Raw genomic sequence first — 72,089 nt, forward strand, 5'->3', positions numbered from 1 at the left:
ATCGTCAATGTGAAGGTCCAAGGGATTCAGTAAACCTGCAGCTGTGCATTGGAATCTAAAACTGGTGACACAGGACAGGCTCGGAACACAGACACCAAGAAAAGTCAGTCCGCTTGTACTGAAGTCGTCATTGTGCCTTTTGTATTTAATTCCGGTGCATTTACTGGGTTGCATCGTCAATGTGAAGGTCCAAGGGATACATTAATCCTGAAGTGTAGCATCGGAATCTAAACCTGGTCTCACAGGAAAGGCTCAAAACATAGACACTAAGATAAGTCAGTCTTCTTGTAGTTAAGTCGGCATTGTGCCTTTTGTATTTAATTCCGATGTAATTACTATGTTTCATCGCCAATGTGATGGTCCAAGGTATAATGAATTCTACTCTGCTTTTGTAAATGATGAAAGTCTATGTGAATGCAGCTTGCCGCTAACTTGGTGTAATGTTTTGTCTGTACAGAAGTGTATCTGTCGCCTTTATCGCTCTTTCCCTCTCACACATTAATCGTTACAATAAAGTCAGGGCTTCGTGTTTTCTAGTTAGGCTGATCCGTGAAAAGACAGATAAACAATTATGCTAACGGAGGATTCTCTCACTCTCTCTCTCTCTCTCTCTCTCTCTCTGTCCTTTATGTGTGTACAGTTTAAATATATTATTTACGTGAAATCAGCCTAGTAGAATCTCTGGTGGAGCCCTTCGTCTTAATATTCAGCGGCTGGCTTGCTAGAAAAGATCTTTACATTTGTTATTATTATTAAGCGCTGCATTCAGTTGGGAAAATCGATCGTTTGAACAATTCGTTCAGTTTACGACAGATCTAAAATTTCAGATGTGGACGAAGCCTTTTTGGACGATTTCAAAAAACTCTGAGATTGCAGGCTCTCTTCGTCACAGCTGAAACTTCCCAATTAATTACAGGGCCCAGACAATCATCAATGGTTCAGACAGAGAACTCATTCGTCATTCACTCTAGAATAAAATGGTCACAAACCTTATTTCTGAGGAAAATTGTATATTGAATCCATTTCCGTACATGTTCCGTTTTCTGTTGGTTCCAAATCTCATGTAATTTTCTTTTACAGGTTTTTCTTTCTCTTTATCTATCACGCTAGCGGCACAAACTTTCCTAGCTCGCTTTAGCGCGAAGAAGAGTAAATAAATCTCCTTTAGCAATCCGACAATCTTCCAACCGATACTTCCGAAGCTGTTCCTCTCTCTCTCTATAATAACCATGGAGCATACATTTCTGTACCTCTGTTGTTCCAAAGAATAAACGTACTAGAAAAATACCTTGGCGTCGACGAGCTGTCGGCGCATATATTACTAGAAAATCTGATCAGATACTTTTCAAACGTAAATACATGTAAATGATTTGGTTGACCATTATTAATTATTGCGTGGTAGAGGGTAATTTTGCGTGGGGAGATTACAACGCCCCTCGCAGCGAGCGAATTTTGATAGCTCAATTTTGATTCACCGAACACACTTCGCGGGCTATCTATTAGCGTGGATAACCCGGAAGTGATGATTGTCAGTCCTCCGACTGAAAAGAATATTATATTTGAGACAGACGAAGAAAAGAAATGTTGAAGACAGAAGAAAGGAAGGGACCGGTACCGCGGCTGTATTGCTTTTACGTGCATGATCTTTCATGAACTGATGTCAGGGTCTACCCATTCGGGAACTTTCTTAAGCAGGGAAACCTTGGAAAACCTCGTAAGCCTAGACCCCCAGCCTACGGTACATAGAAGATAGGAAAGCCTATAGAAGAAAAAAATATATAATTTTGAGATAGATCTCTAAAGGAAAGACAGGGATCAATTTGTATCACGATTTGGAGAAGAGTGGTTTGTGCCTCTAGCAAAAAAAAAAAACAAAAACGTTTTACAATAAATAACGTGAATTCTCGTTTTACAATCTTGCTCCTGGTACAATATCTTGCGGTGCTAAACTCCCCCGGGTCTTGCATGTCCCTGACGTCCACATTTGTAGTCGGTCTTCTACGCGGCCCCCTCTGTAGTTGATCTTCTACGCGGCCCACAATGGGAAGAGTAGAAGGAACAGGGATACTCGAATTCACATGCAACATTCATTCCAAAAGAATTATCAATGACCAAAAGGAAAACCCTTCCTGTAAGAGAACTGATTAGGTTGCACCGTCCAAGATTCTCCTTTTTGAAAGCAAAATCCTTATGGCTTCATAGATCCTTTTTGTTATGACGTACTTCAAGGAATTCAACCATTAACTAATGATGTTGCCAAAAGCATCATCCGACTTACTCCCTTTTGAATACTCCTTTTGACTTTGCCTCCCCACTTGTGCTTATAAGTCCAAAAGTTCTAACACATTTTCTGTCACTGATTTGTTCTTCGTAATTTAAAGGATTCATGTAACTTACTATAGATTTTGGATTCAAATCATCGAATAATGGAAAGTGTAGTTCATTTTATACCAAGACATCATCCATATTTCCTTGATAAGTCACATAATTTAGCTATACTCAAAACTTTTTATTCTAAGTACATATCTTTCTTCGCTTGAGTACTGAAATGTAAAAGTTATTAGCATTGAGGAATGCGGATTCGCTTCTTTCAATTACTCTCTGATTCATACGGTGTTCATCCATGCTCATATATGGAAATGGATTTTTCACACAAAATTCCCAAACGAACACGAACCATTAAATTACTACTGACTCTATGAATATTACTTTCTTTAATCATTCATTAATAAATTAAAAACTGTTAACTTCTAATTATAACACCTATTCCTTTTAGAGTTCAACACGAATCAGTTTATCCTCGCGTTTGGTGCGAGTCTCTTACAAAGCATATCTGTATCGTCTATATCTATATTATCGTGGCGACGTCAACTGTTTTGCGCGGGAAATTATCTTTGGTGCGTTAACCGTCACTCACGATTCACTACCACAACACATCCCTTCACACGTTTACACATGTAAGCGTTCACATGAGATTATATATGAATATTCACTCGGAACCTCTTTTGATTATTCCGCGTCATTTGCGGGAAACATTTCATTCTTCTTGAAGGTCAGTTAGATCCTTCATCATTCTTGATGACATTAGCAATGCTAAAGTTCTACGTTCACCCAAACCACAGGTGAAGCCTATCTCCACTATCTTCTTTACACCACTCGATAATAATAGTTAGTCACTATTTCTATACTCTATGTCACTGATTAACTATTTCAATTTAAAGGTTTCTATCACTACACACACAGTTTATTGTTATGTTTTTTACGAGCGTTCATTTTGCTTTTGGCACGACCAACAATGGGGAGCAGTATGGGCTTGTAGAGGGTTCGATCAAGCCCCATTTCAACATGCGATCTATTTCTTTTTGAACTTGAGCCTTTAACCTCCAGGGAACAGGATAGAAAGCTCTACAATACGTTTCGTGTGGCTTAACGTAGAGATGGCATATGTATCCCTTAATAACTCCTGGCCTTTCGTCAAACACGTTTTCATACACTAATAATAATTCTTTGAGCTGCTTCTTCTGCTCTTCAATAATGCAGTCGGATTCCTTTAACTTCTCATACACTAATTGACCGAAGTCTCCTTTGACTTGGAACTCATTATTTACGTGCTGTTTAGAATTTTGTGCAGTCCTGATTACTTGCACCCTGATCCTACTATTATATTTTCTGGTAAGGCTTTCCTTTTTCAACAAGTCCAACTCAATTTCTTGTTTATTTAGATTTAACCAAATTTTTCCTGTTTTAAAATCTATTCTGCATCCGTATTGACGTAGGCTGTTGACTCCTATAATGCAGTCTACCACCAAATTTTTTACAACTAGGAATGTGCTTAATATTGCTACATTTCCGACTTCTACACTAAGTAGTGACTGCACTTTTACATTAGCCGATCTAGCCCCAACGGCGCCTATTATTCTGCAATTTTGAACTGGAAAAATTGGTACTCGTCTTATATTTCTGATCTTGTTGAATAGAGCCAACGAAATAACGTTCGTGGTTGCAGCTGTGTCCAAAACCGCCACTATGGGTACAGTCTCCAAAATGACTTGCACTTCGGCTACTGCCACCTGTTCCTTATCCTCATCTTGGAGTTCTAAGTCCTCGGTCAATTCATCTGCCAGTAATCGTCCATCATTATACGTTAGCATGGGTACACATATCCTGTTGCCCCTCAACCAATTGTTGACCGCTCCTCCGGGGCACGAGTGGGTCCTTACAAGTTTGTTGGATTTTGATTCGCCTGGTGGTTGACATCGTCCGTCACTTCGGTAATTACCGGTTGATTCGTAGATGTCCGTCCCCACTGATGTTGTTTATTTGAATCTATTCCCCCCGGTTGATTCCACTTTCTATTACTGTTATTGTTCCAGGCTTGCGGTCTGAAATTCCTTTCGTTCCCCCATACGGGATTGTATCGTTTCCCATTCCTGTTGCTCCTTGGACAGCCCCTCGCAAGACTATTGCCGGTATTATTATTGAGATTTTGAGGGGTTTCTCCACTATTTATCGATCTCTGTGCGTTCCCTTGCCTACCATTTGGCGGAGGTTCTATCTCCCTATATTGGAATCTGTTGTTACGGGCTTTCTGGTTGCTCCCTTCTATAATGTCTATATGATCTAACGTCGTGAGGAACGACTCCAAGTCTTTATCGTTCCCGTAAATTAATTGATTCCGGATGTTAGTTGGTAATCTTGCCGTAAGTATGTTTATTATGTCTGGCAAAGGGATAGGTCTGTCCCAATATCTAGTTTTGTTTATATATTTTTCAAAATACTTCCTAAGGCTTCCTTTTGAAAAAGAGAAAGGCTCTGGGTATAGCACCTCCTGCCTTAGGCGTTCCTGTACCCCTTCTGACCAGAATTTTGCTAAAAACGCTTTCTCAAAATCGTCATATGTCGAGCAAACAGAAGTCATGCCCGAGGCCCAGATCGCCCCCGAACCTTGTATATACCCAGTCACGAAACTGATTTTCTGCCACTCCGACCAATTTCTGGGTAGCACTCCTCTAAAACTTCGGATAAAAACAATCGGATGGACCCCCCTTTTGTCAGTGTTAAAAATCTGGAATTGCCGATGCTTTATCATTTTTTCTTCGGCATGGTAAAGGCTTTCGTAATCTCCGTCAGATAAAACTTCACGCGAACAACTAGCTCGTGGCAATTTAATATTCGAGTTACTCACACAAGTCGGTATCGTGTGCGAATGTGCAGTAACTGGCTCTACAGACGCTGCCAACTTCTGCTGCTGGCCGGTATTCATTTGTTCGGAGCCTTGTTGTGAAACGCGTATCGACTCTTCTATCGTTTGTTTCCAATGCTCGAAATCCGCACCTAACTGCTGTCGCACTTCCTCAAGTCCTTTTGCAAACAAATTCTCTTCCTGTTTGCCGCATGGACTCTGGAATGCTGCTTTGACATTTTGCTCAACGTTTTCACACATTAGCCTTTTGTTTTCTAATGTGATTTCGGATAATTTACCCGTTAATACATTAATTTGGTGGTCTATAATGTCTTGACGTTCGGTCAGATGTTCAACACTTTCCTTTAGGTTCGTCTGCGTACGTGCCAATTCAGGAAGTTGCGCAATTGCACATGACATGGCATCTTGCTTTTGTACTAATTGCGGAACCATTTCCACCTGTTCCCGTACGGTATCTATCTTAATAGCCACATACTCCTTCATTACTACACGAACGCGTTGAGTAGATTCCTCACATTGAGCTTTAACCAATTCTATTTGTGCAGTTAACTTTCGTTCCGTCTCTTCGGCCTGATCTTTAAGTTCCTTTGTCTTCGCCTCTATCCGCTGCTCTAATTCGGAAAAACTGTCATGTAACTGCTGCTTAATCTCAGCTTTCAGATTTTCCTGCCCCTCAGTAACTGAGGCTAATTTCGCATTCAAATCATTTTGCCCCTCGGTAACTGAGGCTAACTTCGCATTAATGTCGGTTTTCATATTATTCATGCTCTCGGTTATCATCTGCATCTGTCTCATGATAATTACAAATGGATCTAATCCATGTTGCATACTTGCTGTTACATCTACAGCCGTGTCTACCGGGCGTTCTATTGCACTATCTGTAGCGATCGGTTCTACAACACTTCTTACTACATCACTATTATCCGTGCCCACAGCTGAAGGCTGTTGCGTGTTGCTCTGCTCTGCTTGACTCATCTTAAACATTGCCCTAGTTAAAGCCATATAAATGTTCTACAGTCAATATGTATATATCTCCCTTCACACAAGAATACTTCTGCGGCTACATCACTATTATCCGTGCCCACAGCTGAAGGCTGTTGCGTGTTGCTCTGCTCTGCTTGACTCATCTTAAACATTGCCCTAGTTAAAGCCATATAAATGTTCTACAGTCAATATGTATATATCTCCCTTCACACAAGAATACTTCTGCGGCTACATCACTATTATCCGTGCCCACAGCTGAAGGCTGTTGCGTGTTGCTCTGCTCTGCTTGACTCATCTTAAACATTGCCCTAGTTAAAGCCATATAAATGTTCTACAGTCAATATGTAAATATCTCCCTTCACACAAGAATACTTCTGTGGCTTCGTTCTTATAGTACTTATACAGGTAAATGCAACTAGAGCAGGTCAATCAAACTACGTCTGGCATGAACACAATTAGTAAATGTTCAAATCTACGTCTACTTCCTCAATACTAGCAAGCTTTAATAAAAAATTTTAGGTCTTGTCTTTTTCCTGCGCCCAGCGTGCTGCTTTTATTTGTAGATCCACTTAATATGCCTGCGAGTATTTCTTCTCTTTTCCAAGTTAAGTTGTCTCGTCGTAGTTCACATGGAACAGAGAACAAAATTATTTTAACAATGTCCAAAAACGTGTCCTGTCACGGATTGGCCATTATAATGAATTCTACTCTGCTTTTGTAAATGATGAAAGTCTATGTGAATGCAGCTTGCCGCTAACTTGGTGTAATGTTTTGTCTGTACAGAAGTGTATCTGTCGCCTTTATCGCTCTTTCCCTCTCACACACAAATCGGTACAATAAAGTCAGGGCTTCGTGTTTTCTAGTTAGGCTGATCCGTGAAAAGACAGATAAACAATTATGCTAATGGAGGATTCACTCACTCTCTCTGTCTCTCTCTCTCTCTCTCTCTCTCTCTCTCTCTCTCTCTCTCTCTCTTTCTCTCTCTGTCCTTCATCTGTGTACAGTTTAAATATATTATTTACGTGAAATCAGCCTAGTAGAATCTCTGGTGGAGCCCTTCGTCTTAATATTCAGCGGCTGGCTTGCTAGAAAAGATCTTTACAATTGTTATTTTTATTAAGCGCTGCATTCAGTTGGGAAAATCGATCGTTTGAACAATTCGTTCAGTTTACGACAGATCTAAAATATCAGATGTGGACGAAGCCTTTTTGGACGATTTCAAAAAACTCTGAGATTGCAGGCTCTCTTCGTCACAGCTGAAACTTCCCAATTAATTACAGGGTCCAGACAATCATCAATGGTTCAGACAGAGAACTCATTCGTCATTCACTCTAGAATAAAATGGTCACAAACCTTATTTCTGAGGAAAATTGTATATTGAATCCATTTCCGTACATGTTCCGTTTTCTGTTGGTTCCAAGTCTCATGTAATTTTCTTTTACAGGTTTTTCTTTCTCTTTATCTATCACGCTAGCGGCACAAACTTTCCTAGCTCGCTTTAGCGCGAAGAAGAGTAAATAAATCTCCTTTAGCAATCCGACAATCTTCCAACCGATACTTCCGAAGCTGTTCCTCTCTCTCTCTGTAATAACCATAGAGCATACATTTCTGTACCTCTGTTGTTCCAAAGAATAAACGTACTAGAAAAATACCTTGGCGTCGAAGAGCTGTCGGCGCATATATTACTAGAATATCTGATCAGATACTTTTCAAACGTAAATACATGTAAATGATTTGGTTGACCATTATTAATTATTGCGTGGTAGAGGGTAATTTTCCGTGGGGAGATTACAAAGGGATACGGTAAACCAGCAGTTGTGCGACGGAATCTAAAACTCGTGACACAGGAAAGGCTCAAAGCACAGACTCTAAGAAAAGTCAGTCTTCTAGTACTTGAGTCGGCATTGTGAGTTTGGTATTTAATTCCGTTGCAATTTTTGTGTTTCATCGTCATAGTGAAGGTCCAAGAGACACAGTAAAACTGAAGTGAAGCATCGGAATCTAAAACTGGTCTCACAGGGAAGGCTCAAATCATAGACAGTAAGAAGACATTGTATTCTAGTACTTAAGTCGGCATTGTGCCTTTTGCATTTAATTCCGATGCAATATCTGTGTTTCGTGGACAATGTGAAGGTCCTGGGGAAACAGTAAACCTGCAGTTGTGCATCGGAATCTAAAACTGGTGACACAGGAAAGGCTGGAAACATAGAAACTAAGAAAAGTCAGTCTCCTTTTACTTAATTCGGCATTGTGTCTTTTGTATTTAATTCCGATGCAATTTCTGTGTTTCATCGTCAATGTGAAGGTCAAAGGGATACAGTAAACCAGCAGTTGTGCATCGGAATCTAAAACTGGTGACACAGGAAAGGCTCAAAGCATAGACACTAAGAAAAGTCAGTCTTCTTGTACTTAAGTCGGCATTGTGCCTTATGTATTTAAATCCGATGCAATTACTGTGTTTCATCATCAATGTGAAGGTCCAAGGGTTACAGTAAACCTGCAGTTTTGCAACGGAAGCTAAAACTGGGGACACAGGAAAGGCTAAAAGCTTAGACACTAAGAGAATTCAGTCCTCTTGTACTCAAGTCGGCATTGTGCCTTTTGTACTTAATTCCGATGCAATTTTTGTGCTTCATCATCATAGTGAAGGTCCAAGAGATACAGTAAAACTGAAGTGAAGCATCGGAATCTTAAACTGGTCTCACAGGGAAGGATTAAATCATAGACAGTAAGAAGACACAGACTTCTAGTAATTAAGACGGCATCGTGCCTTTTCCATTTAATTCCGATGCAACATCTGTGTTTCATGGTCAATGTGAAGGTCCAAGGGATACAGTAAACTTGCAGTTGTGCATCGTAATCTAAAATTGATGACGCAGGAAAGGCTGGAATCAAAGACACTAAGAAAAGTCAGTCTCCTTGTACTTAATTCGGAATTGTGCCTTTTGTATTTAATTCCGATGCAGTTTCTGTGTTGCATCGTCAATGTGAAGGTCGAAGGGATACAGTAAACCAGCAGTTGTGCAACGGAATCCAAAACTGGTGGAACACAAATGGCTTAAAACATAGACAGTGAGAAGACTCAGTCTTCTTGTACTTAAGTCGGCGTTTTGCCTTTTGTCTTTAATTCCGATGCAATTTCTGTGTTTCATCGACAATGTGAAGGTCCAAGGGATACAGTAAACCTGCAGTTGTGCATCGGAATCAAAAACTGGAGACACAGGACTGTGTCGAAACACAGACGCTAAGAAAAGTCAGTCTTTTTATACTTAAGTCGGCATTGTGCCTTTTGTATTTAATTCAGATGTAATTTCTGCGTTTCATCGTCAATGTGAACGTCAAAGCGATACAGTAATTCTCCAGTTGTGCATCGGAATCAAAAACTGGGGACACAGGAAAACTCAAAACACAGACACTAACCAAAGTCGGTCTTTTTGTACATATGTCGGCATTGTGCCATTTGTATTTAATTCCGATATCAATTTCTGTGTTTCATCGTCATGTGAAACCCCAAGGGATACAGTAGACCTGAAGTGAAGCATTGGAATCTAAAACTGGTGACACTAAGAAACGTCAGTCTTCTTGTACTTAAGTCTGCATTGTGGCTTTTGTATTTATTTCCGATGCAATTACTGTGTTTCATCGTCAAAGTGAAGGTCCAATACATGCAGTAAAACTGTAGTGAAGCATCGGTATGTAAAACTGTTCTCACAGGGAACGCTCAAATCATAGACAGTAAGAACACACAGTCTTCTAGTACTTAAGTAAGCACTGTGATTTTAGTATTTAATTCCGATGCAATATCTGTGTTTCATGGTCAATGTGAAGGTCCAAGGGATGCAGTAAACTTGCAGTTGTTTATCGTTATCTAAAATTGGTGACACAGGAAAGGCTGGAATCAGAGACACTAAGAAAAGTCAGTCTCCTTGTACTTAATTCGGAATTGTGCCCCTTGTATTTAAATCCCATGCAATTTCTGTGTTTCATCGACAAAGTAAAGGTCCAAGGGAGACCGTAAACAGGAAATGCATTATCGAAATCTAAAAACTGGTCTCACAGGAAAGGCTCAAAACATAGACACTGAGAAGACTCAGTCTTCTTGTACTTAAGTCGGCGTTGTGCCTTTTGTATTTTATTCCGATGCGATTTCTGTGTTTCATCGTGAAAGTGAAGGTCCAAGGGATACAGCAAACCTCAAGTGAAGCATCGGAATCTAAAACTGGTCTCACAGGAAAGAATCAAAACAAAAAAACCAAGAAAAGTCAGTCTTCTTGTACTTAAGTCGGCATTGTGCCTTTTGTATTTAATTCAGATGCAATTTCTGAGTTCCATCGTGAATGTGAATGTCAAAGGGATACAGAAAATCACCAGTTGTGCATCGGAATCGAAAACTATGGACACAGGAAAAGCTCAAAACATATACAGTAACCAAAGTCAGTCATCTTGTACTTAAGTCGGGATTGTGCAATTTGTATTTAATTCCGATATCAATTTCTGAGTTACATCGTCATGTGAAGGTCCAAGGGATACAGTAAAATTGAAGTGAGGCATCGGAATCCAAAACTGGTCTCACATGGAAGGCTCAAAACATAGACAGTAAGAAGAAATAGTCTTCTTGTACTTAAGTTGGCTTTGCGCCTTTTGTATTTTCCGATGCTATTTTTGTGTTTCCTCGTCATAGGGAAGGTCCAAGGGATACGGTAAACCATCAGTGAAACATCGTAATCTAAAACTGGTGACACAGGAAAGGCTCGAAACATAGACACTAAGAAAAGTCAGTCTTCTTGCACTTAAGTCGGCATTGTGCCTTTGTATTTAATTCCGATGCAATTGTTGACTTTCATCGTCAAAGTGAAGGTCCAAGTTATACAGTAAAGCTGAAGTGAAGCATCGGAATTTAAAACAGGTCTCACAGGGAAGGCTCAAAACATAGACAGTAAGAAGACTAGGTCTTCTTGTATATAAGTCGGCATTGTGCATTTTGTATTTTATTCCGATGCAATTACTGTGCTTCATCGTCAAAGTAAAGGTCCAAGGGATACAAAAAAGTTGCAGTTGTGCATCGTAATCTAAAATTGGTGACACAGGAAAGGCCGGAATCAGAGACACTAAGAAAAGTCAGTCTTGTTGTACTTAAGGCGGCAGTGTGCCTTTTTTTTTAAATTCCGATGCAATTTTTGTTTTTCATTGTCAATGTGAAGGTCCAAAGCTCACAATAAACCTGAAGTGTAGCTTCGGAATATAAACCTGGACTCACAGGGAAGGCTCAAACTTTAACAGCATGAAAACTCAGTCTTCTTCTACTTAAGTCGGCATTGTGCCCCTTGTATTTAATTCCGATGCAATTTCTGTGTTTCATCGTCAAAGTGAAGGTCCAAGGGAGAACGTAAACATGAAATGAAGTATCGAAATCTAAAAACTGGTCTCACAGAAAAGGCTCAAAACATAGACGGTAAGAAGACTCAGTCTTCTTGTACTTAAGTCGGCATTGTGCCTTTCGTATTGATTTCCGATGCGATTTCTGTGTTTCATCATGAAAGTGATGGTCCAAGGGATACAGTAAAACTCAAGTGAACCATCTGAATCTAAATCTGGTCACACAGGAAACGCTCAAATTATAGACCCTAAGAAAAGTCAGTCGTCTGGTAATTATGTCTGCACTGTGCCTTTTGTATTTAATTCTCATGCAATTACTGTGTTTCATCGTCAAAGTGAAGGGCCAAGGGATACAGTAAACCTGCAGTCGTGCATCGCAATGTAATACCGGTGACACAGGAAAGGCTCAATCACAGACACAAAGCAAAGTCAGTCTTCTTGTACTTAAGGCGGCAGTGTGCCTTTTTTTTAAAAGTCCGGTGCAATTTTTGTGTTCCATTGTCAAAGTGAACGGCCAAGGGATACAGTAAACCTGAAGTGAAGCATCCGAATCTAAAACTGGTCTCACAGGGAAAGCTCAAAAGATAGACAGTGAGAAGACTCAGTCTTCTTGTACTTAAGTCGGCGTTATGCCTTTTGTAATTAATTCCGATGCAATTTCAGTGTTTCATCGTCAAAGGGAAGGTCCAAGGGATACGGTAAACCTGCAGTGAAGCATCGGAATCTAAAACTGGTCTCACAGGAAAAGCTTAAACGTTGACGGTAGGAAGACTCAGTCTTCTTGTACATACGTCGGCATTGTGCATTTTGTTTTTTATTCCGATGCAATTTCTGTGTTTCATCGTCAAAGTGAAGGTCCAAGGGATACAGTAAACCTGAAGTGAAGCATTGGAATCTAAAACTGGTCTCACAGGAAAGGTTCAAATCATAGACACTAAAAGAAGTCAGTCTTCTTGTACTTACTTGGGCATTGAGCTCTTTGTATTTAATTCCGATGCTATTTCTGTGTTTAATCGTGAATGTGAAGTTCCAAGCGATACAGTAAACCTGCAGTTGTGCATCGGATTATAAAACTGGTGACACAGGAAAGGCTCGAAACATAGACACTAAGGAAAGTCAGTCTTCTTGCACTTAAGTCGGCATATTGCCTTTGTATTTAATTCCGATGCAATTGTTGTGTTTCATCGTCAAAGTGAAGGTCCAAGTTATACAGTAAAGCTGAAGTGAGGCATCGGAATTTAAAACAGATCTCACAGGGAAGGCTCAAAACATAGATAGTAGGAAGACTAGGCCTTCTTGTACTTAAGTCGGCATTGTGGCTTTTGTATTTAATTCCGATGCAATTTCTGTGTTTCATCGTGAATGTGGAGGTCCAAGGGATATAGTAAACATGAAGTTAAGCATCGGAATCTAACACTGGTGACACAGGGAAGGCTCAAATCATAGAGAGTAAGAAGACACAGTCTTCTAGTGCTTAAGTCGGCATTGTGCCTTTTGTATTTAATGCCGATGCAATTTCTGTGATTCATCGTCATGTGAAGGTCCAAGGGATACAGTAATCTTGAAGTGAAGCATCGGCATCTAAGACTAGTCTCACAGGGAAGGCTCAAAACATGGACAGTAAGAAGACTTAGTCTTGTTGTACATAAGTCGGCATGGCGCCTTTTGTATTTTCCAATGCAGATTTTTGTGTATCATCGTCAAAGAGAAGGTCCAAGGGAGACTGTAAACCTGAAGTGAAGTATCGGAATCTAAAGCTGGTCTCACTAGAAAGGCTCAAAACATAGACGGTAAGAAGACTCAGTCTTCCTGTACCTATGTCTGCATTGTGCTTTTTGTATTGAATTCCGATGCAATTTCTGTGTTTCATCGTGAAAGTGAAGGTCCAAGGGATACAGTAAACCTCAAGTCAAGCATCGGAATCTAAAACTGGTCTCACAGGAAAGAATCATAACATAGACACTAAGAAAAGTTAGTCTTCTTGTACCTAAGTCGGCATTGACCCATTAAATTTAATGCCGATGCAATTTCTGTGTTTCATCGTCTTAGTGAAGGTCCAAGGGATACAGTACCTGCAGTTGTGCATAGAAAACTAAAACTGGTGACACAGTAAAGGCTGCAACCATAGACATTAAGTAAAGTCGGTCTCCTTGTACGTAATTCGGCATTGTGCTTTTGTATTTAATTCCGATGCAATTTCAGTGTTTTATCGTCAATGTGAAGGTCGAAAGGACACAATAAACCTGACGTGTAGCTTCGGAATCTAAAACTTGTCTCACATGTAAGGCTCAAAACTTAGACAGCTCGAAAACTCAGGCATCTTCTCTTAAGTCGGCATTGTGCCCCTTATATTTAATTCCTATGCAATTTCAGTGTTTCATCGTCGAAGTGAAGGTCCAATTCATACAGGAAGTCTGAAGTGACGCATCGGAATGTAAAACTGGCCTCACAGGAAAGGCTCAAATTATAGACCCTATGAAAAGTCAGTCGTTTGGTAATTAAGTCTGCATTGTGCCAATTGTATTTAATTCCGATGCAATTACTATGTTTCAACGTCAAAGTGAAGGTCCAAGGGATACTGTAAACCTGTAGTCGTGCATCGCAATCTAAAACTGGTGACACAATAAAGGCTCAATCACAGACACAAAGATAGGTCAGTCTTCTTGTACTTATGGCGGCATTGTCCCTTTTGTATTTAATTCCGATTCAATTTTTGTGTTTCTTCGTCAAAGTGAAGGTCCAAGGGATACAGTAAACATGAACTGAAGCACCCGAATCTAAATCTATTCTCACAGGGAAGGCTCAAAACATAGACAGAAAGAAGAATATGTCATCTTGCACTTAAGTCGGCATTGTGCATTTTGTATTTAATTCCGATGCAATTTCTGTGTTTCATCGTCAATGTGAAGGTCCAAGGTATACGGTAAACTAGCAGTTGTGCAATGGAATCTAAAACTTGTGACACAGGAAAGGCTCCAAACATAGACACTAAGAAAAGTCAGTCTCCTTGTACTTAATTCGGCATTGAGCTTTTATATTTAATTCCGATGCAATTTCTGTGTTTCATCGTCAATGTGAAGGTCGAAGGGATACAGTAAACCAGAAGTTGTGCATCGGAATCTAAAGCTGGTATCACAGGGAAGGCTCAAATCATTGAGAGTAAGAGGACACAGTCCTGTAATGCTTAAATCGGCATTGTGCCTTTTGTATTTAATTCCGATGCAATTTGTGTGTTTCATCGTCATAGTGAAGGTCCAAGGGATACAGTAAACCTGAAGTGAAGCATCGGAATCTAAAACTGGTCTCACAGGGAAGGCTCAAAACATAGACAGTAAGAAGACTTAGTCTTCTTGTACTTAAGTCGGCATTGTGCCTTTTGTATTAAATTCCGATGCAATTTTTGTGTTTCATCGTCATAGTGAAGGTCCAAGGGATGATGTAAACCTGCAGTTGTGCATCGGAATCTAAAACTGGTGACACAGTAAAGGCTGGGAACATAGACATTAAGAAAAGTCAGTATCTTTGTACTTAATTTGGCATTGTGCTTTTGTATTTTATTCCGATGCAATTTCTGTGTTTGATCGTCAATGTGAAGGTCGAAGGGATACAGTAAACCAGCAGTTGTGCATCGGAATCTAAAACTGGTGACACAGGAAAGGCTCAGAACGTAGACACTAAGAAAAGTCAGTCTCCTTGTACTTAAGTCGGCAAGGTGCCTTTTGTATTTAATTCCGATGCAATTTCTGTGTTTCATCGTCAATGTCAAGGTCCAAGGGATACCGTAAACCTGAAGTGAAGCATCGGAAGCTAAAGCTGGTGACACAGGATAGGCTCAAAATATAGATAGTAAGTAGACTCAGTCTTCTTGTACTTAAGTCGGTATTGTGGCATTAGTATTTAATTCCGAAGCAATTTCAGTGTTTCATCGTCAATGTGAAGGTCCAAAGGACACAATAAACCTGACGTGTAGCTTCGGAATCAAAATCTGGACTCACAGGTAAGGCTCAAAACTTAGACAGCCCGAGAACTCAGTCTTCTTCTACTTAAGTCGGCATTGTGCCCCTTGTATTTAATTCCTATGCAATTTCCGTGTTTCATCGTCAAAGTTAAGGTCCAAGGGATATAGTACCCCGGAAGTGAAGCATCGGAATCAAAAACTGGTCCCACAGGGAAGGCACAAAACATAGTCTGTAAGAAGACTTAGTCTTCTTGTACTTAAGTTGGCATTGCGACTTTTGTTTTTAATTCCGGTGCAATTTCCGTGTTTCATCGTCAAAGTGAAGGTCCAAGGGATACTGTAAACCTGCAGTCGTGCATTGCAATCTAAAACTGGTGACACAGGAAAGTCTCATTCACAGACACAAATATAGGACAGTTTTCTTGTACTTAAGGCGGCATTGTCCCTTTTGTATTTAATTCCGATCCAATTTTTGTGTTTCATCGTCAAAGTGAAGGTCCAAGGGATACAGAAAACATGAAGTGAAGCATCCGAATCTAAATCTGGTCTCACAGGGAAGGCTAAAAACATAGACAGAAAGAAGAATAGGTCTTCTCGTACTTAAGTCGACATTGTGCGTTTTGTATTTAATTCCGATGCAATTTCTGTGTTTCGACGTCAATGTGTAGGTCCAAGGGTTACAGTAAACCTGCAGTTGTACATCGGAATCTAAAACTGGTGACACAGGACACGCTCGAAACGTAGACACTAAGAAAAGTCAGTCTTCTTGTACTTAAGTCGGCATTGTGATTTTTGTATTTAATTCCGATGCATTTACTGTGTTGCATCGTCAATGTGAAGGTCCAAGGGATAAAGTAAACCTGAAGTGAAGCATCGGAATCAAAAACTGGTCTCACAGGGAAGGCTCAAAACATAGTCTGTAAGAAGACTTAGTCTTCTTGTACTTAAGTCGGCATTGCGACTTTTGTATTTAATTCCAATGCAATTTCCGTGTTTCATCGTCAATGTGAAGGTCGAAGAGATACAGTAAACCAGCAGTTGTGCATCGGAATCTAATACTGGTGACACAGGAAAGGCTCAATCACAGACACAAAGATAGGTCAGTCTTCTTGTACTTAAAGCGGCATTGTCCCTTTTGTATTTAATTCCGATCCAATTTTTGTGTTTCATCGTCAAAGTGAAGGTCCAGGGGATACAGTAAACATGAAGTGAGGCATCCGAATCTAAATCTATACTCACAGGGAAGGCTCAAAACATAGACAGAAAGAAGAATAGGTCTTCTTGTACTTAAGTCGGCATTGTGCATTTTGTATTTAATTCCTATGCAATTTCTGTGTTTCATCGTCAATGTGAAGGACCAATGTATACAGGAAACCTGCAGTTGTGCATCGGAATCTAAAAGTGATGACACAGGATAGGGCCGGAAACATAGACACTAAGAAAAGTCAGTCTTCTTGTACTTATGTCAGCATTGTGATTTTTGTATTTCATTCCGATGCATTTACTGTGTTGCATCGTCAATGTGAATTTCCAAGAGATAAAGTAAACCTGAAGTGAAGCATCGGAATCTAAAACTGGTGACACAGGACAGGCCCGAAACGTAGACACTAAGAAAAGTCAGTCTCCTTGTACTTAAGTCGGCATTGTGGTTTTTGTATTTAATTCCGATGCATTTACCGAGTTGCATCGTCAATGTGAAGGGCCAATGGATAAAGTAAACCTGCAGTCGTGCATCGCAATCTAACACTGGTGACACAGGAAAGGCTCATTCATAGACACAAAGATAGGTCAGTTTTCTTGTACTTAAGGCGGCATTGTCATTTTTGTATTTAATTCCGATCCAATTTTTGTGTTTCATCGTCAAAGTGAAGGTCCAAGTTATACAGTAAACATGAAGTGAGGCATCCGAATCTAAATCTGGTCTCACAGGGAAGTCTAAAAACATAGAAAAGAAAGAAGAATAGGTCTTCTTGTACTTAAGTCGACATTGTGCGATTTGTATTTAATTCCGATGCAATTTCTGTGTTTCATCGTCAATGTGAAGGTCGAAGGGAAACAGTAAACCAGAAGTTGTGCATCGGAATCTAAAACTGGTGACACAGGAAAGTCTCAAAACATAGACACTTAGAAAAGTAAGTCTTCTTAAACTTACGTCGGCATTGTGCCTTTTGTGTTTAATTCCGATGCAATTTCTGAGTTTCATCGGCAATGTGAAGGTCCAAGGAAAACAGTAAACCTGAAATGATGTATCGGAATCTAAAGCTGTTCTCACAGGTTAGGCTCAGAACATAGACGGTAAGAAGACTCAGTATTCTTGTACTTAAGTCGTCATGTGGCTTTTGTATTGAATTCCGATGCAATTTCAGTGTTTCATCGTCAATGGTAAGGTCCAAAGGGCACAATAAACCTGACATGTAGCTTCGGAATCTAAATCTTGTCTCACAGGGAAGGCACAAAACTTAGACAGCACGAAAACTCAGTCTTCTTCTACTTAAGTCGGCATTGTGCCCATTGTATTTAATTCCTATGCAGTTTCAGTGTTTCATCGTCAAAGTTAAGGTCCAAGGGATACAGAAACCCGGATGTGAAGCACCGGAATCAAAAACTGGTCTCACAGGGAAGGCTCAAAACATAGACAGTAAGAAGACTCAGTCTTCTTGTACTTAAGTCGGCCTTGTGCCTTTTGTGTTTAATTCCGATGCAATTTCTGTGTTTCATCGTCAATATGAACGTCCAATGGATACAGAAAACCTGAAGTGATGCATCGGAATCTAGAACTGGTCTCACAGAAAAGGCTCAAAACATAGACGGTAAGAAGACTCAGTGTTCTTGTACATAAGTCGGCATTGTGCCTTTTGTATATAATTCCGATGCAATTTCTGTGTTTCATCGTCAATGAGAAGCTCCAAGGGATACAGTAAACCTCAAGTGAAGCATCGGAAACTAAAACTGGTCTCACAGGGAAGAATAAAAACATAGATAGTAAGACAGGTAGTCTTCTTGTACTTAAGTCAGCATTATGCCTTTTGTATTTAATCCCGATGCAATTGTTGTGTTTCATCGTCAAAGTGAAGGTCCAAGGGATACAGTAAACCTGAAGTGAAGCATCGGAATCTAAAACTGGTCTCACAGGAAAGGCTCAAATCATAGACACTAAGAAAAGTCAGTCTTCTTGTACTTAAGTCGGCATTGTGATTTTTGTATTTAATTCCGATGCATTTACTGAGTTGCATCGTCAATGTGAAGGTCCAAGGGATACTGTAAACCTGCAGTCATGCATCGCAATCTAAAACTGGTGACACAGGAAAGGCTCATTTACAGACACAAAGATAGGTCAGTTTTCTTGTACTTAAGGCGGCATTGTCATTTTTGTATATAATTACGATCCAATTTTTGTGTTTCATCCTCAAAGTGAAAGTACAAGGAATACAGTAAACATGAAGTGAAGCATCCGATTCTAAATCTGGTCTCACAGGGAAGGCTGAAAACATTGACAGAAAGAAGAATAAGTCTTCTTGTACTTAAGTCGGCATGTGGCTTTTGTATTGAATTCCGATGCAATATCAGTGTTTCATCGTCAATGTGAAGGTCCAAAGGGCACAATAAACCTGACGTGTAGCTTCGGAATCTAAATTTGGTCTCACAGGGAAGGCTCAAAACTTAGACAGCACGAAAACTCAGTCTTCTTCTACTTAAGTCGGCATTGTGCCCATTGTATTTAATTCCTATGCAGTTTCAGTGTTTCATCGTCAAAGTTAAGGTCCAAGGGATACAGTACACCGTAAGTGAAGCGTCGGAATCAAAATCTGGTCTCACAGATAAGGCTCAAAACATAGACTGTAAGAGGACTTAGTCTTCATGTACTTATGTCGGCCTTTTGACTTTAGTATTTAAATCAGATGCAATTTCCGTGTTTCATCGTCAATGTGAAGGTCCAAGGGATACAGTAAACCTGAAGTGAAGCATCGGAGTCTAATGCTGGTGACCCAGGAAAGGCTCAAATCGTAGTCAGTAAGAAGACTCAGTCTTCTTGTACTTAAGTCGGCATTGTGACTTTTGTATTTAATTCCGATGCAATATCAGTGTTTGATCGTCAATGTGCAGGTTCAAGGGACACAATAATCCTGACGTGTTGCTTCGGAATCTAATTCTGGTCTCACAGGGAAGGCTCAAATCTTAGACAGCAAGAAAACTCAGTCTTCTTGTACTTAGTCGGCATTGTGCCCATTGTATTTAATTCCGATGCAATATTAGTGTTTCATCGTCAGTGTGAAGGTCCAAGGGATACAGTACACCAGAAGGGAAGCATCGGAATCTAAAACTGGTCTCACAGGAAAGGATCAAAACATAGACACAAAGAAAAGTCAGTCGTCTTGTACTTAAGTTGGCATTGTGCCTTTTGTATTTAATTTCGATGAAATATTTGGGATTCATCGTCAAAGGGAATGTCCAAGGGATACAGTAAACCTGAAGTGAAGCATCAGAATCTAAAACAGGTCCCAAAGGAAAGGCTCAAAACATAGGCACTAAGAAAAGTCAGTTTTCTTGTACTTAAGTCGGTATTGTGCCTTTTGTATTTAATTCCGATGCAATTTCTGTGTTGCATCGTCAATATGGATGTCCAAGGGATACAGCAATCCTGAAGTGAAGCATCGGGATCTAAAACTGGTCTCACAGGAAAGGCTCAAACCATAGACACTAAGAAAAGTAAGTACTCTTGTACTTAAGTCGGCATTGTGCCTTTTGTATTTGAATCCGACGCAATTCCTGTGTTTCATAGGGAATGTGAAAGTCCAAGGGAAACAGTAAACCAGCAGTTGTGCATCGGAATGTAAAACCGGTGACAGAGGAAAAGCCCAAATATAGACATTAAGAAAAGTCAGTCTTCTTGTACTTAAGTCAGCATTGTGCGTTTTGTATTTAATTCCAATGCAATTTCTGTGTTTCATCGTCAATGTGAAGGTCCAAGGATACAGTAAACCTGAAGCGAAGCATCGGAATCTAAGACTGGTCACACAGGAACCGCTCAAACATAGACAGTAAGAAGACTCAGTCTACTTGTACTTAAGTCGGAATTGTGCATTCTGTATTTAATTCCGATGCAATTTCTGTGTTTCATTGTCAATGTGAACGTCCAAGGGATACAGTAAACCTGCAGTAGTGCATCGGAATCTAATACTGCTGACACAGTACAGGTTCTAAACATAGACACTAAGTAAACTCATCTTCCTGTACTTAAGTCGGCATTGTGCTTTTGCATTTAATTTCGATGCAATTGTTGTGTTTCATCGTCAAAGTTAAGGTCCATGGATACAGTAAACCTGAAGTGTAGCATCGGAATCTAAAACTGGTTTCACAGGAAAGGCTCAAAGCATAGGCAGTAAGAAGACTCAGTTTTCAAGTACTTAAATCGGCATTGTGTCTTTTGTACTTAATTTCGATGTAATTTCAGTCTTTTATCGTTGAGTGATGGTCCAGTGGTCACAGTGAACCTGAAGTGAAGCATCGGAATCTAAAACTGGTTTCACAGGAAAGGCTCAAAGCATAGACGGTAAGAAGACTCGGTTTTCAAGTACATAACTCGGCATTGTGTCTTTTGTATTTAATTTCGAACCAATTTCTGTCTTTCATCGTCAAAGAGAAGCTCCAAGGGATAGAGATTACCTGAAATGAAGCATCGGAATCTCAAACTGCTCTCACAGTGAAGGCTCAAAACAGAGACAGTAAGAAAACTCAGAGTCTCTTGTACATAAGTCGGCCTTGTGCCTTTTGTAATTAATTCCGGTCCAATTTCTGTGTTTCATCGTCAATATGAAGGTCCAATGGATACATAAAACCTGATGTGATGCATCGGAATCTAGAACTGGTCTCACAGAAAAGGCTCAAAACATAGAAGGTAAGAAGACTCAGTGTTCTTGTACATAAGTCGGCATTGTACCTTTTGTATTTAAGTCCGATGCAATTTCTGTGTTTCATCGTCAATAAGAATCTCCAAGGGATACAATAAACCTCAAGTGAAGCAAAGGAAACTAAAACTGGTCTCACAGGGAAGAATCAAAACATAGATAGTAAGACAGGTAGTCTTCTTGTACTTAAGTCGGCATTATGCCTTTTGTATCTAATCCCGATGCAATTGTTGTGTTTCATCGTTAAAGTGAAGGTCCAAGGGATACAGTAAACCTGAAGTGAAGCATCGGAATCTAAAACTGGTCTCACAGGAAAGGCTCAAAACATAGACAGTTAGAAAACTCAGTCTTCTTGTACTGAAGTCGGCATTGTGCCTTTTGTATTTAATTCCGATGCAATTACTGTGTTGCATCGTCAATGTGAAGGTCCAAGGGATGCAGCAATCCTAAAGTGAAGCATCGGAATCTAAACTGGTGTCAGAGGGAAGGCTTAAATCATAGACTGTAAGGTGACACAGTCTTATAGTACATAAGTCGGGATTGTGATTTTTGTATTTAATTCCGATGCAATTTTTGTGTTTCATCGTTAATGAGAAGGTGCAAGGAATACATTAAGCTTGAAGTGAAGCATCAGAATGTAAAACTGGTCATAAAGTGAATGCTCAAAACATAGGCAGTAAGAGGACTCAGTCCTCTTGTACTTATGTCGGCATTGTGCCTTTAGTATTCAATTCCGATGCAATTTCTGTCTTTCATCGTCAAAGCGAAAGTCCAAGGAATACAGTAAATCTGCAGTTGTGCATCAGAATCTAAAGCTGGTGACCCAGGACAGATTCCAATCATAGACACTAAGAAAAGTCAGTCTTCTTGTACTTAAGTCGATATTGTGCCTTTTGTATTTAATTCCGATGCAATTACTGTGTTGCATCGTCAGTGTGAAGGTCCAAGGGATTCAGCAAACCTGAAGTGAAGCATCGGTGTCTAAAACTGGTCTCACTGGGATGGCTCAAATCATAGACAGTAAGAAGACACAGTCTTCTTGTACTTATGTCGGCATTGTGTCTTTTGTATTTCATTCCAATGCAATTACTGTGTTGTATCGTCAATGTGAAGGTCCAAGGGATACTGCAAACCTGAAGTGTAGCATCGGGATCTAAAATTGGTCTCACAGAGAAGGCTCAAAACATAGACAGTAAGAAGACACAGTTTTCTAGTTCTTAAGCCGGCATTGTGCATTTTGTATTTAATTGCGGTGCAATTTTTGTGTTTCATCGTCAAAGAGATGGCGCAAGGGATACAGCAAGCCTCAAGTGAAGCATCGGAATCTAAAACTGGTTTCAAAGTGAAGGCTCAAAACATAGACATCAACAAGACTCAGTCCTCTTGCACTTAAGTCGGCATTGTGCATTTAGTATCCAATTCCGATGCAATTTTATTCTTTCATCGTCAATGTGAAGGTCCAAGGGATACAGTAAACCTGCAGTTATGCATCGGAATCTAAGACTGGTGACCCAGGACAGGATCGAAATATAGACACTAAGAAAAGTCAGTCTTCTTGTACTTATGTCGGCATTGTGCCTTTTGTATTTAATTCCGTTGCAATGACTGTGTTGCACCGTCAATGTGAAGGTCCAAGGGATACAGCAAACTTGAACTGAAGCATCGGAATCTAAAACTGGTCTCACAGGGAAGGCTCAAATCATAGACAGTGAGGAGACACAGTCGTCTAGTACTTAAGTCGGAATTGTCCCTTTTGTATTTAATTCCCCTGCAAATTCAGTGCTTCATCGTCAAAGTGAAGGTCCAATGGATGCATTGAAAATGACGTGAAGCATCGGAGTCTAAAACTGGTCTCAGATTGAAGGCTCAAAGCATAGACAGCAAGAAAACTCAGTCTTCTTCATCTTAAGTCGGCATTGTGCCTTTTGTATTTAATTCCTTTGCAATTCTTGTGTTTCATCGTCAAAGTGAAGGTACAGGTTATACAGTAAACCTGGATTGAAGCCACGGATTATAAAACCGGTCTCACAGTAAAAGTTAAAAACATAGTCGGTAATTAGACTCAGTCTTCTTGTACTTAAGTCGGCATTGTGCATTTCGCAATTAATTCCGATGCAATTTCAGTGTTTCATCGTCAATGTGAAGGTCCAAGGGATACAGTACATCTGACGTGAAGCATCGGAGTCTAAAACTGGTCTCACAGGTAAGGCTCAATTCATAGACTGCAAGAAAACTCAGTCTTCTTCTTCTTAAGTCGGCATTAAGCACTTTGTATTTAATTCCGATGCAATTTCTGTGTTTCATCGTCAATGTGATGGTCCTAACGATGCAGTAAATTTGCAGTTGAGCATCGGAATCTAAAACTGGTGACACAGAAAAGGCTCAATACATAGAGACTAAGAATAGTCAGTCTTCTTGTACTTAAGTCGGCATTGTGCCTTTTGTATTTAATTCCGGTGGAATTTATGTGTTTCATCTCCAAAGTGAGGGTCTAAGGTACACAGTAAACCTGAAGTGAAGCATCGGAATCTGAAACTGGTCTCACAGCAAAGGCTGAAAACATAGACCGTAAGAAGACTCAGTCTTCTTGTACTTAATTCGGCATTGGGCCTTTTACATTTAATTCCGATGCAAATTCTGTGATTCATCAATGTGAAGGTCCAAGGGATACAGTAAACGATGTAGTTGTGCATCGGAATCTAAGACTGGTGACCCAGGTAAAGCTGGAAACATAGACGCTAAGAAAAGTCGGTCATCTTGTACTTAAGTCGGCATTGTGCCTTTTTTATTTAATTCCGATGCAATTTCTGTGTTTCATCGTCGATGTGAAGGTCCAAGGGATACAGTAAACCTGAAGTGACGCATCGTAGTCTAAAGCTGGTGGCACAGGAAAGACTCCAATGATAGGCAGTAAGAAGACGCAGTCTTCTTGTACTTACAACGGCATTGTGCCCTTTGTATTTATTCCGATGCAATTTCTGTGTTTCATTGTCAATGTGATGGTCCAATGGATGAAGTAAAAATGACGTGAACCATGGGAGTCTAAATCTGGTCTCACATTGAAGGCTCAAAGCATAGACAGCAAGAAAACTCAGTCTTCCTCTACTTAAGTCGGCATTGTGCCTTTTGTATTAATTTTCGATGCAATGTCTGTGTTTCATCGTCAATGTGGAGGTCCAAGGGATGCAGTAAACCTGCAGTTGTGCATCGGAATCTAAAACTGGTGACACAGGAAGGGCTCAAACCATAGACTGTAGGAAGACTCAGTCTTCTTGTACTTAAGTCGGCATTGTGCTTTCGCAATTAATTCCGATGCAATTTCAGTGTTTCATCGTCAATGTGAAGGTCCAAGGGATACAGTAAACCTGACGTGAAGCATTGGAGTCTAAAACTGGTCTCACAGGTAAGGCTCAAATCATAGATAGCAAGTAAACTCAGTCTTCTTCTACTTAAGTCTGCATTGTGCACTTTGTATTTATTTCCGATGCAATTTCTGTGTTTCATAGTCAATGTAATGTTCCTAGCGATGCAGTAAATTTGCAGTTGAGCATCGGAACCTAAAACTGGTGACACAGGAAAGGCTCAATCCATACACACTAAGAATAGTTAGTCTACTTGTACTTACGTCGGCATTGTGCCTTTTGTATTTAATTCCGATGCAATTTATGTGTTTCGTCTTCAAAGTGAAGGTCGAAGGGATACAGTAACCTGAAGTAAAGCATCGGAATCTAAAACTGGTCTCACAGGGAAGGCTCATAACAAAGACAGCAAGAAAACTTAGTCTTCTTCTACTTAAGTGGGCATTGTGCCCTTTGTATTTAATTCCGATGCCATTTCTGTGTTTCATCGTCAATGTGAAGGTTCAATTGATGCAGTAAACCTGCAGTTGTGCATCGGATTCTAAAACTGGTGATCCAGGACAGGCACGAAATATAGACACTAAGAAAAGGCCGTCAACTTGTACTTAAGTCCCCATTGTGTCTTTTGTATTTAATTCCGATGCAATTTCTGTGTTTCATCGTCAATGTGAAGGTCGACGGGATACAGTAAATCTCCAGTTGTGCATCATAATCTATAAATGGGGACATAGGAAAAGCTCAAAGCATAGACACTAAGAAAAGTCAGTCCTCTTGTACTTAAGTCGGCATTGTGCCTTTTGCATTTAATTACGATTCAATATCTGTGTTTCATCATCAATGTGAAGGTACAAGGGATACAGTAAAAATGCAATTGTGCATCGAAATCTAAAACTGGTAACACAGGATAGGCTCAAAACATAGACCCTAAGAAAAGTCAGTCTTCTACTACTTAAGTCGGCATTGTGCCTTTTGTATTATTTTTCGATGCAATTTTTGTGTGTCACCGTCAATGTGAAGGTCCAAGGGAAGCAGAAAACCTGCAGTTGTGCATCGAAATCTAAAACTGGTGACACAGGAAAGGCTCAAACCATAGACAGAAAGAAGACTCAGTCTACTTGTACTTAAGTCGGCATTGTGCCTTTCGCATTTAATTCCGATGCAATTTCAGTGTTTCATCGTCAATGTGAATGTCCAAGGGATACAGTAAACCTGACGTGAAGCATCGGAGTCTAAAACTGTTATCACAGGTAAGGCTCAGATCATAGACAGCAAGAAAACTCAGTCTTCTTCTACTTAAGTCGGCATTGTGCACTTTGTATTTAATTCCGATGCAAGTTCTGTGTTTCATTGTCAATGTGATGGACATAGCGATGCAGTAAATTTGCAGTTGAGCATCGGAATCTAAAACTGGTGACACAGGAAAGGCTCAATAAATAGACACTAAGAATAGTCAGTCTTCTTGCACAAAAGTCGGCATTGTGCCTTTTTTATTTAATTCCGATGCAATTTCTGTGTTTCATCGCCAATGTGAAGGTCGAAGGGATAGAGTAAACCTGAAGTGACGCATCGGAATCTAAAGCTGGTGACACAGGAAGGACTCAAATCGTAGGCAGTAAGAAGACGCAGTCTTTATGTACCTATGTCTGCATTGTGCCTTTTGTATTTAATTCCGATGCAATCTATGAGTTTCATCGTCAACGTGAAGGTCTAAGGGATACAGTAAACCTGAAGTGAAGCATCGGAATCCAAAACTGGTTTCACAGCAAAGGCTCAATCCATAGACCGTAAGAAGACTCAGTCTTCTTGAACATAATTCTATACTGTGCCATTTGTATTTAGTTACCATGCAATTTCTGTGCTACATCGTCAATGTGAAGGTCCAAGGGATACAGTAAATCTGCAGTTGTGCATCGGAATCTAAAACTGGTGACACAGGTCAGGCTCGAAGCATAGACACCATGAGAAGTAAGTCTGCTTGTACTTAAGTCGGCATTGTGCCTTTTGTACTTAAATTTGATGTAATGTCTGTGTTTCACGTCATAGTGAAGGTCCAAGTGATACAGTAAACCTGAATTGAAGCATTGGCATCTACAACTGGTCTCACAGTAAAGGCTCAAATCATAGACACTAAGAAAAGTCAGTTTTCTTGAACATAAGCCGGCATTGTGCCCTTTGTATTTAATTCGGATGCAATTCCTGTGGTTCATCGTCTAAGTGAAGGCCCAGGGGATACTGTAAACCGGCAGTCGTGCATCGGAATCTAAAACTGGTGACACAGGAGAGGCTGAAACATAGTAACGATGAAAAGTCAATCTTCTAGTACTTAAGGCGACCTTGTGCCTTTTGTATTTAATTCTGATGCAATTTTTGTGATTCATCGTTAAAGTGAATGTGCAAGGGATACAGTAAACCTGAAGTGAAGACTCGGAATCTAAATCTGGTCTCACAGGGAAGGCCCAGGTCATAGACAGCAAGAAAACTCAGTCTTCTTCTACTTAAGTCGGCATTGTGCACTTTGTATTTAATTCCAATGCAATTTCTATGTTTCATCGTCAATGTGATGGTCTAGGCGATGCAGTAAATTTGCAGTTGAGCGTCGGAATTTAAAACTGTCGACACAGTAAAGGCTCAAACCATTGACAGTAAGAAGATTCAGCCTTCTTGTACTTATGTCGGCATTGTGCCTTTCGCATTTAATTCCGATGCAATTTCAGTGTTCCATCGTCAATGTGAAGGTCCAAGGGATTCAGTAAACATGACGTGAAGCATCGGAGTCTAAAACTGGTCTTACAGGGATATTTCAAAACATATACAGCAAGTGAACTCAGTCTTTATCTACTTAAGTCGGCATTGTGCCCTTTGTATTTACTTCCGATGCAATATCTGTGTTTCATCGTCAATGTGTTGGTCCAAGGAATGCAGTAAATCTGCAGTTGAGCTTCGGAATTAAAACTTGTGACACAGGATAAGTTGGAAACATAGGCACTGACAATTGTCAGTCTTCATGCAGGTAAGTCGGCATTGTGCTTTTTGTATTTAATTCCGATGCAATTTCTGTGTTTCATCGTTAATGTGAAGGGCCAAGGGATACAGTAAACCTGCAGTTGTGCACCGGAATCTAAAACTGGTGACACAGGAAAGGCTCAAACCATAGACAGTTAGAAGACTCAGTCTTCTTGTACGTATGTAGGCATTGTGCCTTTCGCATTTAATTCCGATGCAATTCATGTGTTTCATCGTCAATGCGAAGGTCCATGGGATACAATAAACCTGACGTGAAGCATCTGAGTCTAAAACTGGTCTCACAGGGAAGGCTCATAACATATACAGCAAGAAAACATAGTCTTCTTCTACTGAAGTCGGCTATGTGCCCTTTGTATTAAATTCCGATGCAATTTCTGTGTTCCTTCGTCAATGTGAAGGTCCAAGGGATGCAGTAAGTCTGCAGTTGAGCATCAGAATCTAAAACTGGTGACACACGAAAGGCTCAAAATATCGACACTAAGAATAGTCAGTCTTCTTGTACTTAAGTCAGCATTGCGCTCTTTGTATTTACATCCGATGCAATTTCTGTGTTTCACGTCATAGTGAAGGTCCAAGCGATACAGTAAACCTGAAGTGAAGCATTGCCATCTACAACTGGTCTCACAGTATGGGCTCAAATCATAGACACTAAGGAAAGTCAGTTTTCTTGAACATAAGCCGGCATTGTGCCCTTTGAATTTAATTCGGATGCAATTCCTGTCTTTCATCGTCAAAGTGAAGGCCCAGGGGATACAGTAAACCTGCAGTCGTGCATCGGAATCTAAAACTGGTGACACAGGAGAGGCTGAAACATAGTAACGATGAAAAGTCAATCTTCTAGTAGTTAAGGCGACCTTGTGCCTTTTGTATTTAATTCCGATGCAATTTTTGTGATTCATCGTGAAAGTGAATGTCAAAGGGATACAGTAAACCTGAAGTGAAGCGTCGGATTCTAAAACTGGTCTCACAGGAAGGCTGAAAACATAGACGGTAAGAAGACTCAGTCCTCTTGAACTTAAGTCGGCATTGTGTCTTTTGCATTTAATTCCGATGCAATTTCTTTGTTTCATCGTCAAAGTTAAGGTCCAAGGTAAACAGTAAACCTCAAGTGAAGCAATGGAATCTAAAAGTGTGCTCACAGGAATGGCTCATACATAGACGGTAAGAAAACACAGTCTTCTTGTACTTAAGTCTTCATTGTGCCTTAAGTATTTAATTCCGATGCAATTTCTGTGTTTCATCGTCAATGTGAATTTACAAGGGATACAGTAAACCTGCAGGTGTGCATCGGAATCTAAAACTGGTGACTCAGGAGAGGCTCAAAATATGGACACTATGAAAAGTCAGTCTCCTTGTACTTAAGTCGGCATTGTGATCTTTCATTTAATTCTGATGCAATTACTGTGTTTCTTCGTCAAAGTGAAGGCCCAAGGGATACAGTAAACTTGCAGTCGTGCATCGGAATCTAAAACTGGAAACACAGGCGAGGCTCAAACATAGACACTAAGAAAAGTCAATCTTCTAGTACTTAAGGCGACCTTGTGCCTTTTGTATTTAATTCCGATGCAATTTCTGTGTTTCATCGTCACTGTGGTGGTCCAAGGGATGCAGTAAATCTCCTGTTGAGCATCGGAATCTACAGCTGGTGACACAGGACAGGCTCAAACCATAGACACTAAGATTAGTCAGTGTTTCATCGTCAAAGTGAAGGTCTATGGGTTACAGTAAACCTGAAGTAAGACATCGGAATCTATAACTGGTCTCACAGCAAAGGCTCAAAACGTAGACCGTAAGAAAACTCAATCTTCCTGTACATAATTTGTCATTGTGCCTTTCGCATTTAATTCCGATGCAATTTCTGTGCTTCATAGTCAATGTGAAGGTCCAAGGGATACACTAAACCTGCAGTTGAGCATCGGAATCTAAAAGTGGTGAAACAGGACGGGCTCGAAACGTAGACACTATGAAAATTCAGACTTCTTGTACTTAAGTCGGCATTGTGCCTTTTGTATTTAATTCCGATGTAATTTTTGTGTTTCATCGTCGAAGAGAGGGTCCAAGGAATAGAGAACCTGACGTGATGCATCGGAATTTAATACTGGTCTCACGGGAAAGGCTCAAAAAATGGACGGTAAGTAGACTCAGTCTTTTAGTACTTAAGTCGGCATTGTGCCATTTGTATTTAATTCCGATGCAGTTTCCGTGTTGCATTGTCAATGTGAAGGCTTAAGGGATACTGTAAACCTGACGTGAATCATCGGAAACTAAAACTGGTTTCACAGGAAGGGCTCATAACATAGCTGGTAAAATGACTAAGTCTTCTTGAACTTAGGTCGGCATTGTTCCTTTTGCATTTATTTCCGATGCAATTTCTGTGTATCATCGTCAAAGTGAAGGTCCAAGGTGTGCAGTAAACCTCAAGTGAAGCATCGGAATCTAAAACTGGTCTTACAGGATAGGCTCATACATAGACGGTAAGAAGACACAGTCTTCATGTACTTCAGTCGGCATTGTGCCTTTTGTATTTTTTTCCGATGCAATTTCTGTGTTTCATCGTCAATGTGAAGGTACAAGGGATACAGTAAACCTGCAGTTGTGCATCGGAATCAAAAACTGGTGACACAGGAAATGCTCAAAACATAGACACTAAGAAGATTTAATTCCGATACAGATACTGCGTTTCTTCGTCAAATAGAAGGCCCAAGGGATACAGTAAACCTGCAGTCGTGCATCGGAATCTAAAACTGGTAACAGAGGAGAGCCTCAAACATAGACACTACGAAAAGTCAATCTTCTAGTACTTAAGGCGACCCTGTGAGTTTTGTATTTAATTCTGATGCTATTTTTGTGTTTCATCGTTAAAGTGAATGTCCAAGGGATACAGTAAACCTGATGTGAAGCATCGGAATCTAAAACTGGTCTCACAGCAAAGGCTCAAAACATAGACAGCAAGAAAACTCAGTCTTCTTGTGCATAAGTCGGCATTGTGCCCTTTGTATTTCATTCCGATGCAATTTCTGTGTTTCATCATCAATGTGAAGGCCCGAGGGATACAGTAAACCTGCAGTTGTGCATCGGAATCTAAAACTGGTGACACAGGACAGGCTTGAAACATGGACACTAACAAAAGTCAGTCTTCTTGTACGTAAGTCGGCATTGTGCCTTGTGTATTTAATTCCGATCCATTTTCTGTGTTTCATCGTCAATGTGAAGGTCCAAGGGATACAGTAAACCTGCAGTTTTGCATCGGAATCTAAAACTGGTCTCACAGGAAAGGCTCAAAACACAGATGGTGAGAAGACTAAGTCTTCTTGTACTTACGTCGGCATTGTGCCTTTTGTATTTAATTCCGATACAATTGTTCCGTTTCATCGTTAATGTGAAGGTCCAAGGGGTACAATAAACCAGAAGTGAAGCATCGGAATCTAAAACTGGTCTCACAGAAAGGGCTCAAAACATAGACCGTAAGAAGACTCAGTCTTCATGTAATTAAGTCGGTATTGTGACTTTTGTATTTCATTCGGATGCAATTTTTGTGCTTCATCGTTTATGTGAAAGTCCAAGGTATACAGTAAACCTCACGTGACGCATCGGAATCTAAAACTGGTCTCACAGGGAAGGCTCCAAACATAGACAGCAAGAAAACTCAGTCTTCTTCTACTTAAGTCGGCATTGTGCCCTATGTTTTTAATTCCGATGCTATTTCTGTGTATCATCGTCAATGTGAAGGTCCAAGTGATGCAGTAAATCTGCAGTTGTGAATCGTAATCTAAAACTGGTGACACAGGAAAGGCTCAAACCATAGACAGAGAGAAGACTCAGTCTTCTTGTACTTAAGACGGCATTGTGCCTTTTGTATTTAATTACGATGCAATTTCAGTGTTTCATCGTCAATGTGAAGGCCCAAGGGATACAGTAAACCTGACGTGAAGTATCGGAATCTAAAACTGGTCTCACAGGGAAGGGTCGAAACATAGACGGAAAGAAGACTCAGTCATCTAGTACTTAAGTCGGCTATGTGCCTTATGTATTTAATTCCGATGCGATATCAGTGTTTCATCGTCAATGTGAATGTCCAAGGGATACAGTAAACCTCAAGTGAAGCATCGGAATCTAAAACTGGTCTTACAGGAAAGGGTCAAAACATAGACGGTGTGAAGGCTCAGTCTTCTTGTACTGAAGTCGGCATTGTGCCTATAGTATTTAATTCCGATGCAATTTCACAGTTTCGTCGTCAATGTGAAGGTCCAAGGAGTAGAGTAAATATGCAGTTGTGCATCGGAATCTGAAACTGGTCTCACAGGGAAGGCTCAACACATAGACAGCAAGAAAACTCAGTCTTCTTCTACTTAAGTCGGCATTGTGCCCTTTGTATGTAATTCCGATGCAATATCTGTGTTTCTTGGTCAAAGTGAAGGTCCAAGTGATAGAGTAAACCTGAAGTGAATCATTGGAATGCAAAACTGGTCTCACAGTGTTGTGTCCAGACAAGACAGCATAGACAGAATGAGAGGAAGCCGAAAGGCACGCGCTATGCTAAAGCAGGGTGCGTGAGGTCTGAACAGGATACGTAATGAATGCTATAAAGAAAAGTACGTAGCTTCTGAAATACTTAACTTTAATCCATCCTTTTGGTACATCTGGAGCTTGTGGCGATACAAGTGAGACTCTTTAGATACATGCAATGTTACTAATGGCGCCTTGCTAGGTCGTAGCCATTGACTTAGCTGAAGGCTATTCTAACTACCGGCTCGGCAAAGGAGCGAGGCTTCGTCAGTATAGTCGCTAGCTACGTCGTCCGTACAACTGGGGCGAGTGCTAGTCAGTCTCTCGAGACCTGCCTTGTGGTGGCACTCGGTCTGCAATCCCTGAAAGTGGCGACACGCGGGTCCGACATGTAGTAATGGACCGCGGCCGATTTAAAACTACCACCTAGCAAGAGTGGTGTCTGGCGGAGACACCACATTCCTCCCCCGCAAATCGGCGAACGGTCGTGTTATAAGGCTTCCGCCCGCCGTGGGGAGGACCCCATGTTGACGTATGCGATGAGGTGGTGAGCCTAATAACAGGCGAGGCCGTGCCATCCGCACCCGGCCATTCGGTCCGAGGGGAGCTAGCAAACGCCTGAAAACCTATTCCAGGGTGCACGTCAACACGCGGTGTATGCGCCCGTAAAGAGGCAGGAGGGGTGGAAGGTCGATCTCCATTGCGTCGGGGTACCCGACGCGCGAAGACGCCATGTGGTCCGGAGCGGGCAAGAGTTCCATGGTGGAGGATGGCTGGTCACGGGAAGCGATCGGCGGCGCGTGACCCAGGGAGGCGCTTGGCGGCTGCAGCGAAGCGTCCACTGCGGGCGGCGCCGGCTGGAGGACAGGCGGCGGCAGCGGCGGCTGCGGCGGCGCGTCGCCATGGGGCGAAATGGATGGCATCGTCGGTAACACCTGGGGATGAGGTGAGCCAGTAGATGGGTCCCCAGGCCGCTGACCGGACGGCACCGTCGCTGAAAGCAGACGGGGAGCGGCAGAACCCGTGCGACGACAGAGGCGCAGCTGATTGAGATGCCGACGCACCTCACCAGAGGCCCCCAAAACCAAATACATCGCGCGGCCAAGGCAGCGAAGAATGCGCCCTGCGAGCCAACGCCGTGAACCTCGTTGGTTGCGATAGAATACAACGTCGCCTGGAGCAAAAGCAGAAGTCTGCCGCTGCACGGGAACCTGATGCGGCGGGTGCAGCAAAGACATCATGGTTCGATGAGGACGACCGTGGAGCAACTCAGGCGGCGAGCGACCATCTCGGGGCTGAGAGCGATACGATGACAAAAAGTGCAACAACGCGTCCTCCCGAGAATGCGACTCTCAACTTCAACATCTGGGACTTGAAAGTCCGGACCAACCGTTCAGCGGCACCGTTTGACTGAGGCGAAAACGGCGCGGATGTCAGATGTTGAATACCATTGGCCTGGCAGAATGCCTGAAATTCTGCGGACATGGATTGTGGGCCATTGTCGGAAACAATAGTCTGCGGAAGACCTTCAATGCAAAAGATAGCAGACAACGCTTGGATGGTGGCAGAATACGTCGTGGAAGATATTCGGACAACAAAAGGAAAATTACTGAAGGCATCTACCAGAACCAACCATCGAGCATTCCAGAATGGAGAAGCAAAATCGATGTGCTAGCGTTGCCAAGGGGAAGTGGCTTTTGGCCATGCAAAGACTTTCCGCGGCGGTGCGGATTGTTGTTCGGCACACGCCATGCAAGAAGAGCACATATTCGTAATCGCAGCATCGATTCCGAAGCAAGTACAGTGCTGACGAGCAAGTTGTTTCGTTCGCACTATACCCCAATGTCCTTGGTGAAGAAGCCGTAAGACAGAGGACTGTAACGAACGTGGGACCACGACTCTGGACTGATCATTATCAAAACGCGACAGCAAAACACCACGTCGTACAAAAAGTCTCTCCTTGTGAGCAAAAAAATCGGTGAACCAGCGGATCCTCAATCCGCGATTTCGACAAAGGCCATTGCGTAGCAACAAAACGCAAACGGTAGCAAGGACAGGGTCAGCAGCTGTGGCTGTAGCTACACGACGAAAATCAATCGGAAACGATTCGACCACGTCATCGGTTTCCGCATCAATGAACAGGCCAGCATGTTCGGAAGAATCGAATGCTCTATCCTCAGCAACAGGCCAACGGGACAAAGCATCAGCGTTTCCGTGCTTAGCAGTGGACCGATACAAGATATCGTAGCGGTACTGCGAGAGGAAAATAGACCAGCGAAAGAAATTCTGCGCTGTACGCGGAGGTACAGGCTTGTTCGGATGAAAAAGTGACGTCAAAGGTTTGTGGTCTGTGATGATGGTAAAGGGACGACCATACAAGAAATCATGGAACTTAGTAACACCAAAGACGGGAGCCAAAGCTTCTTTCTCTATCTGTGAATAATTTCTTTGCGCAGACGAGAGTAATTTGAACGCAAAGGCAATTGGGCGATCATGCAACCCATCTCTGTGCGCAAGCACAGCACCGATCCCGAAATCCGATGCATCTACCATCAACAAAAGGGGTTTCTGGGGATTGAATGGCATAAGGCAAGTATTTGAAAGCAACGCCAATTTCAACTGGCGAAAGGCGCGTTCGCATTCCGTCGTCCACACGAACGGAACACCTTTACGGCGTAAGCGATGAAGCGGAGCTGAAATGGAAGAGGCATTGCGCAGAAAGCGATGATAATAGTTAATTTTACCCAACACACTCTGTAGCTGCTTCAAATTATGCGCCGAAGGCAAGTCTTGTATGGCACGGAGGTGCTCTGGACTGGGATGTATGCCTTGGGCATTGATTACATGTCCCAGATATGGCAAGTCACGAGCAAAAACACACATTTGTCCTTCCGCAAGCGAAGACCATTTTGTCGCAACACTTGAAATAACGTTCGTAGATTCGCTCAATGTTCGTCATCTGTCCTTCCGGAGATCACAATATCGTCCAGATAGTTCGCAGCAGTGGGGACCGACGCACAAACAGTTTGTAAATATTGCTGAAACAATGCAGGGGCGGATGCACACCCGAATGGCAGTCTTTTGAATCGGTACAAACCAAGATGCGTGGTAACCACCAAGACGCGCTGGGATTCTTCGTCCACCGGTATTTGCAAGTACGCATCGGCGAGGTCCAACTTCGAAAAGTATTTACCCGGGCACAGTTTATCAAAAAGATCTTCCGGGCGGGGTAAAGGAAAAGTTGCAGTCACTACTTGTGGATTCACAGTGGCCTTGAAGTCCACACAAAGTCTCAATTTTCCGGAAGGTTTTGGCAAAATTACTAAGGGTGAGGCCCAGAGAGAAGCCTGCACACGTTCAATTACACCTTGTGATTCTAAATCGTGTAATGTTCTTGCGACCTCATCACGCAATGCGTGAGGAACATTGCGCGCTCTGAAAAATTTCGGTTGCGCGTTGACTTTCAGTTCCAAATGTGCTTCATAGTTTTTAGCGCAGCCTAAGCCCGGTGCAAAAATGTCTCCAAATTCTTCACACAGACGAGAAACCCTGTCTGAAGGCACAGTCTGATTCACTGATAGGACCTGATTTACTATAGACATGTTAAACAATTGAAATAAATCTAAACCAAACAAGTTCACTGCAGAAGAAGAACGAAGAACGCAAAATGACACAAGTTTTGTCTGTCCCTTGTATGTTGCAAGAAGAGTGCACTGTCCTAACACAGGGATATTCTGACCTGAATAACTATGTAACTTAACATTTGTGGCACGCAACGGAGGTTCGCCCAGTTGTTTGTACGTGTCGTGATTGATCAATGAAACTGCAGCTCCGGTATCGAGCTGGAATGGTATGACCTTGCCGTGAAAGTCCAAGTCTACAAAAAGTTTATTGTCCTGCTGACGACAAGAGTGACTGTCTCGTGCAATTTGAACTGATACAGGTACAGCATCACTTGCTAACTGACGTGATTTCCAGCGACGTCGACGCACACGTTTTGTGGGACGAACACAGTCACTGTTAGAGAAAGTGGCACTGGACGAAGTGGAATTAATTACATGAATGTCCATGGGCGAAGGTTCACGAGCCTGAGTATTCTTGGTTCGATTCCGGCGCGAAGCAGAAGGCCTGAAATGATTAAGAGTGTCTGATCTGAGCTTTTTCTGGCAAACACTTTGAACATGTCCTTTTTTATTACAGTAAAAACAGATAGCTTGGCGTGATGGGCAATTTTCACGCGAATGTCTAGTGGCACACCGCGGGCATGATTTCACTGCAGTTGTATGCTGTCCGTGCAGCGCACCCGGCGGGCCGGTTAATGTTACACACGGCTGGCGAAGTTGCATATGATTCCTGAGCAAAGTCAAGCGTGTCTTGTCTATCTAATATGTCTATCACTTGCTGAAGGGAGGGATTAACTAGTTTCAAAATCTGTTCCCGTATACGAACATCAGAAACGTTCTGTGCTATTGCATCACGTACCATAGTATCTGAATAAGGGAGTCCACATTCACACTCAAAAGCACAATCCCTCGTAAGGCCTTGCAATGTTGCAACCCACTCCCTATTAGATTGACTGGCTGTACGTTTTGCACGAAAGAAAGTATACCTTTTTGTAACGACATTGACTGTATCCTTGAAATAGGCATCTAAAGCAGACAAAATTTCTTCGTAGGACAGAGTTGCTACGTCGCGTCGGGGAAACAATTTCACTATCACACGGTACGTTTGAACCCCTACACACGCCAATAAATGAGGCTGCCGCTCGTTACCTTGAATTCTGTAGGCGGCGAGATGAAATCCAAACTGGCGTGACCACTCCGTCCAGGATTCCACGTCTGCGTGAAAATTACGGAATGGAGGTGCAACTGCATGTTGTGGCTGCGATAGCGGTGAAGCGGCGGCTGCCGCATCGTTTTGCAGTGCACGTTGACCCTGGACGAACTGTCCAAGGGCATCCAATAACGCCCGCGTCTGCTGATTCTGCAAGCGATAAAATTCGGACAGTACATCTGGCGAAGCCATGACACAAGTAAATGTAAGCAATTTGAAAGAACAAGACCCTTTTCGCTGACTCGTCGCCGAAAAATGTTGTGTCTAGACAAGACAGCCTAGACACAACGAGACGAAGCCGAAAGGCACGCGCTATGCTAAAGCAGGGTGCGAGAAGTCTGAAACTGGATACGTAATGAATGCTATAAAGAAAAGTACGTAGCTTCTGAAATACTTAACTTTACTCCATCCTTTTGGTACATCTGGAGCTTGTGGCGATACAAGTGAGACTCTTTAGATACATGCTTTGTTACTAATGGCGCCTTGCTAGGTCGTAGAAATTGACTTAGCTGAAGGCTATTCTAACTTTCGGCTCAGCAAAGGAGCAAGGCTTCGTCAGTATAGTCGCTAGCTACGTCGTCCGTACAACTGGGGCGAGTGCTAGTCAGTCTCTCGAGACCTGCCTTGTGGTGGCGCTCGGTCTGCGATCCCTGAAAGTGGCAACACGCGGGTCCGACATGTAGTAATGGACCGCGGCCGAGTTAAAACTACCACCTAGCAAGTGTGGTGTCTGGCGGAGACACCACACACAGGCAAGGCTCAAAACATCGACACTAAGTCAGTCTTCTTGTACATAAGCCGGCATTGTCCCCTTTGTATTTAATTCCGGTGCAATTACTGTGTCTCATCGTCATAGTGAAGGCCCAAGGGATAAAGAAAACCTGCAGTCGTGCATTGGAATCTAAAACTGGTGACCCAGACCCTAAGAAAAGTCAATCTTCTAGTACTTAATGCGACCTTGTGCCTTTTGTATTTTATTCCGATGCAATTACGGTGTATCATCGCCAAAGTGAAGGTGCAAGGGATATAGTAAACCTGAAGAGAAGCATCGGAATCTAAAACTGGTCTCACAGGAAAGGCTCAGAAGATAGACGGTAAGAAGCCTCACTCTTCTTATACCTAAGTCGGCATTGTGGTTTTTGTTCTTAATTCCGATGCCATTTCTGTGTTTCATCGTCAAAGTGAAGGTCCAAGGGATACACTAAACCTGCTGTTGTGCATCGGAATATAAAAGTGGTGACACAGGACGGGCTCGAAACGTAGATACTATGAAAAACCAGACTTCTTGTACTTAAGCCGGCATTGTGCATTTTGTATTTAATTCAGATGCCATTTTTGTGTTTCATCGTCAAAGTGAAGGTCCACGGGATACAGTAAACCTGAAGTGAAAAATCGGAATCTAAAACTTGTCTCACAAGAAAGGCTCAAAACATAGACGGGAAGGAACCTCAGTCTTCTAGTACTTAAGTCAGCATTGTGCCTTATGTTTTTAATTCCGATGCAATTTTTGTGTATCATCGTCAATGTGAAGGTCCAAGGGATACAGTAAACCCGAAGTACAGCATCGAAATTTAAAACAGGTGACACAGGAAAGGCTCAAACCCATACAGTAAGAAGACTCAGTCTTCTTGTCCATAAGTCAGCATTGTGCCTTTTGAATTTAATTCCGATGCAATTTCAGTGTTTCAACATCAATGTGAAGGTCCAAGGGATACAGTATACCTGACGTGAAGCATCGGAATGTAAAACTGGTCTCACAGGGGAGGATCAGAACATAGACAACAAGAAAACTCAGCCTTCTTCTACTTAACTCGGCATTGTGCCCTTTGTATTTAATTAAGATGCAATTTCTGTGTTTCATCGTCAATGTGATGGTCCAAGGGATGCCGTAAATCTGCAGTTGAGCATCAGAATCTAAAACTGGTGACACAGGAAAGGCTCAAACCATATATAGTAAGAGGACTCAGTCCTCTGTTACTTAATTCGGCATTGTGCCTTTCGCATTTAATTCCGATGCAATTTCAGTGTTTCTTCGTCAATGTGAATGTCCAAGGGATACAGTAAACTGACGTGAAACATCGGAGTCTAAAACTAGTCACACAAGGATGGCTCAAAACGCAGACAGCAAGGAAACTCAGTCCTCTTCTACTTAAGTGGGCATTGCGCCCTTTGTATTTAATACCGATGCAATGTCTGTGTTTCATCGTCAATGTGATGGTCCTACGGTTGCAGTAAATCTGCAGTTGAGCATCGGAATCTAAAACTACTTACACAGGAACGGCTCCAAACATAGACACTAAGAATAGTCAATCTTCTTGTACTTAAGTCGGCATTGTGCCTTTTGTATTGATTTCCGAAACAATATCTGTGTTTCATCGTCCATGTGAAGGTCCAAATGATACAGTAAACCTGACATGTAGCATCGAAATCTAAAACTGGTCTCACAGGAAAGGCTCAGAACATAGACGGTACGAAGACTCAGTCTTCTAGTACTTAAGTCGGCATTGTGCCAATTTGATTTAATTCCGATTCAGTTTCTATGTTGCATCGTCAATGTGAAAGTCAAGGGATACAATAAACCTGAAGTGAAGCAACGGAATCTAAACCTGGTCTCACAGGTAAGGCTCAAAACATTGACACTAAGAAAAGTCAGTCTTCTTGTACTTAAGTCTGCATTGTGCCTTTTGTATTTTACTCCAATGCCATTACGGTTTAACATCGACAAAGTGAAGGTGCAAGGGATACAGTAAACCTCAATTGAAGCATCGAAATCTAATACTGGCCTCACAGGAAAGGCTCAAAAGCATAGATGGTAAGAAGACTCAGTCTTCTTGTACTTAAGTCGGCATTGTGCTTTTTGTTTTTAATTCCGATGCAATTTCTGTGTTTCATCGTCAAAGTGTAGGTCCAAGGTATACAGTAAACCTCAAGTGAAGCATCTGAATCCAAATCTGGTCTCACAGGAAAGGCTGATACGTAGACGGTAAGAAGACACAGTCGTCTTGTACTTAAGTGTGCATTGTGCCTTTTATATTTAATTCCGATGCCATTTTTGTGTTTCATCATCAAAGTGAAGGTCCAAGGGATACAGTAAACCTCAAGTGAAGCATCGGAATCTAAAACAGGTCTCACAGGATAAGCGCATAACATAGGCACTAAGAAAAGTCAGTCTTCTTGTACTCAAGTCGGCATTATGCCTTTTGTATTTAATTCCGATGCAATTTTTGTGTTTCATCGTCAAAGTGAAGGTCCAAGGGCTTCTGTAAACCTGAAGTGATGCATCGGAATCAATAACTGGTCTCACAGGAAAGGCTCAGAACATAGACGGTAAGAACACACAGTTTTCTTCTACTTAAGTTTGCATTGTGCCTTTTGTATTTAATTCCGATGCAATTTCTGTGAATCATTATCAAAGTGAAGGTCCAAGGAATACAGTCAAACTGAAGTGAAGCATCGGAATCTAAAACGGTTCTCACAGGAAAGGCTCAAATCATAGACACTGAGAAAAGTCAGTCGTCTTGTACTTAGGTCTGCATTGTGCCAATTGTATTTAATTCCGATTCAATTGCTGTTTTTCATCGTCTATGTAAAGCTCGAAGGGATACAGTAAAACTGCAGTTGTGCATCAGAATCTAAAACTGGTGATACAGGATAGGCTGAAAGCATAGCCACTAAGAAAAGTCAGTCTTCTTGTACATAAGCCGGCATTGTGCCTTTTGTTTTTAATTCCGATGCAATTGTTGTGTTTCATCGTCAAAGTGAAGGTCCTACGGATACAGTATACCTGAAGTGAAGCATCGGAATCTAAAAGTGGTCTCACAGGAATGGCTCAAAACATAGACGGTAAGAGGACTCAGTATTATTGTACTTAATTCGGCATTGTGCCTTTTGTATTTAATTCCGATGCAATTTCTGTGTATCATAATCAAAGTGAAGGTCCAAGGGATACAGTCAAACTGAAGTGAAGCATTGGAATCTAAAACTGGTCTCATAGGAAAGGCTCTAAACATAGACACTAAGAAAAGTCAGTCGTCTCGTACTTAGGTCTGCATTGTGCCTTTTGTATTTCATTTAGATGCAATTACTGTGTTTCATCGTGAAAATGAGGGTCCAAGAGATACAGTAAACCTGCAGTCGTTCATCGGAATCTTAAACTGGTGACACAGGAAAGGCTCAAACACAGACACAAAGAAATGTCAGTCTTCTGGTCGATAAGGCGCCCTTAAGCCTTTTGTATTTAATTCCGATGCAATATTTGCGTTTCATCGTCTAAGTGAAGGTCCTAGGGATACAGCAAACCTGAAGTGACGCATCGGAATCTAAAACTGGTCTCACAGGGATCGCTCAAGTCATAGACAGTAAGAAGGCTCAAGCTTCTTGTGCCTTTTGTATTTAATTCCGATGCAATTTCTGTGTTTCTTCGTCAATGTGAAGGTCTAAGAGATACAGTAAACCCGCAGTTGTGCATCGGAATCTAAAACTGGTGACACAGGACAGGCTCGAATTCTAGACACTGAGAAAAGGCAGTCTTCTTGTACTTAAGTCGGCATTGTGCCTTTTGTAATTAATTCCGAAGCAAATTCTGTATTTCTTTGTCAATGTGAAGGTTGTAGGGGTTCAGTAAATCCCCAGCTGTGCACCCGAATCTTAAATGGGGACATAGGAAATGCTCCAAACATAGACACTTACAAAAGTCAGTCTTCTTGTACTTTAGTCGGCATTGTGCTTCTTGTATTTCATTCCGATGCAATTTCTGTGTGTCATCGTCAATGTGAAGGTCCGAGGGATACAGTAAATATGAGGTGAAGCATTGGAATCTAAAACTGGTCTATCAGGAAAGGCTCAAGACTTAGACAGTAAGAAGACACAGCCCGCTTGTACTTAAGTCGGCATTGTGCCTTTTGTACATAATTGCGATGCAATTTCTGTGTTTCATCGTCAAAGTGAAGGTCCAAGGGATACAGTAAACCTGAAGTGAGGCGTCGGAAGCTAAAACTGGTGACACAGGAAACGCTCAAAACAAAGACACTAAGAAAAATCAGTCTTCTTGTACTTAAGTCGGCATTGTGCCTTTTGTATTTAATTCCGATGCAATTTTTGTGGTTCATCGTCAGTGTGAAGGTCCAGGGTTACAGTAAACCTGACGTGAAGCTTCGGAATCTATAACTGGACCCACAGGGACGGCTCAAAACATATACAGCAAGAAAACTCACTCTTCCTGTACTTTAATCAGTATTGTGTCTTTTGTATTTAATTCTGATGCAATTTTTGTGTTTCATTGTCAAAGTGAAGATCCAAGTTATACAGTAAACTTGAAGTGAAGCATCGGAATCTAAAACTGGTCTCACAAGGAAGGCTCAAAACATAGATGGTAAGAAGAATCAGTCTTCTAGTACATAAGTCGGCATTGTGCCTTATGTATTTAATTCCTATGCAATTTCAGTGTTTCATCGTCAATGTGAAAGTCCAGGGGATACAGTAAACCTCATGTGAAGCATCGGAATGTAATACTGGTATCACAGGAAAGGCTCAAAACATAGACGTTGAGTAGACTCAGTCTTCTTGTACTTAAGTTGGCATTGTGCCTTTTGTATTTAATTCCGATGTAATATCTGTGTTTCATCGTCAATGTGATGGTCCAAGGGATACAGTAAAACTGCAGTTGTGCATCGGAATCTAAAACTGGTGATACAGGATAGGCCCAATTCATAGACACTAAGAAAAGTCGATCTTCTTGTACTTAAGTCGGCATTATGCCTATGTTTTTAATTCCGAATAAATTTTTGTGTTTCTCGTCAACGTGAAGGTCTAAGGGATACAGTAAACCTGAAGTGAAGCATCGGAATCTAAAACAGGTCTCACAGGGATGGCTCAAATCAAAGGCAGTATGAAGGCTCACTCTTCTTGTACGTAAGCCGGCATTGTGCCTTATGTATTTAATTACGAGGCAATTTCTGTGTTTCATCGTCAAAGTGAAGGTCCAAGGGATACAGTAAACCTCCAGTTGTGCATCGAAATCTAAAACTGCTGGCACAGGAAAGGCTCAACCATAGACAGTAAGAAGACTCAGTCTTCTTGTACTCATGTCGGCATTGTGCATTTTGTATTTAATTCCGATGCAATTTCAGTGTTTCATCGTCAATGTGAAGGTCCAAGGGATACAGTACACCTGACGTGAAGCATTGGAATTTGAAACCTTTCTCAGTGGGAAGGCCCAAAACACAGACAGCAAGAAATCTCACAACTTCTTCTACGTAAGTCGGCATTGTGACTTTTGTATTTAATTCCGATGCAACTTCTGTGTTTCATCGTCAATTTGAAGGTCCAAGGGATACAGAAAAACCTGAAGTGAAGGATCGAAATCTAAAACTGGTCTCACAGAAAAGGCTCAAAACATTGACGGTAAGAAGACTCAGACTTCTTGCACTTAAGTCGGCATTGTGCCTTTTGTATATAATTCCGATGAATTTTTTGTGTTTCATTGTCAGAGGGAAAATCCAAGTGATACAGTAAACCTGAACTGACGCATTGGAGTCTAAAACTGGTCTCACAGGAAAGGCTCAAAACATACATGGTAAGAAGACACAGTCTTCTTGTACTTAAGTCGGCATTGTGCCTTTTATATTTAATTCCGATGCAATTACTTTGTTTCATCGACAATGTGAATGTCCAAGGGATACAGTAAACCAGCAGTTGTGCATCGGATCCTAAAAATGGTGGCGCAGGACAGGCTCGAAACATAGACACTAAGAAATGTTAGCCTTCTTGAGCTTAAACCGGCATTGTGACTTTTGTTTTTAATTCCGAAGCAATTTCTGTGTTTCATCGTCAAAGTGAGGGTCCAAGGGATACAGTAAACCTGCAGTCGTGCATCGGAATCTAAAACTAGTGACACAGGTAAGGCTCAAACACAGACACAAAGAAAAGTCAGTCTTCTTGTACTTATGGCGGCCTTGTGCCATTTGTATATAATCCCGATGAACTTTTTGTGTTTCATCGTCACCTGAAGTGACGCATCGGAATCCAAAACAGGTCTCACAGGGATGGCTCAAATCATTGACAGTAAAAAGGCTCACTCTGCTTGTACTTAAGCCGGCATTGTGCCTTATGTATTTAATTCCCACGCATTTTCTATGATTCATCGTCAATGTGAAGGTCCAAGGGATAGGGTAAACCAGCAGTTGTGCAACGGAATCTAAACTGGTGAGACAATACATGCTCTAAATATAGACACTAAGAAAAGGCAGTCTTCGTGTACTTAAGTCGGCATTGTGCCTTTTGTATTTAATTCCGATGCAATTTCTGTGTTTCCTCCTCAATGTGAAGGTCCCAGGGATACAGAAAACCATCAGTTGTGCATCTGAATCTAAAACTGGTGACGCAGGACAGGCTCGAAACATAGACACTAAAAAATGTTAGTCTTCTTGAACTTAAACCGGCATTGTGACTTTTGTTTTTAATTCGGACGCAATTATTGTGTGTCATCGTCAAAGTGAAGGTCCAAGGGTTACAGTAAACTTGAAGTGAAGCATCGATATCTATAACTGCTCTCACAGGAAAGGCACAAAGCATTGACCTTAAGAAGACTCAGACCTCCTGTACTTAAGTCGGCATTGTGCCTTTTGTATTTAATTCCGATGCAATTTCTGTGTTTCATCGTCAATGTGAAGGTCCAAGGGTTACAGTAAACATGAAGTGAAGCATTGGAATCTAAAACTGGTCTCACAGGAAAGGCTCAAAACATACACAGTAAGAAGACACAGTCTTCTTGTACTTCAGTCGTCATTGTGCCCATTGTATATGATTCAAATGCAATTTCTGTGTTTCATCGTCAATGTGAAGGTCCGAGTGATGCAGTAAATCTGCAGTTGAGCATCGGAATCTCAAACTGGTGACACAGGAAAGGCTCAAAGCATAGACACCGAGAAAAGTAAGTCTTCCTGTACTTAAGTCGTCATTGTGCCCATTGTATATAATTGCAACGCAATTTCTGTGTTTCATCGTTAATGTGAAGGTCCGAGTGATGCAGTAAAACTGCAGTTGAGCATCGGAATCTCAAACTGGTGATGCAGGAAAATCCCAAAGCATAGCCACCGAGAAAAGTCAGTCTTCTTGTACTTCAGTCGGCATTGTGCCTTTTGTATTTAATTCTGATGCAAATTCTGTGATTCATCGTCAATGTGAAGGTCGAAGGGATACAGTAAATATCCAGTTGAGCATCGGAATCTAAAAATGGAGACAGTCTTCTTGTACTTATGACGGCATTGTGTCTTTTGTATTTAATTTCGATGCAATTTCTGTGTATCATCGTCAAAGTAAAGGTCCAAAGGATACAGTGAACATGAGGTGAAGCATCGGAATCAAAAACTGGTCTCTCAGTAAAGGCTCATAACATAGACGGTAAGAAGACTCAGTCTTCTTATACTATTGTTGGCATTGTGCCTCTTGTATTTAATTCCGAGGCAATTTCTGTGTTTCATCGTCAAAATGAAGGGCCAAGGGATACAGTAAACCTGAAGTGAAGCATCGATTTCTAAAACTGCTCTCACAGGAAATTCTCAAAACATTGACGGTAAGAAGACTCAGACCTCTTGTACTTAATTCGGCATTGTGCATTTTGTATTTAGTTCCGATGCAATTTCTGTGTTTCATCGCCAATGTGAAGGTCCAAGGGTTACAGTAAACATGAAGTGAAGCATTGGAATCTAAAACTGGTCTCACAGGAAATGCTCAAAACATACACGGTAAGAACACACAGTCTTCTTGTACTTAAGTCGTCATTGTGCCCATTGAATATAATTCCAAAGCAATTTCTGTGTTTCATCGTCAATGTGAAGGTCCGAGTGATGCAGTAAATCTACAGTTGAGCATCGGAATCTCAAACTGGTGACACAGGAAAGGCTCAAAGCATAGACACCGAGAAAAGTCAGTCTTCCTGTACTTAAGTCGGCATTGTGCCTTTTGCATTTAATATCGATGCAATTTTTGTGTTTCATCATCAAAGTGTAGGTCCACGAGATACAGTAAACCTGCAGTCGTGCATCGGAATCTTAAACTAGTGACACAAGAAAGGCTTAAACACAGACACAAAGAAAAGTCCGTCTTCTTTTACTTAAGGCGGCCTTGACCGTTTTGTATTTAATTCGGATGCTATTTTTGTGTTTCATCGTCAAAGTGAATGTCCAAGGGATGCAGTAAACCTGACGTGAAGCATCGTATTCTAAAACTGGTTTCACAGGAAAGGCTCACATCATTGTCACAAAGAATAGTCAGCCTTCTTGTACAAATTCGGCATTGTGCCACTTGATTTTAATTCCGATACTATTACTGTGTTTCATTGTCAATGTCAAGGACCAAGGGATACAGTAAACCAGCAGTTGTGCATCGGTTTCAAAATCTGGCGACACAGGAGAACTCTCAAAACATAGACACTAAGAAATGTCAGTCTTCTTGTACTTATGGCGGCCTCGTGCATTTTGTATTTAACTCGGATGCTATTTTTGTGTTTCATCGTCACAGTGGATGTCCAAGGGATACGGTAAACCTGAAGTGAAGAATCGGAATCTATAAACTGGTCTCAAAGGAAAGGCCCAAAGCATATACAGTAGGAAGACTCAGTCTCCTTGTACTAAAGTCGGCATTGTGCATTTTGTGTTTAATACCGATGCAATTTCTGTGTTTCATCGATAATGTGAAGGTCCAAGGGATACAGTAAACCAGCAGTTGTTCATCGGATTCAAAAACTGGTGCACGGGAAAGGCTCAAAACATAGACACTAAGAAAAGTCAGTCTTCTTGTACTTGTACTTAAGGCAGCCTTGTGCCTTTTGTATTTAATTCGGGTGCTATTTTTGTGTTTCATCATACAAGCGAATGTCCAACGGATACAGTAAACCTGAAGTGAAGAATCGGAAACTAAAACTGGTATCACAGGGATGGCCCAAAGCATAGACAGTAAGAAGACTCAGTCATCTTGTACTTAAGTCGGCACTATGCCTTTTGTATGTAGTTCCGATGCAATTTCTGTGTATCATCGTCAATGTGAAGGTCCAAGGGATACAGTAAAACTGCAGTTGTGCTTCGGAATCTTAAACTGGTGATACAGGGTAGGCTCAAAAACATTGACACTAAGAAAATTCAGGGTAATTGTACTTAAGTCGGCATTGTGCACTTTTTTTTCAATTCCGATGAAATTTCTGTGTTTCATCGTCAATGTGAAGGTACCAGGGATACACTATTCCTGCAGTTGTGCATCGGAATCTCAAACTGGTGACTCAGGAAAGGCTCAAATCGTAGACACTATGAAAAGCCAGTCATCCTGTAAAGTACAGGAAGACTGGCTTTTCATAGTGTCTATGATTTGAGCCTTAATTCGGATGCAAATTTTGTGTTTTATCGTCAGTTTGAGGCCGAAGGTATACAGTAAATCTAACGTCAAACATCGGAATCTAAAACTGGTCTCACAGGGAAGAATCAAAACATATACAGCAAGAGTACTCAGTCTTCTTCTACCTAAGTCGGCATTGTGCCTTTTGTATTTAACTCCGATGCAATTTTTGTGTTTTATCGTCAAAGTGAAAGTCCGAATGATACAGTAAACCTCAAGTGAAGCATCGGAATCTAAAACTGTTCTCACAGGAAAGACTCAAAGCATAGATGGTGACAAGACTCAGTCTTCTTGTACTTAAGTCGGCATAGTGCGTTTTGTGATTAATTCCGATGCAATTTCTGTGATTCATCGTCAATGTGAGGGCCCAAGCGATACGGTAAACCTGCAGTTGTGCATCTTAATCTAAAACTGGTGACGCAGGACAGGCACGAAACAAAGACACTAAGAAAAGTCAGTCTTCTTGTACTTAAGTCGGCATTGTGACTTTTGTATTTAATTCCGATGCAATTACTGTGTTTCATCGTCCATTAGAAGGTCCAAGGGATGCAGTAAACCTGCAGTTGTGCATCGGAATCTAAAACTGGTGACACAAGAAAGGCTCAAAGCATGGACAGTAAGAAGACTCAGTCTTCATGTACTGAAGTCGGCAATGTGCCTTTTGTGTTTAATTCCGATGCACTTTTTGCGTTCCATCGTCAACGTGAAGGTCCAAGGGATACAGTAAACCTGACGTGAACCATCGGAATCTAAAACTGGTCACACAGGAAAGGCGCAAAGCATTGACGGTGGGAAGACTCAGTCTTCTTGTACTTAAGTCGGCATTGTGCATTTTGTATTTAATTCCGATGAAATTTCTGTGTTTCATCGTCATTGTGGAGGTCCAAGTGATACAATAAAACTGCAGTTGTGCATCGGAATTCAAAACTGGTGACACAGGATACGCTCAAAACATAGACACTAAAAAAAGTCAGTCTTCCTGTACTTAAGGCGGCCTTGTGCATCTCGTATTTAATTCGGATGCTATATTTGTGTTTCATCGTCAAAGTGAATGTCCAAGGAATACAGTAAACCTGAAGTGAAGAATCGGAAGCTAAAACCGCTATCACAGGCAGGGCCCAAAGCATAGACAGTAAGAAGACTCAGTCTTCTTTTACTAAGGTCGGCATTGTGCCCTTTGTGTTTAATGACGATGTAATTTCTATGTTTCATCGTCAATGTGAAGGCCCTAGGGTTACAGTAAACCTGCAGTTGTGCATCTGAATCTGAAACAGGTGACACAGGAAAGGCTCACAACATAGACACTATGAAATGTCAGTCTTCCTGTACTTAAGACGGCATTGTGCCTTTTGTATATAATTCCGATGCAACTACTGTGTTTCACGGTCAATGTGATGTCCAAGAGAAACAATAAACCAGCAGTTGTGAATCGGATTCTAAAACTGGTGACACAGGAAAGACTCAAATCATAGACACTAAGAAAATTCAGTTTTGTTGTACTTAAGGCGGCCTTGTGCCTTTTGTATTTAATTCGGTTTCTATTTTTGTGTTTCATCGTCAAAGTGAATGTCCAAGGTACACAGTAAACCTCAATTGAAGCATCAGAATCTAAAACTGGTCTCACAGGAAAAGCACAAATTATAGACACCAAGAAAAGTCAGTCTTCTTGTCCTCAAGTCGGCATCGAGCCTTTTATATTTAATTCCGATGCAGTTTCTGTGTTTCATCGTCAAAGTGAAGGTCCAAGGGATACAGTAAAATTGCAGTTGTGCATCGGAATCAAAAACTGGTGACACATGAAAGGCTCAAATCATAGACACTAAGAAAAGTCAGTCTTCTTGTACTTAAGTCGTCATTGTGCCTTTTGTACTCAATTCCAATGCAATTTTTGTGTTTCATCGTCAAAGTGAAGGTCTAAGGGATGCAGTAAACCTGATGTGAAGCATCGGAATCTAAATGTGGTCTCACAGGACAGGCCCAAACATAGGCCGTAAGAAGATTCAGTTATCTTGTGCTGAAATCGACATTGTGCCTTTTGTATTTAATTCCGGTGTAATTTCTGTGTTGCATCGTCAATGTGAAGGTGCAAGGGATACGGTATACCTGCAGTTGTGCATCGGAATATAAAACTGGTGACGCAGGAAAGGCTCAAAACAGAGACAGTAAAAAGGCTCAGTCATCTTATACTTAAGTCGGTATTGTATTTAATTTCGATGCAATTACTGTGTTTCATCGTCAATGTGAAGGACCAAGGGATACTGTAATCCTTCAGTTGTGCATCGGAATCTAAGACTGGTGACACAGGAAAGGCTCAAAACATAGACAGTAAGAAGACTCAGTCCTCAAATACTTAAGTCGGCATTGTGCCAGTTGCATTTAATTCCGATGCAATTTCTGTGTTTCATCGTCAATGTGTAGGACCAAGGTATACAGTAAACCTGACGAGAAGCATCGGAATCTAAAACTGGTCTCACAGGGAAGGCTCAAAACATAGACAGCAAGAAAAATCAGTCTTTTTCTACTTAAGTCGGCATTGTGCCCTTTGTATTTAATTTGGATGCAATTAATGTGTTTCATCGCGCTGTGAAGGTCAAAGTGATGCAGTAAATCTGCAGTTATGCATCTTAATCCAAAACCGGTGACACCGGAAAAGGTCAAAACATACACACTAAGATAAGTCAGTCTTCTTGTACTTTAGTCGACATTGTGCATTTTGTATTTAATTCCGATGCAATTACTGTGTTTCATTGTCAAAGTGAATGTCCAAGGGATACAGTAAACCCGAAATGAAGCATCGGAATCTAAAACGTGTCTCACAGGAAGGCTCAAAGCATAGACGGTGAGAAGACTCAGTCTTTTTCTACTTAAGTCGGAATTGTGCCTTTTGTATATCATTCCGATGCAATTTTTGTGTGTCATCGTCAAAGTGAAGGTCCAAGGGATACAGTAAACCTGACGTGAAGCATCGGAATCTAATACTGGTCTCACAGGGGAGATTCAAAAAATTGACACTAAGAAAAGTCAGTCTTTTTTTACTTAAGTCAACATTGTGCATTTTGTATTTAATTCCGATGCAATTTTTGTGTTTCATCGTCAAAGTGAAGGCCTAAGTGATACAGTAAACCTGAAGTGAAGCATCGGAATCTAAAAGAGGTCTCACAGGAGAGGCTCAAATCATAGAAGCTAAGAAGATTCAGTCTTCTTGTACATAAGTCGGCATTGTGCCTTTTGTATCTAGTTGCCATGCAATTTCTGTGTTACACCGTCAAAGTGAAGGTCCAAGGGAAACAGATAACCTGCAGTTAACTCTAAAATATAAAACTGGTGACACAGGAAATGCTGGAATCATAGACACTAAGAAAAGTCAGTCTTCTTCTACGTAAGTCGGCATTGTGCATTTTGCATTTCATTCCGATGCAATTTCTGTTTTTTATCGTCAATGTGAATGTCCAAGGGATACAGTAAACCTGAAATGCAGCATCGGAATCAGAAACTGGTCTCACATGAAAAGCTCAAATCATAGACGGTAAGAAGCCTCAGTCTTCTTGTACTTAATTCGGCATTGTGCCATTTGTATTTAAATCCGATTCAAATTCTGTGTTTCATCGCCAATGTGAAGGTCCAAGGGATGCAGTAAACTTGACGTGAAGCATCGGAAACTAAAACTGGTCTCACAGGGAAGGCTCAAAACATAGACAGCAAAAAACCCAGTCGTCTTCTACATAAGTTGGGAATGTGCCCTTTGTATTTAATTCTGATGCAGGTTTTTGTGTTTCATCGTCAATGTGAATGTCCAAGGGATGCAGTAAATCTTCAGTTGCGCATCGGAATCTAAAACTGGTGACACAGGATAGGCTCAAATCATAGACGGTAAGAAGACTTAGTCTTCCTGTACTAAAGTCGGCATGGCACCTTTCGTATTTAATTTCGATGCAATTTCTGTGTTTCATCCTCAATGTTAATGTTCAAGGGATACAGGAAATCTGCAGTTGTGCATCGGAATCTAAAACTGGTCTCACAGGAAAGGCTCAGATCATAGACGGTAAGATTTCTCAGTCTTTATGTACTTCAGTCAGCATAGTACCTTTTGTACTTATTGCGATGCAATTTCTGTGTTTCATCGTCAGTGTGAAGATCCAACAGATACAGTAAACCTGATGTGAAGCATTGGAATCAAAAGCTGGTGACACAGGGAAGGATCAAATCATAGACAGAAAGAAGACTCAGTCTTCTGGAACTTAATTCGGCATTGTGCCTTTTCTATTTAATTCCGATGCAAGTTCTGTGTTTCATCGTCTATGTGAAGGTCCAAGGTGTACAGTAAACCTGCAATTGTGCATCGCAATCTAAAACTGGTGACACAGGACAGGCTCGAATCATTGACACTAAGAAAAGTCAGTGTTCCTGTACTTAAGTTGGCATTGTGCCTTTTGTCTTTCATTCCGATGAAATTACTGTGTTTCATCGTCAATGTGAAGGTCCAAAGGATACAGTAAACCTGCAGTTGGGCATCGGGATCTAAAGCTGGTGACACAGGAAAGGCTCAAAACGTAGAGAGTAAGAAGACTCAGTCTTGTTGTACTTTCGTCGGCATTCTGCCTTTTGTATTTAATTCCGATGCAATTTCTGTGTTTCATCGTCAATGTGAAGGTCTAAGTGATACAGTGACCCTGCAGTTGTGCATCAGAATCTAAAACTGGTGACACAGGAACGGCTCGAATCATAGGCACTAAGAAGACTCATTCTTCTTGTACTTAAGTCGGCATTGTGCTTTTGTATTTAATTCCGATGCAATTTCTGTGTTTCATCGTCAATTTTATGGACCAAGGGATACAGTAAACCTGGCGTGAAGCATCGGAATCTAATACTGGTCTCACACGAAAGGCTCAAAACGTAGATGGTAAGAACAGTCAGTCTTCTTCTACTTAATTCGGCATTGTGCCTTTTGTATTTAATTCCGATGCAAATTTTTGTATTTCATCGCCAATGTGAAGGTCCAATGGATACAGTAAACCTAACCTGAAGCATAGGAGTCCAAAACTGGTCTCACAGGGATTGCTCAAAGCATAGACAGCAAGAATACTCAGTCTTCTCCTACCTAAGTCGGCAATGTGCCCTCTGTATTTAATTCCGTTGCAATTTTTGTGTTTTATCGTTAATGTGACGGTCCAAGGGATGCAGTAAATCTGCAGTTGCGGATTGGAATCTAAAACTGGTGACACAGGAAAGGCTCGAAACATAGACACTAAGAAAAGTCAGTGTTCTTGTAATTAAGTTGGCATTGTGCCTTTTATCTTTCATTCCGATGCAATTACTGTGTTTCATCGTCAATGTGAAGGTCCATGGGAGACAGTAAACCTGCAGTTGTTCATCGGAATCTAAAGCTGGTAACACAGGAAAAGCTCAAAGCGTAGAGAGTAAGAAGACTCAGTCATCTTGTACTTAAGTCGACATTGTGCTATTAGTATTCAATTCCGATGCAATGTTTGTGTTTCATCGTCAAAGTGTAGGTCCAAGGGATACAGAAAATCTTAAGTGACGCATCTGAATCTTAAACTGGTGACACCGGAAAGGCTCAAAACATAGACAGTAAGAAGATGCAGTCTTCTTGTACTTAAGTCGGCATTGCGCCCTTTGTATTTAATTCCAATGCAATTTCTGTGTTTCGTCGTAAATGTGAAGGTTCAAGGGATATAGTAAACCTGCAGTATTGCATCGGAATCTGAAACTGGTGACACAGGACAGGTTCGAAACATAGTCACAAAGTCAAGTCCGTCTTCTTGTACTTAAGTCGGCATTGTGTCTTTTGTATTTAATTCCGATGCAATTTCTGTGTTTCATCGTCAAGGACATGGTCCAAGTGAGACAGAAAACCTGAAGTGGAGCTTCGGAATCTAAAACTGGTCTCACAGTGAAGGCTCAATACATAGACAGTAAGAAGACTCAGTCCTCTTGTACTTAAGTCGGCATTGTGCCCTTTGTATTTAATTCCGATGAAATTTTGTGTTTCAACGTCAATGTAAAGTTCCAAGGGATACAGTAAACCTGCAGTATTGCATCGGAATCTTAAATTGGTGACACAGGACAGGTTCGAAACATAGGCACTAAGAGATGTCAGTCTTCTTCTACCTAAGGTGGCATTGTGCCTTTGTAATCAATTCCAATGCATTTTCTGTGTTTCAACGTCAATGTGAAGGTCCAAGTGATACAGTAAACCTGAAGTGAAGCATCGGAATCTAAAACTGGTGACACAGGAATGGCTCAAAACATAGACAGTAAGAAGACGCTGTCTTCTTGTACTTAAGTCGGCATTGTGCCTTTTTGTATTTAATTCCGATGCAATTTGAGTGTTTCATCGTCAATGTGAAGGCCCAAGGGATACATTAAACCTGACGTGTGGCTTCGGAATCTAAAATTGGTCTCACAGGAAAGTCTCAAAACATGGACTGTAACAAGACTCAGTCTTCTTGTACGTAAGTCGGCATTGTGCCTTTTGAATTTAATTCAGATACAATTTCTGTGTTTCATCTTCAATGTAAAGGTTTAAGGGATACAGTAAACCTGTAGTTGTGCATCGGAATCTAAAACTGGTGCCACAGGACAGGTTCGAAACATAGACACTAAGAAAAGTCAGTCTTCTTGTACTTAAGTCGGCATTGTGCCGATGCAATTACTGTGTTGCATAGTCAATGTGAAGGTCCAAGGGATACAGTAAACCTGAACTGAAGCATCGGAATCAAAAACTGCTGACACAGGACAGGTTCGAAACATAGACACTAAGAAAAGTCAAACTTCTTGTGCTTAAGTCAGCATTGTGTCTTTTGTATTTAATTCCGATGCAATTAATGTGTTGTATCGTCAATGTGAAGGTCCAAGGGATACAGCAAACCTGAAGTGAAGCAACGGGATCTAAAATTGGTCTCACAGAGAAAGCTCAAATCATAGACAGTAAGAGGACACAGTTTTCTAGTACTTAAGGCGGCATTGTGCATTTAGTATTTAATTGCGATGCAATTTTTGTGTTTCATCGTCAAAGAGATGGCCCATGGGATACAGTAAGCCTCAAGTGACGCATCGGAATCTAAAACTGGTCTCAAAGTGAAGGCTCAAAACATAGACATCAACAAGACTCAGTCCTCTTGCACCTAAGTCGGCATTGTGCATTTAGTATTTAATTCCGATGCAATTTCGGTCTTTCATCGTCAATGAGAAGGTCCAAGGGATATAGTAAACCTGCAGTTATGCATCGGAATCTGAGACTGGTGACCCAGGACAGGTTCGAAATATAGACACTAAGAAAAGTCAGTCTTCTTGTACTTATGTCGGCATTGTGCCTTTTGTATTTAATTCCGTTGCAATTACTGTGTAGCATCGTCAATGTGAAGGTCCAAGGGATACAGCAAACTTGAAGTGAAGCATCGGAATCTAAAACTGGTCTCACAGGGAAGGCTCAAATCATAGACAGTAAGGAGACACAGTCGTCTAGTACTGAAGTCGACATTGTCCCTTTTGTATTTAATTCCCATGCAAATTCTGTGTTACATCGTCAATGTGAAGCTTAAAGGGATACAGTAAACCTGATGTGAAGCATCGGAACCTAAAACTGGTGTCACAGGAAAGGCTCAAAAGATAGACACTAAGAAAAGTCTGTCTTCTTTTACGTAAGTTGGCATTGTGCCTTTTGTATTCAATTCTGATGCAATTTCTGCGTTTCATCGTCAATGTGAAAGCCCAAGAGATACAGTAAGCCTGACGTGAAGCATCGGAATCGAAAACTGATCTCACAGGAATGGCTAAAATCATAGACAGTAAGAAAAGTCAGTCTTCTTGAACTTTAGTCGGCATTGTGCCTTTAGTATTTAATTCCGATGCAATTTCTGTGTTTCATCGTCAATGTGAAAGTACAAGGGATACAGTAAAACTGCAATTGTGCATCGGATTCTATAACTGGTGACACATGATAGGCTCAAAGCATAGACACTAACAAAAGTCAGACTTCTTGTACTTTAGTCGGCATGGTGCCTGTTGTGTTTAATTCCGTCGCAATTGTTGCGTTTCATCGTCAATGTGAAGGTCCGAGGGATACAGTAAATATGAAGTGAAGCATTGGAATCTAAAACTGGTCTCACATTAAAGGCTCAAAACCTAGACGGTTAGAAGACACAGTCTTCGTGTACTTAAGTCGGCATTGTGCCTTTTGTATTTAATTCCGATGCAATTTCTGTGTTTCATCGTCAATGTGAAGGTCCAAGGGATACAGTAAACCTGCCGTGATGCATCGGAGTCTAAAACTGGTCTCACAGGGAAGTCTCAAAACGTAGACGGCAAGAAAACTCAGTCTTTATCTACTTAAGTAGGCATTGTGCCCCTTGTATTTAATTCCGATGCACTTTCTGTGTATCATCGTCAATAAAATGGTCCAAGGGATGCAGTAAATGTGCAGTTGAGCATCAGAATCTAAACCCGGTGACACAGGACCGGCTCAAAGCATAGACACTAAGAATAGTCAGTCTTCTTGTACTTGAGGAGGGATTGTGCCTTTTGTATTTAATTCCGATGCAATTTCTGTGTTTCATCGTCAATGTGAAGGTCCAAGGGATACAGTAAACCTGAGGTGAAGCATCGGAATCTAAAACTGGTCTCGCAGGGAAGGCTTAAAGCATAGACAGCAAGAGAACTCATCCTTCTTCTGCTTAAATCGGCATTGTGCCCTTTGTATTTATTCCGTTGCAATTTCTGTGTTTCATTGTCAATGTGATGGTCCAATGGATGCAGTAAAAATGACGTGAAGCACCGGAGTCTAAAACTGGTCTCAGATTGAATTCTCAAAGCATAGACAGCAAAAAAACTCAGTCATCTTCAACTTATGTCGGCATTGTGCCTTTTGTATTTAATTCCTATGCAATTTTTGTGTTTCATCGTCAACGTGAAGGTACAGGTGATACAGTAAACCTGGAGTGAATCCACGGATTATAAAACCAGTCTCTCAGTAAAGGTTAGCAACATAGTCGGTAATTAGACTCAGTCTTCTTGTACTTAAGTCGGCATTGTGCCTTTCGCATTTAATTCCGATGCAATTTCAGTGTTTCATCGTCAATGTGAAGGTCCAAGGGATACAGTAAACCTGACGTGAAGCATCGAAGTCTAAAACTGGTCTCACAGGTATGGCTCAAATCATAGACACCAAGAAAACACAGTCTTTTTCTTCTTAAGTCGGCATTGTGCAATTTTTGTATTTAATTCCGATGCAATTTCTGTGTTTCATCGTCAATGTGATGGTCCTAACGATGCAGTAAGTTTGCAGTTGAGCATCGGAATCTATAACTGGTGACACAAGAAAGGCTCAATACATAGAGACTAAGAATAGTCAGTCTTCTTGTACTTACGTCGGCATTGTGCCTTTTGTATTTAATTCCGGTGCAATTTATGTGTTTCATCTCCAAAGTGAAGGTCTAAGGTATACAGTAAACCTGAAGTGAAGCATCGAAATCTATAACTTGTCTCACAGCAAAGGCTCAAAACATAGACGGTAAGAAGTCTCAGACGTCTTGCACTTATGCCGGCATTGTGCCTTTCGTATTTAATTCCAATGTAATTTATGTGTTTCATCGCCAATGTGAAGGTCCTAGGGATAGAGTAAACCTGAAATGACGCATCGGAATCTAAAGCTGGTGACACAGGAATGACTCAAATCATAGGCAGTAAGAAGACGCAGTCTTCTTGTACTTATGTCGGCATTGTGCCTTTTGTATTTAATTCTGATGCAAATAATGAGTATCATCGTCAACGTGAAGGTCTAAGGGATACAGTAAACCTGAAGTGAAGCATCGGAATCCAAAACTGGTCTCACAGCAGAGGCTCAATTCATAGACCGTAAGAAGACCCAGTCTTCTTGTACTTAATTCTACACTGTGCCTTTTGTATTTAGTTGCCATGCAATTTCTGTGCTACATCGTCAATGTGAAGGTCCAAGGGATACAGTAAATCTGCAGTTGTGCATCGGAATCTAAAACTGGTGACACAGGTCAGGCTCGAAGCATTGACACCATGAGAAGTCAGTCTGCTTGCACTTAAGTCGGCATTGTGCCCTTTGTATTTAATTCGGATGCAATTCCTGTGTTTCATCGTCAAAGTGAAGGCCCAGGGGATACAGTAAACCTGCAGTCGTGCATCGGAATCTAAAACTGGTGACACAGGAGAGGCTCAAACATAGACACTAAGAAAAGTCAATCTTTTAGTACTTAAGGCGACCTTCTGCTTTTTGTATTTAATTCCGATGCTATTTTTGTGTTTCATCGTTAAAGTGAATGTCCAAGCGATACAGTAAACCTCAAGTGAAGAATCGGATTCTAAAACTGGTCTCACAGGGAAGGCCCAGAGCATAGACAGTAAGAAGACTCAGTCTTCTTGTACTAATGTCGGCATTGTGTCTTTTGTATTTAATTCCGATGTAGTTTCTGTGTTACATCGTCAATGTGTAGGTCCAAGGGATACAGTCAACCTGAAGTGAAGCGTCGGAATCTAAAACTGGTCTCACAGGTAAGGCTCAAAGCATTGACACTATGAAAAGTCAGTCTTATTATACTTAAGTCTGCATTGTGCCATTTGTATTTTATTCCGATGCAATTACGGTGTATCATCGCCAAAGGGAAGGTGGAAGGGATATAGTAAACCAGAAGTGAAGCATCGGAATCTAAAACTGGTCTCACAGGTAGGCTCAGAAGATAGACGGTAAGAAGACACAGTCTTCTTGTACTTTAGTCTGCATTGTGCCTTTTATATTTAATTCCGATGCAATTTTTGTGGTTCATCGTCAGTGTGAAACTCCAAGGTATACAGTAAACCTGACGTGAAGCTTCGGAATCTATAACTGGTCCCACGGGGAGGGCTCAAAACATATACAGCAAGAAAACTCAATCTTCCTGTACTTTAATCGGTATTGTGTCTTTTGTATTTAATTCTGATGCAATTTTTGTGTTTCATCGTCAAAGTGAAGATCCAAGGGATACAGTAAACTTGAAGTGAAGCATCGGAATCTAAAACTGGTCTCACAAGGAAGGCTCAAAACATAGACGGTAAGAAGAATCAGTCTTCTAGTACATAAGTCGGCATTGTGCATTATGTACTTATTTCCGATGCAATTTCAGTGTTTCATCGTCAATGTGAAGGTCCAGGGGATACAGTTAACCTCTAGTGAAGCATCGGAATCTAATACTGGTATCACAGTAAAGGCTCAAAACATAGACGTTCAGAAGACTCAGTCTTCATGTACTTAAGTCGGCATTGTGCCTTTTGTATTTAATTCCGAAGTAATATTTGTGTTTCATCGTCAATGTGATGGTCCAAGGGATACAGTAAAACTGCAGTTGCGCATCGGAATCTAAAATTGGTGATACAGGATAATCCCAATTCATAGACACTAAGAAAAGTCAGTCTTCTTGTACTTAAGTCGGCATTGTGGCCATTGTTTTTAATTCCGATTATATTTTTGTGTTTCATCGTCAAAGTGAAGGTCCAAAGGATACAGTAAACCTGAAGTGAAGCATCGGAATCTAAAACTGGTCTCACAGGGCTGGCTCAAATCATAGACAGTATGAAGGCTCACTCTTCTTGTACGTAAGCCGGCATTGTGCCTTATGTATTTAATTCCGATGCAATTTCTGTGTGTCATCGTCAAAGTGAAGGTCCAAGGGATACAGTAAACCTGCAATTGTGCATCGGAATCTAAAACTGCTGACACAGGAAAGGCTCAACCATAGACAGTAAGAAGACTCAGTCTTCTTGTACTCATGTCGGCATTGTGCCTTTTGTAATTAATTCCGATGCAATGTCAGTGTTTCATCGTCAATGTGAAGATCCAAGGGATACAGTACACCTGACGTGAAGCATTGGAATTTAAAACTTTTCTCAGAGGGAAGGCTCAAAACACAGACAGCAAGAAATCTCACAACTTGTTCTACTTAAGTCAGCATTGTGACTTTTGTATTTAATTCCGATGCAATTTCTGTGTTTCATCGTCAATGTGAATGTCCGGGTGATGCAGTTGAGCATCGGAATCTCAAACTGGTTACACAGGAAAGGCTCAAAGCATAGACACCGAGAAAAGTCAGTCTTCTTGAACTTAAGTCGGCATTGTGCCTTTTGTATATAATTCCGATGAATTTTTTGTGTTTCATCGTCAAAGGGAAAGTCCAAGTGAAACAATAAACCTCAACTGACGCGTTCAAATCATAGACAGTGAGAAGGCTCACGCTTCTTGTACTTAAGCCGGCATTGTGCCTTATGTATTTAATTCCCATGCAATTTCTGTGATTCATCGTCAATGTGAAGGTCCAAGGGATAGAGTAAACCTGCAGTTGTGCAACGTAATCGAAACTGGTGACACAGGACAGGCTCGAAATGTAGGCACTAAGAAAAGGCAGTCTTCCTGTACTTAAGTCGGCATTGTGACTTTTGTATTTAATTCCGATGCAATTTCTGTGTTTCATCGTCGATGTGAAGGTCCAAGGGATACAGTAAACATGAGGTGAAGCATCGGAATCTAAAACTGGTCTCTCAGGAAAGACTCATTTCATTGACGGTAAGAAGACTCAGTCTTCTTATACTTTTGTTTTCATTGTGCCTTTTGTATTTAATTCCGAAGCAATTTCTGTGTTTCATCGTCAAAGTGAAGGTCCAAGGGATACTGTAAACATGAAGTGAAGCATTGGAATCTAAATCTGGTCTTACAGGAAAGGCTCAAAACAAAGACGGTAAGAAGATTCAGACCTCTTGTACTTAAGTCGGCATTGTGCCTTTTGTACTTAATTCCTATGCTATTTCTGTGTTTAATCGTCAATATGAATGTCCAAGGGATACAGTAAACCTGACGTGAAGCATCGAAATCTAAAACTGGTCTCACAGGGAAGGCTCAAAGCATAGACAGCAAGAAAACCCTGTCTTCATCTACTTAAGTCGTCATTGTGCCTATTGTATTTAATTCCATTGCGATTTCTGCGTTTCATCGTCAATGTGAAGGTGCGAGTGACGCAGTAAATCTGCAGTTGACCATCGGAATCTAAAACTGTTCTCACAGGAAAGGCTCAAAACATAGACAGTAGGAATACTCAGTCTTATTGTACTTAATTCGGCATTGTGAATTTTGTATTTAATTCCGATGCAATATCTGTGTTTCATAGTCAATGCGAAGGTCGAAGGGACACAGTAAATCTCTAGTTGTGCATCGGAATCTAAAAATGGAGACAGAGGAAAAACTCGAAACATAGACACTAAGAAAAGTCAGTCTTCTTGTACTTAAGTCGGCATTGTGACTCTGGTATTTAATTCCGATGCAATTTCTGTGTATCATCGTCAATGTGAAGGTCCAAGGGATGCAGTGAACATGAAGTGAAGCATCGGAATCTAAAACTGGTCTCTCAGGAAAGGCTCATAACATACACGGTAAGAAGACACAGTCTACTTGTACTTATGTCGGCATTGTGCCTTTTGCATTTAATTCCAATGCAATTTCTGTGTTTCATCGTCAATGTGAAGGTCCAAGGGTTGCAGTAAACATGAAGTGAAGCATTGGAATCTAAAACTGGTCTCACAGGCAAGGCTCAAAACATACACGATAAGAAGACACAGTCTTCTTGTGCTTAAGTCGTCATTGTGCCCATTGTATATGATTCAAATGCAATTTCTGCGTTTCGTCGTCAATGTGAAGGTCCGAGTGATGCAGTAAACATGAAGTTAAGCATCGGAATCTAAAACTGGTGACACAGGAAACGCTCAAACATAGACATTAAGAATCTCAGCCTTTTGTGCTTAAGTCGGGATTGTGCTTTTTTTATTTAATTCGGATCCAATATATGTGTTTCATAGTCAGTGTGAAGGTCCAAGGTATACAGTAAACCTGACGTAAAGCATCTGAATCTAAAACTCGTCTCACACGGAAGACTCAAAACTGTGACAGCAAGAAATCTCAGTCTTCCTGTCCTTAGGTCGGCATTTTGCCTTTTGTATTTAATTCCGATGCAAATTTTTGTGTTTCATCGTCAAAGGGAAGATGCAAGGGATACAGTAAACCTGAAGTGATTCATCGGAATCTAAAACTGGTCTCACAGGAAAGGCTCAAAACATAGACAGTAAGAAGACTCAGTCTTCTTGTACTTAAGTCGGCATTGTGCCTTTTGTATTTAATTCCGATACAATTACTGTGTTTCATCGTCAAAGTGAAGGTCCAAGGGATACAGTAAACCTGCAGTCGTGCATCGGAATCTAAAACTGGTGACACAGGAAAGGCTCAAACACAGACACAAAGAAAATTCAGTCTTCTTGTACTTTAGGCGGCCTTGTGGCTTTTGTATTTAATTCCGATGAAATTTTTGTGTTTCATCGTCAAAGGGAAGGTCCAAGTGATAGAGTAAACCTGCAGCTGTGCAACAAAATGAAAACTGGTGACACAGGACTGGCTCGAAATATAGACACTAAGAAAAGGCAGTCTTCTTGTACTTAAGTCGGCATTGCGCCTTTTGTATTTAATTCCGAAGCAATTTCTGTGTTTCATCGTCCAAGTGAAGGTCCAAGGGATACAGTAAAAATGAGGTGAAGCATTGGAATCTGAAACTGGTCTGACAGGAAAGGCTCAAAACATTTACGGTAAGTAGACACAGTCTTCTTGTACTTAGTCGGCGTTGTGCCTTTTGTATTTATTTCCGATGCAATTTCAGTGTTTCATCGTCAATGTGAAGGTCCAAGGAGTACAGTACACCTGACGTGAAGCATTGGAATCTAAAACTGGTCTCAGAGGGAAGGCCAAAGCACAGAGAGAAAAAAATCTCACAACTTCTTCTACTTAAGTCGGCAATGTGACTGTTGTATTTAATTCCGATGCAATTTCTGTGTTACATCGTCAATTTGAAGGTCCAAGGGATACAGTATACCTGAAGTGAAACATCTAAATCTAAAACTGGTTTCACAGGAAAGGCTCAAAACATAGACGGTAAGAAGACTCAGACTTCTTGTACTTATGTCGGCATTGTGCCTTTTGTATTTAATTCCTATGCTATCTCTGTGTTTCATCGTCAATGTGATGGTCCAAGGGATACAGTACACCAGACGTGAAGCATCGGAATCTAAAACTGGTCTCATAGGGAAGACTCAAAGCATATACAGCAAGAAAACTCAGTCTTCATCTACATAAGTCGTCATTGTGCCCCTTGTATATAATTCCAATGAAATTTTTGTGTTTCATCGTCAATGTGAAGGTCCGGGTGATGCATTAATCTGCAGTTGAGCATCGGAATCTCAAACTGGTTACACAGGAAAGGCTCAAAGCATAGACACCGAGAAAAGTCTGTCCTCTTGAACTTAAGTCGGCATTGTGCCTTTTGTATTTAATTCCGATGCAATTTCTGTGTTTCATAGTCAAAGTGAAGGTCCAAGGGATACAGTCAACCTGAAGTGAAGCATTGGAATCTAAAACTGGTGTCACAGGAAAGACTCAAAACATCGACACTAAGAAAAGTCAGTCGTCCTGTACTTAAGTCTGCATTGTGCCTATTGTTTTTAATTCCGAAACAATTTCTGTGTTTCATCTTCAATGTGAGGGTCCAAGAGGTACTTTAAACCTCCAGTCGTGCATCGGATCTAAAACTAGTGACACAGGAAAGGCTCAAACACAGACTCAAAGAAAAATCAATCTTTTTGTACTTAAGGAGGCCTTGTGCCTTTTGTGTATCATTCCGATGAAATTTTTGTGTTTCCTCGTGGAAGGGGAAGTCCAAGTGATACAGTAAACCTGAACTCACGCATCGGAATCTAAAACTGGTCTTACAGGGATGGCTCAAATCATAGACAGTAAGAACGCTCACTCTTCTTCTACTTAAGCCGGGATTGTGACTTTTGTTTTTAATTCCGATGCAATTTTTGTGTTTCATCGTCAAAGTGAAGGTCCAAGGGATACCTGAAGTGAAGCATCCAAATCTAAAACTGGTCTCACAGGAAAGGCTCAAAACAAAGGCGGTAAGAAGATTCAGACCTCTTGTACTTATGTCGGCATTGTGCGTTTTGTACTTCATTCCTATGCTATTTCTGTGTTTCATCGTCAATGAGAAGGTCCAAGGGATACAGTAAACCTGAAGTGAAGCATCGGAATGTAGAGCTGGTGACGCAGGAAAGGCTCAAAACATAGACTGTAAGAAGACGCAGTCTTCTTGAACTTAAGTCGGCATTGTGCCTTTTGTATTTAATTCCGATGCAATATCTGTGTTTCATCGTCAATCTGAAGGTCCAAGGGATACAGTAAACATGAGGTAAAGCATCGCAATCTAAAACTGGTCTCTCAGGAAAGTCTCACAACACAGACGGTGAGAAGACTCAGTCTTCTTATTCTTTAGTTGGCATTGTGAATTTTGTATTTAATTCCGAAGCAATTTCTGTGTTTCATCGTCAAAGTGAATGTCCAAGGGATACAGTAAACATGAGGTGAAGCATAGGAATCTAAAACTGGTCTCACAGGAAAGGCTCAAAACATACACGGTAAGAAGACACAGTCGTCTTGTACATAGTCGGCATTGTGCCTTTTGTATTTATTTCCGATGCAGTTTCTGTGTTTCATCGTCAATGTGAAGGCGCAAGGGATACAGTAAAGCTACAGTTGTGCATCGGAATCTAAAACTGGTGACACATGAGAGGCTCGAAACATAGACACTAAGAAAAGTCTGTCTTCTTGTACTTAAGGCGGCCTTGACCGTTTTGTATTTAATTCGGATGCTAATTTTGTGTTTCATCGTCGAAGTGTATGTCCAAGGGATACAGTAAACCTGACGTGAAGCATCGTATTCTAAAACTGGTCTCACAGGAAAGGCTCACATCATTGTCTTTTGAATTTAATTCCGATATTATTACTGTGTTTCATTGTCAATGTCAAGATCCAAGGGATACAGTAACCCTGCAGTTGTGCATCGGAATCGAAAACAGGTGACACAGGTAAGGCTCAAAACATAGACAGTAAGAAGACTCAGTCTTCTTGTACTTAAGTCAGCACTGTGCTTTTTGTAAGTAATTCCGATGCAATTTCTGTATATCATCGTCAATGTGAAGGTCCAAGGGATACAGTAATACTGCAGTTGTGCATCGGAATATAAAACTGGTGATACAGAATACGTTCAAAATATAGACACTAAGAAAAGCCAGTTTACTTGTAGTTAAGTCGGCATTTTGAATTTTGTTTTTAATTCTGATGCAGTTTTAGTGTTTCATCGTCAACGTGAATGTCCGAGGGATACAGTACACCTGAAGTGAGGCATCGAAATCTAAAACTGGCCTCACAGGAAAGGCTCAAAACATTGTCGGTAAGAAGACGCAGTCATCTTGAACTTAAGTCGGCATTGTGCCTTTTGTATTTAATTCCGATGCAATTTCTGTGTTTCATCGTCAATGTGAAGGTCCGAGTGATGCAGTAAATCTGCAGTTAAGTATCGGAATCTCAAACAGGAGACACAGGAAAGGCCCAAAGCATAGACACCGAGAAAAGACAGTCAACATGTACTTAAGTCGACATTGTGCCTTTTGTATTTAATTCCGATGCAATTTTTGTGCTTCATCGTCTAAGTGATGGTCCAAGTGATGCAGTAAACCTGCAGTTGACCATCGGAATCTAAAACGGTTCTCACAGGAAAGGCTCAAAACATTGACCGTAGGAATACACGGTCTTGTTGTACTTAAGTCGGCATTTTGCATTTTGTATTTAATTCCGATTCAATTTCTGTGATTCATCGTCAATGTGAAGGTACAAGGGGTACAGTAACCCTGCAGTTGTGCATCAGAATCTAAAACTGGTGACACAGGAAGGGCTCAAAGCATAGACAGTAAGAAGACTCAGTCTTCTTGTACTTAAGTCGGCACTGTGCCTTTTGTATGTAATTCCGATGCAATTTCCGTGTATCATCGTCAATGTGAAGGTACAACGAATACAGTAAAACTGCAGTTGTGCATGGGAATACAAAACTGGTGATACAGGATAGGCTCAAAACATAGACACCAAGAAAATTCAGTCTTCTTGTACTTAAGTCGGCATTGTGAATTTTGTGTTTAATTCCGATGCAATTTTCGTGTTTCATCGTCAACGTGAAGGTCCAACTGATACAGTAAACCTGAAGTGAAACATCGGAATCTAAAGCTGCTCTCACAGGAAAGGCTCAAAACATAGAAGGTAAGAAGACTCAGTCTTCTTGTACTTAATTCGGCATTGTGCCTTTTGTATTTAATTCGGATGCTATTTCTGTGTTACACAGTCAAAGTGAAGGTCCTAGGGATGCAGTCAACCTGAAGTGAAGCAATGGAATCTAAATCTGGTCTCATAGGAAAGGCTCAAAACATAGACACTAAGAAGAGTCAGTCGTCTCGTACCTAAGTCTGCATTGTGCCTTTTGTATTTAATTCCGATGCAATTACTGTGTTTCATCGTCAAAACGAGGGTCCAAAGGATACAGGAAACCTGCAGTTGTGCATCGGAATCTAAAACTGGTGACACAGGAAAGGCTCAAACACAGACACAAAGGAAAGTCAGTCTTCTTGTACTTAAGGTGCCCTTGTGTCTTTTGTATTCAATTCCGATGAAATTTTTGTGCTTCATCCTCAACGTGAAGGTCCAAATGGTACAGTAAACATAAAGTGACGCATCGGAATCTAATACGGGTCTCTCTCAGGGATGGCTCAAATTATAGACAGTAACAAGGCTGAGACTTCTGTACTTAAGCCGGCATTGTGCCATATGTATTTCATTCCCATGCAATTTCTGTGTTTCATCGTCAAAGTGAACGTCCAAGGGATGCAGTAAACCTGCAATTGTGCATCGGAATCTAAAACTGATGACACAGGATTGGCTTGAAATATAGACACTAAGAAAAGGCAGTCTTCTTGCACTTAACTCGGCATTGCGCCTTTTGTATTTAGTTCCGATGCGATTTCTGTGCCTCATCGTCATCGTGAAGGACCAAGGGGTACAGTAGACATGACCTGAAGCATTGGAATCTAAAACTGTTCTCACAGGAAAGGCTCAAAACATAGACCGTAAGAAGACTCAGGCATCTTGTACTTAAGTCGGCATTGTGCCTTTTGCATTTAAATCCGATGAAATTTCGTGTTTCATCGTCAATGTGAAGGTACAAGAGATACAGTAAACATGATGTGAGTCATCGGAATCTAAAACTGGTCTCTCTGGAAAGACTCAAAACACATACGGTAAGAAGACTCAGCCTTCTTCTACTTCAGTCGGGATTGTCAATTTTATATTTAATTCCGATGCAATTTCTGTGTTTCATCGTCAAGGTGATGGTCCAAGGTATACAGTAAACCTCAAGTGAAGCATCGGAATCTAAAACTGGTCTCACAGCAAAAGCACAAACATAGACACTAAGAAAAGTTAGTCTTCTTGTACTCAAGTCGGCATTGTGCACTTTGTATTTAATTCCGACGCAATTTTTGTGCTTCATCGTCAACGTGAAGGTCCAAGGGATACAGTAAACCTAAAGTAAAGCATCGGAATCTAAAACAGGTGACACCGGAAACGCTCAGATCACAGACACTAAGAAGACTCAGTCTTCTTGTACGTAAGCCGGTTTGTGCCTTTTGTATTTAATTCGGATGCAGTTTTTGTGTTTCATCGTCAAAGTGAAGGTCCAAGGGATACAGTAAACCAGCAGTTGTTCATCGGATTCTAAAACTGGTGGACGGGAAAGGCTCAAAACATAGACACTAAGAAAAATCAGTCTTCTTGTACTTAAGGCGGCCTTGTGCCTTTTGTATTTAATTCGGGTGCTATTTTTGTGTTTCACCATCCAAGCGAATGTCCAACGGATACAATAAACCTGAAGTGAGGAATCGGAATCTAAAACTGGTATCACAGAGATGGCCCAAAGCATAGACAGTAAGAAGACTCAGTCTTCCTGTACATAAGTCGGCACTATGCCTTTTGTATGTAGTTCCGATGCAATTTCTGTGTATTATGGTCAATTTGAAGGTTTAAGGGATACAATAAAACTGCAGTTGTGCATCGGAATCTTAAACTGGTGATACAGGGTAGGCTTAAAACATAGACACTAAGAAAATTCAGTGTAACTGTACGCAAGTCGGCATTGTGCATTTTGTATTTAATTCGGATGCAAATTTTGTGTTTTATCGTCAGTTTGAGGCCGAAGGTATACAGTAAATCTAACGTGAAGCATCGGAATCTAAACTGGTCTCACAGGGAAGAATCAAAACATATACAGCAAGAGAACTCAATCTTCTTCTACCTAAGTCGGCATTGTGCCTTTTGTATTTAATTCAAATGCAATTTTTGTGTTTCATCGTCAAGTAAAAGTCCAAGGGATACAGTAAACCTGAAGTGAAGCATCGGAATCTAAAACTGTTCTCACAGGAAAGACTCAAAACAAATCCAGCATGAAAACTCAGTCTCCTTCTACTTATGTCGGCATTGTGCCTTTTGTATTTAATTCCGTTGCAATTTTTATGTTTCTTCGTCAAAGTTAACGTCAAAGGGATACAGTAAACCTGAAGTGAATCATCGAAATCTAAATCTGGTCTCGCAGGAGAGGCTCAAAACATAGACTGTATGAAGTCCCAGCCTTCTAGTAATTAAGTCGGCATTGTGCCTTATGTATATAATTCCGATGCAATTTCAGTGTTTCATAGCTAATGTGAAGGTCCAAGGAATAGAGTAAACATCAGGTGAAGCATCGGAATCTAGAACTGGTCCCACAGGAGAAGCTCAAACATAGATGGTGAGAAGACTCTGCCTTCTTGTAATTAAGTTGGCATTGAGCCTTTAGTATTCAGTTCCGATGCAATTTCTGCGTTTCATCGTCAAAGTGAAGGTCCAATGGATACAGTAAGCCTGAAGTGAAGCATCGGAATCTAAAACTCGTCTCACAGGAAGGGCCCAAAACATAAATAGTAATAAGACTCAGTCTTCTTGTACTTAATTCGGCACTGTGTCTTTTGTATTTAATTCCGATGCAATTTCTCTGTTTCATGGTCAATGTGAAGGTCCAAGGAATACAGTAAACCTGAAGTGAAGCATTGGGTTCAAAAACAGGTGACACAGGACAGGCTCGAAACATAGACACTAAGGAAAGTCAGTCGTCTTGTACTTAAGTCGGCATTGTGCCTTTTGAATTTAATTCCGATGCAATTACTGTGATTCTACGTCAAAGTGTGGGTCCAAGGGATACAGTAAACCTGCAGTCGTACATCGGAATCTAAAACTGGTTACACAGGAAAGGATCAAACACAGACACAAAGAAAAGTCAGTCTTCTTGTACTAAAGTCGGCATTGTGCCATTTGTGTTTAATTCCGATGCAATTTCTGTGTTTCATCGTCAATGTGAAGGCCCAAGGGATACAGTAAACCTGCAGTTGTGCATCGGAATCTAAAACTGGTGACACAGGACAGGCTCGAAACATAGACACTAAGAAAAGTCAGTCTTCTTGTACTTAAGTCGGCATTGTGCCTTTTGAATTTAATTCCGATGCAATTACTGTCATTCTACGTCAATGTGTAGGTCCTAGGGACACAGTAAACCTGCAGTTACGCAATGGTATCTAAAACGTTTGGCACAGGAAACGCTCAAGCATAGACAGAGGGAAGTCTCAGTCTTCTTGTACTTAATTCGGCACTGTCCCTTTTGTGTTTAATTCCGATGCAATTTCTCTGTTTCATCGGCAATGTGTAGGTCCAAGGAATACTGTAAAACTGCAGTTGTGCATCGGAATGTAAAAGTGGTCTCACAGGAATGGCTCAAAACATAGAGGGTAAGAAGACTCAGTCTACTTGTACTTAAGTCGGCATTGTGCCTTTTGTATTTAATTCCGATGGAATTTCAGAATTTCATCTTCAATGTGAAGGTCCAAGGGATACAGTAAACCTGACGTGAAACATCGGAATCTAAAACTAATCTCACAGGGAAGGCTCAAAACATAGACACTTAGGACAGTCAGTCTTCTTGTACTTAAGTCAGCTTTGTGCCTTTTGCATTTAATTCCGATGCAATTTCTGTGTTTCATCGACAACGTGAAGGTACAAGGGATACAGTAAACCTGCAGTTGTGCATCGGAATCTGAAACAGGTGACACAGGAAAGAGTCAGATCATAGAAACTATGAAATGTCAGTCTTCCTGTACTTAATCGGCATTGTGCCCTCTGTATTTAATTCGGATGCAATTTTTGTGTTTCATCGTCCGTGTGGAGGTCCAAGGTGTATAGTAAACCTGCCGTGAAGCATTTGAATCTAAAACAGGTCTCACAGGAAATGCTAAAGACATAGACGGTAAGAAGACTCAGTCTTCTAGTACTTAAGTCGGCATTGTGGCTTATGTATTTAATTCTGGTGCTAATTCAGTGTTTCATCGTCAATGTGAAGGTCCAAGGGATACAGTAAACCTCAATGGAAGCATCGGAATCTAAAACCGGTTTCACAGGGACGGCTCACAACATTGACACTAAGAAAAGACAGTCTACTTGTACTAACTCGGCATTGTGCCTTTTGAATTTAATTCCGATGCTATTACTGTGTTTCATCGTCAATGTGGAGGCCCAAGGGGTACAGTATACATACAGTTGTGCATCGGAATCTACAACTGGTCTTACAGGAAAGGCTCAAAGCGTAGACCCTAAGAAATGTCAGTCGTCTTGTACTTAATCCGGTATTGTGCGTTTTGTATTTCATTCCGATGCATTTTCTGTGTTTCATCGTCATTGTGAAGGTCCAAGGGATACAGTAAACCTCAATTGAAGCATCGGAATCTAAAACTGGTCTCAGAGGGATAGCTCAAATCATAGACAGTAAGAAGGCTCACACTTCTTGTACTTAAGCCGGCATTGTGCCTTATGTATTTAATTTCGATGCAATTTCTGTGTTTCATCGTCAATGTGAAGTTCCAAGGGATGCAGTAAACATGAAGTGAAGCATCGTAAACTAAAACTGGTCTCTTAGGAACGGCTCAAAACATAGACGGTAAGAAGACTCAGTCTTCTTGTACTTAAGTCGGCGTTGTGCCTTTTGTATTTAATTCCGATGCAATTTCTGTGTTTCATCTTCAAAGAGAAGGTCCAAGGGATACAGTAAACATAAAGTGAAACATTGGAATATAAAACTGGTCTCACAGGAAAGGCTCAAAACACAGATGGTAAGAAGACACAGTCTTCTTGTACTTAAGCCGGCATTGTGAATTTTATATTTAATTCCGATGCAATGTCTGTGTTTCATCTTCAAAGTGAAGATCCAAGGTATACAGTAAGCCTCAAGCGAAGCATCGGAATCTAAATCTGGTCTCACAGGAAAAGCACAAATCATAGACACTAAGAAAAGTCAGTCTTCTTCTACTCAAGTCAGCATTGTGCCTTTTGTATTTAATTTCGACGCAATTTCTGTGTTTCATCGTCTTTGTGAAGGTCCAAGGGATACAGTAATTTTTCAGTTGTGCATCGGAATCTACAGCTGGTGACACAGGAAAGACTCAAAACATAGACACTAAGAAGAGTCAGTCTTCTTGTACTTAAATCGGCCTTGTGCATTACGTATTTAATTCGGATGCAATTTTTGTGTTTCATCGTTAAAGGAACGTCCAAGGGATACAGTAAACCTGAAGTGAAGAATCGGATTCTAAAACTGGTCTCACAGGGAAGGCGCAAAACATAGGCCGTAAGAAGATTCAATCATCTTGTGCTGAAATCGGTATTGTGCCTTTTGTATTTAATTCCGGTGCAATTTCTGTGTTGCATCGTCAATGTGAAGGTCCAAGGGATACAGTATACCCGAAGTTGTGCATCGGAATCTCGAACTGGTGACTCTGGAAAGGCTCAAGACATAGACACTATGAAATGTCAGTCTTCCTGTACATAAGTCGGCATTGTGCCTTTTGTATTTAATTCGGATGCAATTTTTGTGTTTCATCGTCAGTTTAAAGGTCCACGGTATACTGTAAACCTGACGTGAAGCATCGTAATCTAAAAGTGGTCTCACAGGAAAGGCGCAAAACATAGGCCCGTAAGAAGATTCAGTCATCTTGCGCTGAAATCGGCATTGTGCCTTTTGTATTTAATTCCAGTGCAATTTCTGTGTTGCATCGCCAATGTGAAGGTCCAAGGGATACGGTATACCTGCAGTTGTACATCGGAATCTAAAGCTGGTGACACCGGAAAGGCTCAAAACGTAGATAGTGAGAAGACTCAGTCTTCTTGTACTTAAGTCAGCATTGTGTCTTTTGTATTTAATTTCGATGCAATTTCTGTGTTTCATCGTCAATGTGTAGGTGTAAGGGATACAGTAAACCTGCAGTTGTGCATCGGAATCTAAAACTGGTGACACAGGAAGGGCTCGAATCATAGACACTAAGAAAAGTCAGTCTTCTTGTACTTAAGTTGGCATTGTGCCTTTTGTATTTAATTCCGATGCAATTTCTGTGCTTCATCGTCTATGTGAAGGTCCTGGGGGTACAGTAAACCTGCAGTTGTGCATCGCAATCTAAAACTGGTGACACAGGACAGGCTCGAACCATACACACTAAGA

This window comes from Schistocerca americana, unplaced genomic scaffold (assembly GCF_021461395.2).
Source record: "Schistocerca americana isolate TAMUIC-IGC-003095 unplaced genomic scaffold, iqSchAmer2.1 HiC_scaffold_41, whole genome shotgun sequence".
NCBI classification, from domain to species: Eukaryota; Metazoa; Arthropoda; class Insecta; order Orthoptera; family Acrididae; genus Schistocerca; species Schistocerca americana.